Source organism: Oncorhynchus keta, chromosome 31, assembly GCF_023373465.1.
Source record: "Oncorhynchus keta strain PuntledgeMale-10-30-2019 chromosome 31, Oket_V2, whole genome shotgun sequence".
Taxonomy (NCBI): Eukaryota; Metazoa; Chordata; class Actinopteri; order Salmoniformes; family Salmonidae; genus Oncorhynchus; species Oncorhynchus keta.
In genome coordinates, this window is record NC_068451.1 from 23168454 (window position 1) to 23238060 (window position 69607).

Genomic DNA, 69607 nt, shown 5'->3' on the forward strand with positions numbered 1-69607 from the left:
AAACTTTTGAACGGTAGTGTATATATGAGTGGGGATGTGTTGACTCTGAGTCAAAGTCAAAGTTCATTCCTCCGTTCAGGTGTTGATGAAGAGCGCGAGAGAGAGTGGGTCAAAATGGACATGCTATCCCCACATCATTCCGTTAATCAATGAGATTACAACCTATTTTCACCGACTAAAAAGACAGCCAAAAGTTTGCTGAATTCCCAATGTGTATGTGTATGATATCAACAATCTAAAAGCACAACCAAATTCTAACGGAAAATCAATGTGAGATTTTTGGTTTCGTTGTCACCTAAATGTGTTATCACTGTGCATTCAACCATTTAAAAGCACAACAAAGTTCACATTTGAATACAATGTCAGATATTTTATACAGCAACTTAAAGGTGATACACGTAGGATTTTCTATTTAATATTTGCATTGTAATTTCCGAAAATGTTCATAATATATCTAATAGTGGAATGATAATAGTGGAATGATAATGTTTCAAAGGGAGATTTGCTTTGAATGCAGCTTAGTGCTAGATGAATTGCAACAGCACTAGGCTACATTCAAAACCAATCCCCCTTCATCCCATGGCGGAGACCTGCGCTTGAGCCTTTTACTTTCAGTTTTGGTCCACCAGCTTCAAACAGCTGTAAAAAAATATTTTTTTGTTATTGAAAATATATTTCACAGTGTCTGTTACTTGAACTCTATGAAGCATTTATTTGGGCTGCAATTTCTGAGGCTGATAACTCTAATGAAAGTATCCTCTGAAGCAGAGGTAACTCTGGGTCTTCCTTTCCTGTGACGGTCCTCATGAGAGCCAGTTTCATCATAGTGCTTGATGGTTTTTGCGACTGAACTTGAGGAAACTTTCAAAATTCTTGTCTTAAAAAGTAATGATGGACTGTAATTTCTTTTTCCTTATTTCTTTTTTTCTAGCCCTAATATGGACTTTAAAAAATAGGGGTATCTTCTGTATACCACCCCTACCTTATTTATTTTACCTTTATTTAACTAGGCAAATCAGTTAAGAACAAATTCTTATTTTCAATGACGGCCTAGGAACAGTGGGTTAATTAGGGCTCATGCGAATTTTCGCAGCTTTTTGTTAAAAATCGCGCAACATTTCAGTGCCCTGCTACTCATGCCAGGAATATAGTATATGTAACGGCGTTCTTCGTTTGTAGAAAGAGAGTCGGGCCGAAATGCAGCATGACTTTAATGGAAAAAGTGACACATGAAATAACTATACAAAATACAAAACAACAAACGGAACATGAAACCTAATGCAGCCTATCTGGTGAAACTACACAGACACAGGAACAATCACCCACGAAATACACAGTGAAACCCAGGCTACCTAAATACGGTTCCCCATCAGAGACAACAAGAATCACCTGACTCTGATTGAGAACCGCCTCAGGCAGCCAAGCCTATACTAGACACACCCCTAATCAACCACAATCCCAATGCCTACAAAAACCCCAATAAGACAATACAATAACCCCATGTCACACACTGGCCTGAACAAATAATGAAAGAAAACACAAAATACTAAGACCAAGGCATGACAGTATATGCATATGATTAGTATGTGTGGATAGAAAACACTCAGACGTTTATAAAACTGGTTAAATCACGGCTGTGACTATAACAGAACGTGCGTTTCATCGAAAAGTGCAGGAAAATCTGATCACTGAAAAAGGGAAAATATATTAATGCGCCACTTCAACCAATTGTTAAACGTGAACCACATTAATAATTTTGATAGATTATTAACGTTTACTAATACCTAAAGTTGCATTATAAAAGTATTTTGAAGTGTTTTGTGAAAGTTTATCGTCAAATTTTTTAATTTTAAAAAATGACGTTGCGTTATCAAACTCAGTTTTTTCCTTGATTACACAGTCTTCATAGATCGATATCTAGGCTATATATGGACCGATTTAATCGAAAAAAAATACCCAATAGTGATGTTTATGGGACATCTAGGAGTGCCAAGAAAGAAGCTTGTGAAAGGTAATGAATGTTTTATATTTTATTTCTGCGTTTTGGGTAGCGCCGGCTACCGCAAAATCTGTCGTGTTAGGTGACGTTGCAGTATTTTGGGGGTACATGCTATCAGATAATAGCTTCTCATGCTTTCGCCGAAAAGCATTTTACAAATCTGACTTGGTGGATAGATTCACAACGAGTGTAGCTTTAATTCACTACCTTGAATGTGTATTTTAATGAAAGTTTAATGAAAGTTTGAGTTTTATCAAAAACTATAGGTGGCGCTCTGAAATTCCACTGAGTGATGTTCCTTCATGGGAACTGTATTCTGCGTCATCCTTAAGAAATTACTCCACTTCCGGCGCCGACAGAGATGGCCGCCTCGCTTCGTGTTCCTAGGAAACTTTTTAAAGTTTTTTTACGTGTTATTTCTTACATTAGTACCCCAGGTCATCTTAGGTTTCATTACATATAGTCGAGAAGAACTACTGAATATAAGATCAGTGTCAACTCACCATCAGTACGACCAAGAATATGTTTTTCGCGACGTGGATCCTGTGTTCTGCCTTACAAACAGGACAACGGAATGGATCGCATGCAGCGACCCAAAAAAACGACTTCGAAAAAGAGGGAAACGAGGCGGTCTTCTAGTCAGGCTCCGGAGACAGGCACACCGTGCACCACTCCCTAGCATTCTTCTTGCCAATGTCCAGTCTCTAGACAACAAGGTTGATGAAATACGAGCAAGGGTAGCATTCCAGAGGGACATCAGAGACTGTAACGTTCTGTGCTTCACGGAAACATGGCTCACTGGAGAGACGCTATCCGAAGCGGGGCAGCCAACGGGTTTCTCCACGCATCGCGCCGACAGAAACAAACACCTTTCTGGTAAGAAGAGGGGCGGGGGCGTATGCCTTATGGCTAACGAGACATGGTGTGATGAAAGAAACATACAGGAACTCAAATCCTTCTGTTCACCTGATTTAGAATTCCTCACAATCAAATGTAGACCGCATTATCTACCAAGAGAATTCTCTTCGATTATAATCACAGCCGTATATATATCCCCCCCCAAGCAGACACATCGATGGCTCTGAACAAACTTTATTTAACTCTTTGCAAACTGGAAACCATTTATCCGGAGGCTGCATTCATTGTAGCTGGGGATTTTAACAAGGCTAATCTGAAAACAAGACTCCCTAAATTTTATCAGCATATCGATTGCGCAACCAGGGGTGGAAAAACCTTGGATCATTGTTACTCTAACTTCCGCGACGCATATAAGGCCCTGCCCCGCCCCCCTTTCGGAAAAGCTGACCACGACTCCATTTTGCTGATCCCTGCCTACAGACAGAAACTAAAACTAGAGGCTCCCACGCTGAGGTCTGTCCAACGCTGGTCCGACCAAGCTGACTCCACACTCCAAGACTGCTTCCATCACGTGGACTGGGATATGTTTCGTATTGCATCAGATAACAACATTGACGAATACGCTGATTCGGTGTGCGAGTTCATAAGAACGTGCGTTGAAGAGGTCGTTCCCATAGCAATGATTAAAACATTCCCTAACCAGAAACCGTGGATTGATGGCAGCATTCGCGTGAAACTGAAAGCGCGAACCACTGCTTTTAGGGCAAGGTGTCTGGTAACATGACCGAATACAAACAGTGCAGCTATTCCCTCCGCAACGCTATCAAACAAGCTAAGCGTCAGTACAGAGACAAAGTAGAATCTCAATTCAACGGCTCAGACACAAGAGGCATGTGGCAGGGTCTACAGTCAATCATGGACTACAAGAAGAAATCCAGCCCAGTCACGGACCAGGATGTCTTGCTCCCAGGCAGACTAAATAACTTTTTTGCCCGCTTTGAGGACAATACAGTGCCACTGACACAGTCTGCAACAAAAACATGCGGTCTCTCCTTCACTGCAGCCGAGGTGAGTAAGACATTTAAACGTGTTAACCCTCGCAAGGCTGCAGGCCCAGACGGCATCCCCAGCCGCGCCCTCAGAGCATGCGCAGACCAGCTGGCCGGTGTGTTTACGGACATATTCAATCAATCCCTATACCAGTCTGCTGTTCCCACATGCTTCAAGAGGGCCACCATTGTTCCTGTTCCCAAGAAAGCTAAGGTAACTGAGCTAAACGACTACCGCCCCATAGCACTCACTTCCGTCATCATGAAGTGTTTTGAGAGACTAGTCAAGGACCATATCACCTCCACCCTACCTGACACCCTAGACCCACTCCAATTTGCTTACTGCCCAAATAGGTCCACAGACGATGCAATCTCAACCACACTGCACACTGCCCTAACCCATCTGGACAAGAGGAATACCTATGTGAGAATGCTGTTCATCGGCATTCAACACCATAGTACCCTCCAAGCTCGTCATCAAGCTCGAGACCCTGGGTCTCGACCCCGCCCTGTGCAACTGGGTACTGGACTTCCTGACGGGCCGCCCCCAGGTGGTGAGGGTAGGTAACAACATCTCCTCCCCTCTGATCCTCAACACTGGGGCCCCACAAGGGTGCGTTCTGAGCCCTCTCCTGTACTCCCTGTTCACCCACGACTGGGCGGCCACGCACGCCTCCAACTCAATCATCAAGTTTGCGGACGACAAAACAGTGGTAGGCTTGATTACCAACACCAACGAGACGGCCTACAGGGAGGAGGTGAGGGCCCTCGGAGTGTGGTGTCAGGAAAATAACCTCACACTCAACGTCAACAAAACTAAGGAGATGATTGTGGACATCAGGAAACAGCAGAGGGAACACCCCCCTATCCACATCACATTCCTCGGCATACACATCACAGACAAACTGAATTGGTCCACTCACACAGACAGCATCGTGAAGAAGGCGCAGCAGCGCCTCTTCAACCTCAGGAGGCTGAAGAAATTCGGCTTGTCACCAAAAGCACTCACAAACTTCTACAGATGCACAATCGAGAGCATCCTGGCGGGCTGGTACGGCAACTGCTCCGCCCTCAACCGTAAGGCTCTCCAGAGGGTAGTGAGGTCTGCACAACGCATCACCGGGGACAAACTACCTGCCCTCCAGGACACCTACACCACCCGATGTTACAGGAAGGCCATAAAAATCATCAAGGACATCAACCACCCGAGCCACTGCCTGTTCACCCCGCTATCATCCAGAAGGCGAGGTCAGTACAGGTGCATCAAAGCTGGGACCGAGACTGAAAAACAGCTTCTATCTCAAGGCCATCAGACTGTTAAACAGCCACCACTAACATTGAGTGGCCGCTGCCAACACACTGACACTGACTCAACTCCAGCCACTTTAATAATGGGAATTGATGGGAATGATGTAAATATATCACTAGTCACTTTAAACAATGCTACCTTATATAATGTTACTTACCCTACATTATTCATCTCATATGCATACGTATATACTGTACTCTATATCATCGACTGCATCCTTATGTAATACATGTATCACTAGCCACTTTAACTATGCCACTTTGTTTACATACTCATCTTATATGTATATACTGTACTCGATACCATCTACTGTATCTTGCCTATGCTGCTCTGTACCATGACTCATTCATATATTCTTATGTACATATTCTTTATCCCCTTACACTGTGTATAAGACAGTAGTTTAGGAATTGTTAGTTAGATTACTTGTTGGTTATTACTGCATTGTCGGAACTAGAAGCACAAGCATTTCGCTACACTCGCATTAACATCTGCTAACCATGTGTATGTGACAAATAAAAGTTGATTTGATTTGATTTGATTTGTTCAGGGGCAGAACGACAGATTTTTACCTCTCCTTCAAGTAGGATGGGTTACACTGGTGTAGAGCAATCTTTAAGTCATACCACAGATTCTGAATTGGGTTGAGGTCTGGCCTTTGACTAGGCCATTACAAGACATTTAAATGTTTCCCCTTAAACCACTCAAGTGTTGCTTTAGCAGTATGCTTAGGGTCATTGTCCTGCTGGAAGGTGAACCTCCGTCCCTGTCTCAAATCTCTGGAGACTGAAACAGGTTTCCCTCAAGAATTTCACTGTATTTAGCACCATCCATCATTCCTTCAATTCTGACCAGTTTCCCAGTCCCTGACAATGAAAAATATCCCCACACCATTATGCTGCCCACACCAGGCTCCACCACCATGCTTTGACTGTTTGGCAGTTCTTCGGTTTCAGGCCGAATTATTAAGGTGAGCCAGCAGACCTGAGCGGTCACTTGCAGAATACGCAAAAAGATAATCAGGGCCAAGTATGGACAAACCTCTGTCAACATTTACAAGTCCATCATCTTGCTGAGTTTGCTGTTCTGGGTGAACATAATGGTGTTAAACCTAATTCCACTTTTGACATTATGGGGTATTGTGTGTATCTACATTGGTCTCTTGCATTATGTTAATAGTCCAACTATCGCATATGTATTGAAATGTATTTTGCTATGGCAAATAGGGAATGGGCCATTTGGCATGACACCCTGCTGTGTGCTCACTCCACTGCTCTGTTGTCAGCTGCCGGACTCTGGAGGTGCAGTCAAATTTACATATGCTAATCGTTTGTGACATTACAATGTCGTCACCATCAATGGTTGTCAAATATCGTTGATAGAAGATGCAATCTTAAAATCACCCAACCCTACTGTCAGTCACACAAGTCTCTGGTAAGCATGGTAGTGGTGGTAAACTGAGGGAACATTTGTAAATCACTTTGACAAAAAAAATGTTTTTACAAAAGTCTCAAAGTATATAGTATACAGTATGTTAGTATGGGTATTCTCATCTGTCCTGTTCTCCTCTATCCTGTCATGTTCTGTCCTGTTCACATCTGTCCTGTTCTCCTCTGTTCTGTCATGTTCTGTCCTGTTCACATCTGTCCTGTTCACATCTGTCCTGTTCTCCTCTGTTCTGTCATGTTCTGTCCTGTTCTGTCCTGTTCACATCTGTCCTGTTCTCCTCTGTTCTGTCATGTTCTGTCATGTTCTGTCCTGTTCACATCTGTCCTGTTCTCCTCTGTTCTGTCATGTTCTGTCCTGTTCACATCTGTCCTGTTCACATCTGTCCTGTTCTCCTCTGTCCTGTCATGTTCTGTCCTGTTCACATCTGTCCTGTTCTCATCTGTTCTGTCATGTTCTGTCCTGTTCTCATCTGTCCTGTTCACATCTGTCCTGTTTACATCTGTCCTGTTTACATCTGTCCTGTTCTCCTCTGTTCTGTCCTGTTCTGTCCTGTTCACATCTGTCCTGTTCACATCTGTCCTGTTCTCCTCTGTTCTGCCATGTTCTGTCCTGTTCTCATCTGTCCTGTTCACATCTGTCCTGTTTACATCTGTCCTGTTTACATCTGTCCTGTTCTCCTCTGTTCTGTCCTGTTCTGTCCTGTTCACATCTGTCCTGTTCACATCTGTCCTGTTCTCCTCTGTTCTGTCATGTTCTGTCCTGTTCTCATCTGTCCTGTTCACATCTGTCCTGTTCTCCTCTGTTCTGTCATGTTCTGTCCTGTTCACATCTGTCCTGTTCACATCTGTCCTGTTCTCCTCTGTTCTGTCATGTTCTGTCCTGTTCACATCTGTCCTGTTCACATCTGTCCTGTTTACATCTGTCCTGTTCTCCTCTGTTCTGTCATGTTCTGTCCTGTTCTCATCTGTCCTGTTCACATCTGTCCTGTTCTCCTCTGTTCTGTCATGTTCTGTCCTGTTCACATCTGTCCTGTTCTCCTCTGTTCTGTCATGTTCTGTCCTGTTCTCCTCTGTCCTGTTCACATCTGTCCTGTTCTCCTCTGTTCTGTCATGTTCTGTCCTGTTCACATCTGTCCTGTTCACATCTGTCCTGTTCTCCTCTGTTCTGTCATGTTCTGTCCTGTTCACATCTGTCCTGTTCTCCTCTGTTCTGTCCTGTTCTGTTCTGTTCTCCTCTGTCCTGTTCACATCTGTCCTGTTCTCCTCTGTTCTCCCCTGTTCTGTCCTGTTCATATCTGTCCTGTTCTGTCCTGTTCACATCTGTCCTGTTCTCCTCTGTTCTGTTCTCCTCTGTTCTGTCATGTTCTGTCCTGTTCTCATCTGTCCTGTTCACATCTGTCCTGTTCTCCTCTGTTCTGTCATGTTCTGTCCTGTTCACATCTGTCCTGTTCTCCTCTGTTCTGTCCTGTTCTGTCCTGTTCTCCTCTGTCCTGTTCACATCTGTCCTGTTCTCCTCTGTTCTGTCATGTTCTGTCCTGTACTCATCTGTCCTGTTCACATCTGTCCTGTTCTCCTCTGTTCTGTCATGTTCTGTCCTGTTCCATCTGTCCTGTTCTCCTCTGTTCTCTGTTCTGTCATGTTCTGTCCTGTCCTGTTTTCATCTGTCCTGTTCACATCTGTTCTGTCCTGTTCTCATCTGTCCTGTTCACATCTGTTCTGTCCTGTTCTCATCTGTCCTGTTCTCATCTGTTCTGTCCTGTTTCTCATCTGTCCTGTTCTCCTCTGTCCTGTTCACATCTGTCCTGTTCTCCTCTGTTCTGTCATGTTCTGTCCTGTACTCATCTGTCCTGTTCACATCTGTCCTGTTCTCCTCTGTTCTGTCATGTTCTGTCCTGTTCACATCTGTCCTGTTCTCCTCTGTTCTGTCATGTTCTGTCCTGTTCACATCTGTCCTGTCCTGTTTTCATCTGTCCTGTTCACATCTGTTCTGTCCTGTTCTCATCTGTCCTGTTCACATCTGTTCTGTCCTGTTCTCATCTGTCCTGTTCTCATCTGTTCTGTCCTGTTTCTCATCTGTCCTGTTCTCCTCTGTTCTGTCATGTTCTGTCCTGTTCACATCTGTCCTGTCCTGTTTTCATCTGTCCTGTTCACATCTGTTCTGTCCTGTTCTCATCTGTCCTGTTCTCATCTGTTCTGTCCTGTTTCTCATCTGTCCTGTTCTCCTCTGTTCTGTCATGTTCTGTCCTGTTTTCATCTGTAATGTTCTCATCTGTCCTGTTCTCATCTGTTCTGTCATGTTGACATCTGTCCTGTTCTCGTCTGTCCTGTTCTCAACTGTCCTGTTCTCATCTGTCCTGTTCTCCTCTGTTCTGTCATGTTCTGTCCTGTTCTCATCTGTCCTGTCATGTTCTGTCCTGTTCTCATCTGTCCTGTCATGTTCTGTCCTGTTCTCATATGTCCTGTTCTCCTCTGTTCTGTCATGTTCTGTCCTGTTCTCATCTGTCCTGTCATGTTCTGTCCTGTTCTCATATGTCCTGTTCTCCTCTGTTCTGTCATGTTCTGTCCTGTTCTCTTCTGTCCTGTCATGTTCTGTCCTGTTCTCTTCTGTCCTGTCATGTTCTGTCCTGTTCTCATCTGTCCTGTTCTCCTCTATTCTGTCATGTTCTGTCCTGTTCACATCTGTCCTGTTCTCCTCTGTCCTGTCATGTTCTGTCCTGTTCTCATATGTCCTGTTCTCCTCTGTTCTGTCATGTTCTGTCCTGTTCTCTTCTGTCCTGTCATGTTCTGTCCTGTTCTCTTCTGTCCTGTCATGTTCTGTCCTGTTCTCATCTGTCCTGTTCTCCTCTATTCTGTCATGTTCTGTCCTGTTCACATCTGTCCTGTCATGTTCTGTCCTGTTCTCATATGTCCTGTTCTCCTCTATTCTGTCATGTTCTGTCCTGTTCACATCTGTCCTGTCATGTTCTGTCCTGTTCTCATATGTCCTGTTCTCATCTGTCATGTTCTGTCCTGTCATGTTCTATCCTGTTCTGATATATCCTGTTCTCCTCTGTTCTGTCATGTTCTGTCCTGGTCACATCTGTCCTTTTCTCATCTGTCCTGTTCTCCTCTGTTCTGTCATGTTCTGTCCTGTTCTCCTCTGTTCTGTCATGTTCTGTCCTTTTCTCATCTGTCCTGTTCTCATCTGTTCTGTCATGTTCTGTCATGTTCTGTCCTATTCTCATCTGTTCTGGCCTGTACTGTTCTGTTCTGCTCACCTCTGTTCTGTCCTGTTCTCATCTGTTCTGTCATGTTCTGTCCTATTCTCATCTGTTCTGGCCTGTACTGTTCTGTTCTGCTCACCTCTGTTCTGTCCTGTTCTCATCTGTTCTGTCATGTTCTGTCCTATTCTCATCTGTTCTGGCCTGTACTGTTCTGTTCTGCTCACCTCTGTTCTGTCCTGTTCTCATCTGTTCTGTCATGTTCTGTCCTATTCTCATCTGTTCTGGCCTGTACTGTTCTGTTCTGCTCTCCTCTGTTCTGTCCTGTTCTCATCTGTTCTGTCATGTTCTGTCCTATTCTCATCTGTTCTGGCCTGTACTGTTCTGTTCTGCTCTCCTCTGTTCTGTCCTGTTCTCATCTGTTCTGTCATGTTCTGTCCTATTCTCATCTGTTCTGGCCTGTACTGTTCTGTTCTGCTCTCCTCTGTTCTGTCCTGTTCTCATCTGTTCTGTCATGTTCTGTCCTATTCTCATCTGTTCTGGCCTGTACTGTTCTGTTCTGCTCACCTCTGTTCTGTCCTGTTCTCATCTGTTCTGTCATGTTCTGTCCTATTCTCATCTGTTCTGGCCTGTACTGTTCTGTTCTGCTCTCCTCTGTTCTGTCCTGTTCTCATCTGTTCTGTCATGTTCTGTCCTATTCTCATCTGTTCTGGCCTGTACTGTTCTGTTCTGCTCTCCTCTGTTCTGTCCTCATCTGTTCTGTCATGTTCAGTCCTATTCTCATCTGTTCTGGCCTGTACTGTTCTGTTCTGCTCTCCTCTGTTCTGTCCTGTTCTCATCTGTTCTGTCATGTTCTGTCCTATTCTCATCTGTTCTGGCCTGTACTGTTCTGTTCTGCTCTCCTCTGTTCTGTCCTGTTCTCATCTGTTCTGTCATGTTCTGTCCTGTTCTCATCTGTTCTGGCCTGTACTGTTCTGTTCTGCTCTCCTCTGTTCTGTCCTGTTCTCATCTGTTCTGTCATGTTCTGTCCTATTCTCATCTGTTCTGGCCTGTACTGTTCTGTTCTGCTCACCTCTGTTCTGTCCTGTTCTCTTCTCAATAAAAACAAATGACGGGCTTCAGTTTTGTTGTGTGTTTTTAAAATCTCAAAATGCAGCTTTAACCACTTGGTACCAAATGGTGCTTGTTTTAATTAATTCCAAAGAAACATGTTTTTATAGGTTGTTATTCTGTATTTACCATGTTACCATGTAAATAATGAATAATAATAATAAGTACATAATTTCTTTAACCTAAAATAAAGTGCCATCCATAACTTCTTAATAATTAAACAATTAAGCAGTTTGATCAACATTTCTCACTTGTGGTATTTAAAGAAAAATCTGGTTCATGATATTATTATTCATATGGATGAGTAAAAATGTTTCTGCACCATTATCCCTAATTTAACATGATGCACAAGTATCAGTCGAGTTTCAAATTTCAGATCTTTATTGAACACAAACACAAACACACACACACACACTCCTGTTAGAGTATCAAACACGTAGTTATATACATGCACAATGTTGAATGAATGTTAAAGCTCTTGCGAGATGTCAATCTTCCTATCTAGCATGCTTTGACCTTTGTTTCCCTTTGAACAGTCATGTCTAGGAAAGTGTTGACATAGAAACCGGGAGGGGATGCGTTTTGCATTGTGCATTTCTCTTCTCAATCACCTTCAGGTATTTCCCCCCTCTAGCATTTAATACATGTATCAGGAGCACAGCTAAAGCAGAGCCAGGCCCTGTGTGGAAAGGTACAAGCGTGTGGGGCGGTCCGATGCGACGGAAGCTATCTAGGGCTCATTCCTCAGCGGGTAGGACTTTGTCGAGGTAAACCTTGATGGAGTTGATGGCCTCGTCCAGGTAGGTGCCGACATGGGGGCGCACATAGTGTCCGTACAGACCCAGGCCGGCCATACGGGCCTTGTCCACCAAGGGTGCTGCTTCCTGGGCCAGACCACTGGACAACACACACACAGAGACAGGAGGAGATGTCAGTGTGTCATAGGTTAACAGCCATCCTATGTGTCCCAGACTTGGGTTCAAATACATGTGTATTTTAGCATTTGTATTTTTATATCTGTGTATTTGAGTATTCTGAAATACACAGCCCAAAACAAGTACTTTTATTTGAGTATTTGAATGTTTATTTGAGAACTAAAACAAATAGTCTTCAAATACCTGTATTTCAAATACCTGGGTTAAATGCATCGGAGTGTATCTGAGCCAGTGTATATCAGTAACTTGAAATACTTTCCAAGTGTATTTCCAACTACTTGTTTTTAAAAATAAAGATGATCTGAATACTTGTTTTGAAATGTAGTGAAATCTAATTGAAATACCTTAAATTGTATTTTAAGTTCTGATGTGTCCCGTGGGTAACGTCTAATAAAGAATGGTCAAATATCTAGGTAACATGTTGATAGGCATGAAGGGCCAGCATCTAAGATCCTATAATCATTTGAAATCCTATTTCAAAGTTATGGACGGATAGACAGAAGAACCGACAGTAAATCAGACAGACGGATAGACACACAAACAAGCAGGACAACAGAAGGACATCGACAGACTGACTGGATCGACGCGACAAGTTAACTTGGTTGTGTCGCGGTGGGGCACTCACGATCCAATCTTGACACCGCTCAGGAATTTGGGGTTGCCCTGCAGCTCCTCGATGTAGTCTTTGACAGCCTGGCCCTGGCCCTGGCCCAGGTTCTCAGTCATAGGCCCCACAGCAGCCTGCACCTTGCCGTAGGCGTTCATCAGCCTCTTGTAGAACACAGACTTCATGGCCTCATACTTCTCCACCAGCTCCTTGTCTGGCTCTGGTACTTGACACAGGCACACAGAGACTGGAGGGGAGACAGGGAAGAGATAGTATTTATTAATTAATTGCACTTGCTTGACTTGATTGACTGCTGTTATACAGTATCTAAAACCACTGGACGAACTATAGCCACAAAATAACCCTAATATAGTAAAATGCTTCGCATAAACAGGCAGTGTGTGTGAGTAAAGTTGATTTAGTGTCTGTGTAATGGAGATAGTTTGGTCACTTGGTTTGATCCCTCTCATGATGAGTAAACTCGGCTGAAATAATCAAAGGCCATTTCAACCGGACATATGAGGTCTCTCTTATCCCTGCAGATTGTGTAGCAGTGGGGTCTGATGCCCATAGTGTCACTGCTCAACGTGGTCGGTCGATCACCTCCACAAGTCCATCACAGTTCAAAGCCTATCACCTCTCAGATAAACATACAACTAACTGTGCTATGCATTCCTGTTGGCTGACATGTTCTCTCACTGTCACTGACATGTTCACAGCTGGAGGTCAAAGGTAGCTATTACCTTCTGTTGTATAAACGGCTGGAATGAACACTATATATCCATTTTCATAAATGTTGGTAAATTTGCCTTTATTGTTTAAAGACATTATGGAAGAGATCGTTTTTGTCTAATCATGGCATGGGGTTGTTCAATGACAGCCATGTCTTTGTTTCAAATATCACGAGGATTTCATTTCAGAGACAATTAATCACGGTTTTTAACTAAATGTTATATCATCTCTCCCACAGAAAGAAGTTGTATTACAGCCAGGTTTTACACAGTCAAATGTGACAAATAGATACATTTTTTATAAAGAGCTGTACAAATTATACATTTGTGACATCAATATATGGTAATTATTTTTTACAAAAAAAATTCAACACAGTAATATGAGATCTGTATGTAAAATGTTTATATTTGACATTTTTGGCATTTAACAGATGCTCTAATCCATTTTAAGCTAACTAGTTGAGACAGCCACATATCCCAGTCAAGTATACAGGATACGAACCTTCCATTCCAGCTAAACAATGGATAAACAGTGTTTTTGCCAAAAAACTAAAATTTTAATACACATCTAAAATCTATGAGTTAATCATCTGAGAACATTAAACACTATTTTACACGCACATGAAGCTACCTATAGGCATTCATTTCTGATGAAAAAACACTAATCTGGTTTGAGTTCTGCAGGGTGTGTGTTGCAGGTTCTCGGTCTTACCTTGGAGTGCAAGCACTAAGGCTAATGCCAACTTTCCGTTCATTTCTGAAAGAAAAAAACAAACACAATAGGAATTTATATGCATTATTTAGATGAAGTTAAATGCAATGCCTGTCTATTTATTAGACTACAAATCACACCTTTCTGATTAGGCATCAATGAAACTGTTGAGCTGTTTATAACTGATAGGAAAGGACAATGCATCTTAAAATGCATGAGAATATAAATAAATTATACATGAATACATGTATATTTTTAGATTACTAGAGCATTGAAATAACATATGTATAAAAGTTGAGAAGAGAGAGAGAAAAAGATGACCTCCTGTTGTAGTGGGTGTACAGATCCCAGTGAATTAAATGACAGTCTCCTTTGGTGGCTGAGTTGTCTGTAAAGCAATCTGAAAGTAGACACCATGATATAGTGAGGAGAGTAAACAAACGTCATCTAATGAGTATGCACACAGGTACGCACACACACAAACACCTACACGAACACACGCACGCACGCACGCACGCACGCACACACACCCACGCACCAGACACACCAGAACCCACTGTACCTATAGGACAAACATCCACACACTCGTTCGCCTACACAAAGTCCATTGCACTTGAGACAGGTGATGCAATGCATCCAGATTATCACTTGGATTGGTTTCTGAAATCTATTTATGCTGCAATGCCCTATTCTGCATACGAAGGAAAGCCTCAATTCTCCTCAAAAACGTTTGCATATCAGTGCATGAAGTAGATCTTTTTTGAATGAAGGATCTTGTTAAGCATTATAACTGTGTCTGAAAGTTTTCCATAATTGATTTGTCAACATTTGTGTGGAACATAAACCAGTATGTTTGACTGCCTCTATGTAACTAATTGAAAATCTGTATTCTTGCACACATTCAGAATTCACGAACTCAACAACAAAACACTCTTCCCAATGTCTAACAAAAATCATCTCAATGGCTTATTCAGGCTGTCTATTCTCGGTCCATTCTCACTGTCTATATGAATGTGTTTCATGTATCCCAGTTAGCCAGATTATGGTTTTGATTGAATGAAACAGAGCCCTGAGTGTGTTGACTGTGTTCCTGGATCGATGTCTGCAGTCCACACAGAGAGAGCTGAGAGAAACGTCCTGCAGGTCACACACATCTCCCCTCCAGCCAGACACCCCTGCTGAACCTTGTATCTCAACTGTCAACTCTCACCGAGATAACACTCTGATTTCAGCACAGTCTGTAGCTATCACTCCCATCACTGATGTCTCTGTCTGTCTGTCTGTCTGTCTGTCTGTCTGTCTGTCTGTCTGTCTGTCTGTCTGTCTGTCTGTCTGTCTGTCTGTCTGTCTGTCTGTCTGTCTGTCTGTCTGTCTGTCTGTCTGTCTGTCTGTCTGTCTGTCTGTCTGTCTGTCTGTCTGTCTGTCTGTCTGTCTGCAGTCCACACAGAGAGAGCTGAGAGAAACGTCCTGCAGGTCACATACATCTCCCCTCCACTCAGACACCCCTGCTGAACCTTGTATCTCAACTGTCAACTCTCACCGAGATAACACTCCGATTTCAGCACAGTCTGTAGATGTCCCTCCCATCACTGATGTCTCTGTCTGTCTGTCCATCTGTCTCTTTCTTTCTGTCTCATTCTTTCTCTCCCTCTTTGTCATTCCCTGTTGCTTTCTCTCTGCCTTTCTAAAATGTATTCTCAGTCTCTCTCAGCGTTCTACTTCATTCAGTTCAGAGATTGATGAATGTGAGGAGTGTAGACCGTGTCAAGGGAAATGTAATGAAAAGGCACAACACTATAATGGTACAATTAAATGTTTTTTTAAATTTTTTAATTTAGTTTGAATTCATTTTGGTGGTTCACAATAGTTAATTGACTTACTCAGATGCAATATGTGAGCCAAAACGGTATGATTACTAATACACTCTATGGCAGGTTTAATACTATCACAACCCTTGTGCTGAGGTTAGTGAAACACCAGTAAATGGGTGTCCTCATTCACCGGTCAAATCATACAGCATTGTTCACACGCTCTTCTAGTTGTAATCCCTAGTGCATATGAACATAGAATCAGCTCTAGAATCACCTTGCATGAATACATGTGCTGGCAGTGAGCTGGGTGGGTGTTTGTCTGCCTTAGATTCAGGTGCCATTAGATGGGTCTGTACTGGTCGATCTTCTCCTTGACTCTGTCCCAGAAGGAACTGGTGGAGGCTGAGGCCCAGTCCATGTAGGGATCAGCCACTGGTTTGATGTGGTCCTCGTAGTACGCACCAGCAAAGGCCTGCACCGCCTCTCTTATTCTCTGGGCTTTAACTTTGGCTGCCCTGTAAGACACACACACAAGAATAAATCAGTTGGAAGCAGCATCCACTGAGCGCACGCCTTTTACCCTTATCCTTAAAACGGCATGGTCGGCCATGGTGACTGTGTGTCTGTTTGTACCTGTATGTCTCTGTTGCCCTCTGCAGAACCCCCTCAGATTCAGAGTCCCCTGGGGCTGGCATCTGGGCCACTATGGACACACATGCTATGGAGGAGAGAGGTTACAGTAGGTTACAGTAGGCAACAGACTACCAGTCCATGTCAACAGTTCAATGGAGGATAGACTAGATAGAGAGTAAAAATAAAAGAAATGCACAGCCACACCTTGAATGAGCAAGACGAGAGCAACTAGCTTCAGTTTCCCTGGCATCTGTCATAGAAACAGAATGAGACGGAAGACTGAAATACACATCTCACTTATAAAATTGATATTACATATAATTAAATTATTCAATAAACAGTACATTACATTTTTCATCACCCCAAACAAAACTAATAATAGATTCAAATGATATATCACTGATATGTATATATATTTCTGTATATATATATATATTTTCGGTATCACTCATAACAGCTGGCCTCCAGTATAAAAACAGGTGGTCAATACACAATTCAAAGTAAGTGAAAGAGCATTTTAGGGAGCGTTTTACCTTAGTGTTTGTTCTCAGTATTGTCAATCTGTTTGGTGGAATCAAGTCACTTTATTTGAATTAGAGGACTTCTCACAGCGCTTTTTCTTGGTTGCATGTGTACTTTGTTCTTGTTTTGGTGACCACTGACCGATGGTCTGTTTTTGGGTGGGAAGTGGTGGACTGATTGGATTGGCTTAGATGATCAGTTAGTCAGTCGTAAGTCGTCCAGTGGTTCGATACTCTTTATTTATTTAACTTCTGCGAAAAGTTTTTTCAGGGTATACTGCAAAAACCGAAACGTGATAATTCCCTTTAGATTATATATATATTTTTTTACCTAGCTAAATTATTTTACGTCATTGGCAAATAATTTATTTTAACCTAAAAAAAAATGGTTAACACAAAATATCTTGAAAAATATTGTGAAATAAGATACATGACTTGTGTCCGCTGCTGCAGTATCAACTTTTGCCTAAAAGAAACACTAACTCTTAGCAACACATTTAAAAAAGCCTCTCATGTTAAACCTTCATCCTTGCATTTGCCAAAAGGTTACATTAATCTCTCATAATCTTTTCAATTTCAAGATTGTCTGGATAGCTGCCCAAAGTTCCTTTAATAAAGACGAGTGGACATGTTGGCTTGTAAGTATTCAGACCAGGTCTTTATATCTCTGTGCTCCATTAAGAAGACAGCAGGTCAATGAAATAGAGTACTGTTGAACTAGACCCAATGTCTCAGTCATCAGAACTCAAGAGAGGAGTCCACTTTAAAATCTCTCTCTCTCTCTCTCTCTCTCTCTCTCTCTCTCTCTCTCTCTCTCTCTCCTTCTCTCTCTCTTCTCTCTCTGCATCACATCAGTTTCAAGCATAATGCTGAATGTCACACTGATACATGACCAACTGTGGATGTCATTTTCATATCTTGTTTTCCTGCTATTGCTTTTCCATTGATTCCCTTTGTCCATTCGCCTCTTCACCTCTGGTCCTGTCGACAGACACAGCACAATAGTTGGTTGTTATGAGAAGAGGGTACAGAGAGCAGATTAAAGCTGCCCACTATCATGACACTCCACCAGAAAATAGGGTGAAAATATGAGTATTCCCTGGTGGGGTGCACAACCATCTTGCCCCCTGGACCCCCTCTAACCCCCCTACGTCTGACCCTTGACCTCTGGTCAAACACAGGAGCAGATTCCAGTAAACAGGGACAGCATAGTAATCATTAACTCAGAATAAACAGTGCCTTTAGCCCGGCCTTGTGAAATGGAGGACCAGCAGCAAGTGTCGTGCTCCCAATTGCCCTTTGGTGTCTGCTATTGACATAGATGGATAGACCACTATCTCTCATAGAACACTATCTCTCATAGACCACCATCTCTCATAGACCACTCTCTCTCATAGAACACTCTCTCTGCTATTCATTCATTCTGCAGAATTATTTGACCTGGTTAGTGTCTCTTAGTAAAGCTATTGACGTGTGGATATCCAGAGTGATACAAGATATCCAGAGCATCAAAGTGTGTCTGTTGTATTGCATTACAGAGTGTTCATTGATAAGGAGAACTCAATAACAGCATCAATCCAGAGTCCATTTGTGATTGTGACACAAGTTTGTATCTTTTTTAAGGGGAAACATATATTAGCACAGGAACATGAGGTTTCAAGAGATTGAACATTGTTCATGGAGATACTTTTCAAGGCTGCACACAACCAACATGTTGAATGGAAGAAAGGGTCTATTGACAGACACTTGTCTTACTGCTGAATCTCAGAGTGTCTGGGCAAAATGTGAAATTACATGTGTTGCAGATTACTTTTAAGTATAGTATCTTTCAGTCAGAATGCACTGATTCTTTCTCTGGCCACCATGATGTTTTTAACCAATGTGACATACTGGTCAGCTGACCATTCATGTTGACCACATTAACATCCCATACATATCCCACAATGCATCAGAAACAGTGACGAAATGAATGTTTGGTCTTTGTGCAGTTTTTTTATAAATGTTATGCATACTGTCTGTATTATGTGTACAGGTCTTCATGTCTTTCATATCCTTATAAAACGGTGCTTCTACATCTGCGTTGCTTGCTGTTTGGAGTTTTAGGCTGGGTGTCTGTTAAGCACTTTGTGACATCGGCTGATGTAAAAAGGGCTTTATAAATACATTTGATTGATTGATGTGCCCCCCATTTATTAGTTGAAGAGACACTTGTTAAATAAAAATCATTGCCAATCAAACTCATTGTCCAGAATAACTTCTAACTTGTCATTGCATGGATTTATTGGCCTCTTTAAAAATGAGCAGGTTGACTTCTTACTGTAGCAAATCAAATGCATAATATAACAACCCACAAATATAGTTTTATCACAAATGTATCTTTATTTTTCAGGTTATTAAAGCAAGCCATGTTTATTAAAGCAAGCCATAACAATTACACAGAGATTACATCAGTCTCTTCAGAGAGGTGAAATATAACCTTTGTGTCTGTCGGCACAACGCACGTGTCAGTGTCACAGCAACCGCGTCACCAGGCAAGACAGAGCAAGAAGAATGATGGGGGGCGTGGGGGGTCTTAGACAGGCAGGGTCAGAAGTGTACAGGCTTACTACTGCTTGGGGAAGGTCTCGTCAACCTTGGCCTTCATCTTGTCAAACTGCTCAGTGAACCAGTTCCTGGAGACGGGGAGACAGACACAGTGAGTCTTTGCAGTCTTTAATTATTTCAGAGTACTAATGTAGATCTCCAATTCATTTAATGTTAGGTTATGTTTTGGGGTGTGTGTGTGCGCGTGTACTTGGTCTTGGTGGCGAACTCGCTGTCCCCAATCTTTTCAAAAATGTCCTTGGTCTTGACGGTCAGGTCATCAGTTAGTTCCTTCATCTGATTGCCGAAGGTGGTGAAACGCTCCTCAATTGTCTTCTCAGCCTCCTGAGCCTCTGTAGAGAGAGAGAAAGGAGGCAGGGTTAGAACTATGAACAGAAGGGGAGAGTGTAGAACTATGAACAGAAGGGGAGAGTGTAGAACTATGAACAGAAGGGGAGAGTGTCAGAACTGTGAACAGAAGGGGAGAGTGTAGAACTATGAACAGAAGGACAGTGTTAGAGCTATGAACAGAAGGGGGGAGTTTTAGAACTATGAACAGAAGGGGAGAGTGTAGAACTATGAACATAAGGGGAAAGTGTTAGAACTATGAACAGAAGGGGAGAGTGTTAGAACTATGAACAAAAGGGGAGAGTGTTAGAACTATGAACAGAAGCTGAAAGTGTAGAACTATGAACAGAAGGACAGAGTGTTAGAACTATGAACAGAAGGGGGGAGTGTAGAACTATGAACAGAAGGGGAGAGTGTAGAACTATGAACAGAAGGGGAGAGTGTAGAACTATGAACAGAAGGGGAGAGTGTAGAACTATGAACAGAAGGACAGTGTTAGAACTATGAACAGAAGGACAGACTGTTAGAACTATCAACAGAAGAACAGAGTGTTAGAACTATGAACAGAAGGACAGAGTGTTAGAACTATGAACAGAAGGACAGTGTTAGAACTATGAACAGAAGGACAGACTGTTAGAACTATCAACAGAAGGACAGAGTGTTAGAACTATGAACAGAAGGACAGAGTGTTAGAACTATGAACAGAAGGACAGTGTTAGAACTATGAACAGAAGGACAGAGTGTTAGAACTATGAACAGAAGGACAGAGTGTTAGAACTATGAACATAAGGGGAAAGTGTTAGAACTATGAACAGAAGGGGAGAGTGTTATAACTATGAACAGAAGGACAGAGTATTAGAACTATGAACAGAAGGACAGAGTATTGGAACTATGAACAGAAGGGGAGAGTGTAGAACTATGAACAGAAGGACAGAGTGTTAGAACTATGAACAGAAGGTGAGAGTGTAGAACTATGAACAGAAGGTAAGAGTGTAGAACTATGAACAGAAGGGGAGAGTGTAGAACTATGAACAGAAGGACAGAGTGTAGAACTATGAACAGAAGGTGAGAGTGTAGAACTATGAACAGAAGGACAGAGTGTAGAACTATGAACAGAAGGTGAGAGTGTAGAACTATGAACAGAAGGGGAGAGTGTAGAACTATGAACAGAAGGGGAGAGTGTAGAACTATGAACAGAAGGACAGACTGTTAGAACTATCAACAGAAGGACAGAGTGTTAGAACTATGAACAGAAGGACAGAGTGTTAGAACTATGAACAGAAGGACAGTGTTAGAACTATGAACAGAAGGACAGAGTGTAGAACTATGAACAGAAGGTGAGAGTGTAGAACTATGAACAGAAGGACAGAGTGTTAGAACTATGAACAGAAGGACAGAGTGTAGAACTATGAACAGAAGGACAGAGTGTAGAACTATGAACAGAAGGACAGAGTGTTAGAACTATGAACAGAAGGACAGTGTTAGAACTATGAACAGAAGGACAGAGTGTTAGAACTATGAACAGAAGGACAGTGTTAGAACTATGAACAGAAGGACAGAGTGTAGAACTATGAACAGAAGGGGAGAGTGTAGAACTATGAACAGAAGGACAGACTGTTAGAACTATCAACAGAAGGACAGAGTGTTAGAACTATGAACAGAAGGACAGAGTGTTAGAACTATGAACAGAAGGACAGAGTGTAGAACTATGAACAGAAGGACAGAGTGTTAGAACTATGAACAGAAGGACAGTGTTAGAACTATGAACAGAAGGACAGAGTGTTAGAACTATGAACAGAAGGACAGAGTGTAGAACTATGAACAGAAGGACAGAGTGTTAGAACTATGAACAGAAGGACAGTGTTAGAACTATGAACAGAAGGACAGAGTGTTAGAACTATGAACAGAAGGACAGTGTTAGAACTATGAACAGAAGGACAGAGTGTAGAACTATGAACAGAAGGTGAGAGTGTAGAACTATGAACAGAAGGGGAGAGTGTAGAACTATGAACAGAAGGGGAGAGTGTAGAACTATGAACAGAAGGACAGACTGTTAGAACTATCAACAGAAGGACAGTGTTAGAACTATGAACAGAAGGACAGTGTTAGAACTATGAACAGAAGGACAGAGTGTTAGAACTATGAACAGAAGGACAGTGTTAGAACTATGAACAGAAGGACAGAGTGTTAGAACTATGAACAGAAGGGGAGAGTGTAGAACTATGAACAGAAGGACAGAGTATTGGAACTATGAACATAAGGGGAAAGTGTTAGAACTATGAACAGAAGGGGAGAGTGTTATAACTATGAACAGAAGGACAGAGTATTGGAACTATGAACAGAAGGACAGAGTGTAGAACTATGAACAGAAGGACAGAGTATTGGAACTATGAACATAAGGGGAAAGTGTTAGAACTATGAACAGAAGGTGAGAGTGTAGAACTATGAACAGAAGGGGAGAGTGTAGAACTATGAACAGAAGGGGAGAGTGTAGAACTATGAACAGAAGGGGAGAGTGTAGAACTATGAACAGAAGGGGAGAGTGTAGAACTATGAACAGAAGGGGAGAGTGTAGAACTATGAACAGAAGGGGAGAGTGTAGAACTATGAACAGAAGGGGAGAGTGTAGAACTATGAACAGAAGGGGAGAGTGTAGAACTATGAACAGAAGGGGAGAGTAGAACTATGAACAGAAGGGGAGAGTGTTAGAACTATGAACAGAAGGGGAGAGTGTTAGAACTATGAACAGAAGGGGAGAGTGTTAGAACTATGAACAGAAGGACAGAGTGTTAGAATTATGAACAGAGAAGGGAAAATAGTCAGGAAAATAAATAGACTGAGGGTTTCATCATGCAGAGAGAGAGAGGTAGAGAGAGAGAGAGAGAGGAGAGAGAGAGAGAGAGAGAGAGAGAGAGAGAGAGAGAGAGAGAGAGAGAGAGAGAGATAGATAGATAGATAGATAGATAGATAGATAGATAGATAGATAGATAGATAGTACATGTGTGTTCATAATAATACATTTGTAATTTATCTGTATTTGAGGCCAGACTTATGTATTCAGTAGTAATGGATTTGTATAGACTAGTATAAAGTGTATTTGTGTGTGTGTGTGTGTGTGTGAGGCTGTATGTTTGTGTACATGCATGTACATGTGAATGTGTGTATGCATGCGTTTGTGTATTTGTGTGAGAGAGAAACATCACACACGTGTCACCAGTGAAAATGCGTTAGTATTGACGGCAGTATTGAGGGAGGGGAATGAGCAACAAAATGATTAGATAGAGTGAAAGTGTAATGGATGCCTAATAGGGTAGGGCTTCATACCTGTGTGTGCAGCGAACACAAGCATCAACACGGCAATGGCAATGGACAGTTTCATCTTGACTGTTGGCTGCAAGGGAAGGACATTTAGCAACAAAACACCCTGCCTTTAATATCCTCCATCATAAAAAGGTTTGCATGATGAGTTAGTTATGAGTTCAAACAAAATCATAGCATTATGCAGTTAGGGTTTCATCAGGAGCTGTGCTAAACAAGTGAAATGTAAGCCATCCTAAACTATTATTATTGTTGTAATAAATGATCAACAGCTGTTTTGTTAGTGAACAGTGGACAGCTCCCTCTGCGTTCTCTAGCCTTCACACAACTTCAATTAGTGACTTTACATCAGCAAGAAAAAAAGACTGATAGCCTTACATTTTAGATGAAACTCGACCTGCATTTGATTAAATTAGTAAACTAACATAACAATTGTTTCTATTCATCTGTCCTGAGCATTGGATGGGGTTCAGAAACAGAAGGTAGGCTGGATGTCTTTCCCACTGTATAACTACACCTAGATGTCTTTCCCACTGTATAACTACACCTAGATGTCTTTCCCACTGTATAACTACACCTAGATGTCTTTCCCACTGTATAACTACACCTAGATGTCTTTCCCACTGTATAACTACACCTAGATGTCTTTCCCACTGTATAACTACACCTAGATGTCTTTCCCACTGTATAACTACACCTAGATGTCTTTCCCACTGTATAACTACACCTAGATGTCTTTCCCACTGTATAACTACACCTAGATGTCTTTCCCACTGTATAACTACACCTAGATGTCTTTCCCACTGTATAACTACACCTAGATGTCTTTCCCACTGTATAAACTACACCTAGATGTCGCCACAATACCACAAACAGATTTTGAGAGACTGGTATGGATTTATGGAAAGGTTGGGGTATAAAATAAACAACTACATTGGCGGCATTCGCGTACATTTGTTTGGAGTAAATAAACTGATGAACAAAAGTCGCAGATATACCGGCCTATGTGTTTGCTCAGATAAGAACAAAAACATACAAAGATAGACATTTGAAGTAAAAACAATGAAAGGAAGTCTCTAGAAATGCCAGTGAAAAGTAGGTTATTCTTACCTGTTTTCCGTCTCAGAGAGAAAATAACCCGAGTTTGTCTGACAGACTGACTGGAGTCCCTCTATATATCCCAGAACGCTGACATCATCAGTAGTCACCACTTCTGACCTATGGTGACCCCGCATCGCACAATGAAGCAAGCACCAAGAGTGGCCTACTCCCACCTTCTCCTCCAGATTAACCAACCCTCCCCCATCTCCCTTTTTCGGAGAGCCCAGCTGAGGTATGGTCCATGTCCTGTCTTGTTTCAAACCACACATGATCACGTATTTAATCTGATTTTGTGGGAATGTATTTATTTGACTAGATCTGTAATTCACAGTCTGATCTGGGGGGGTTTTCAACCTGCCTTAGGTTTTATAATGTGATATTCATTCGTCATAAAATATCCATTGTAAATCATCAGACTGTGAGTGCACAGAGATACAGACCTAAAGTGGACTATGGCCATTAAACTAGGTCACAAGATACTACTGAGCTAAGATATTTATACAGTTCTGCAGTGGCATCACTAAACAGCACTGCATTGACAGTGCAGATCTGTCTCCGAGTCCACCAGACCAGTCTGTTTAGGGCTCTATTCAATCCATAGCACTGAAGATCTGGGACCGATAATTAAAGGCAGTGTTCCCACCGTTGCATTGACTGCATTCAATGACCTTTGCATTTTAAAGCAGATCTTCTGCGATACGGATTGAATCCAGCCCTTAGTCTTTTTGGCAAACAAGTGTTTGGGCCCCATTCCATCCTCCCCTCCTCCCTTCCTTGAAGTCATCCCTGTTCTGACTTCTCTGAATAGATGAAAGCTGTGTGATGAAATCCTTGTTGACACCTTTCAATTTCAAAATATAAAATATAACATGTGCGCTTCTTCCCCTCTGATCTACTTTCAGTGCCATTACCTTTCACTGACCTCACACACAGATCTGTGTTATCAGTGTTATCATGTGATACAGAATGTACAGCATCATATTTGTCCACTGTTATGTAAATCTGATAGAAGTCCATTATATTAGTGCTCCTCCGTGCTGTCTCCAAGAGAGAGAAGCTGGGGTCAACAAGCCTCTACTGTACTGGAATAGCCAGTACGTAATTCCAAGTCCAAGAACTACAATGTCTGGCAAAGTCTTATGGCTTTATTTGCACTATTCTTAAAATAGTAAGTCTAGATGGTCATTCTCTGTGTTGGGGCATACCGGAGTAGTGGACTACAGTTTGTTGAACTATAGTAACCTCTCATTAGTGCTGGAGGGGTATGTATGTTTTGCACATTGCAGCACTTCCCTCTTTACACCCAGCCCCTTGCTGCCCACGGCAGGGAGCCCATTTGGTGCTGATGGGGTATGTATGTTTTCCTCATTGCAGCACTTCCCCCTTTACACCCAGCCCCTTGCTGCCCACGGCAGGGTGCCCATTTGGTGCTGATGGCTTTAGCCATATGAAAGCCAATGCACAGATGACCATTGTCTTGCACCTCTTAATCACACAGTACCCATTCCTCACCTGTGGTAGAGTGTCTTTGTGTGATGCAGGAGGCGTGAACGTGCATGTCTCACTCGCTCATGAATTGCAATAACAAGCCGCCTGATAAAAGACTGTTTTCTCCCCCCTTCTTTTGCCAAAGGGCTCCTGTGGTTAAGGTTTGTGTTCCAGCACCAAGATGGGGGAAGAGGGGGGAGGAAGGGTAGTAAAGAGGTAAAATCTCTGTGGGGGAGTTGTCGGGGGTTACTGTAGGTTTTGCTCTGCCAACACCTGCTAGCTGGAGCCCTTTGTTGCTTCAGCCAGAGCCAGAGACACCCAGGAGATGCAGTATAGTACGTGAGAAGAAATGCTGACTGGCAGAATGCTTGTGGTGTTCCTGTTTTCTCCTTGGTCAGACCGTTACAAATACATACAGGGTTTACTATAGTGTAGGACACTTCACCCAAACACGACCTTCCAGTAGAGGAGGAACAGAAACTAATTGTGACTCAATAACAGTGACTTCAACACAGAGGTTGTTATTAGGAGTGTGACCTGATTTAGGGGAGAGGTCATTGTAGTCATTGTTGCTCTTCTTGACTTCTCATTGAAAACAAGGTCACATACTTGAAACGGTATGCTACTTTTTAAGGTTGGGGTTGAGTAGAGGTGGTTTACTAGACACAGTTATTGCTTTGCATGGATCATTTTTTGGACCGTTTCTTTCCTGCTTAAAAGGGATGTGTGAGCACATTTTAATGTAGATCATCAAGAAGCTTGTGTTCATATTTATAGACTTAATCACTTCAACTTCAAAAATAAAAATGCCCATAGTGCTATTGTATACAGTGAAAATGAACTTGGTTTAGTTTATTAAAACTACCATGAACAACAACACTAAAGTACTGTAGGTGTACAGTTGACTGTCGGAAGTTTAAATACACTTAGGTTGGAGTCCTTAAAACTCATTTTTCAACCACTCCACAAATTTCTTGTTAATTAACAAACTATAGTTTTTGCAAGTCACGTTGGGACATCTACTTTGTGCATGACACAAGTAATTTTCCAACAATTCTTTACAGACAGATTATTTCACTTATAATTCACTATATCACAATTCCAGTGGGTCAGAAGTTTACATACACTAAGTTGACTATGCCTTTAAACAACTTGGAAAATTCCAGAAAGTTATGTCATGGCTTTAGAAGCTTCTAATTGATGTCATTTGAGTCAATTGGAGGTGTACCTGTGGATGTATTTCAAGGCCTACCTTCAAACTCAGTGCATCTTTGCTTGACATCATGGGAAAATCAAAAGAAGAGCAATTTCCAAACTCCTGAAGGAACCACGTTCACCTGTACAAACAATAGTACGCAAGTATAAACACCATGGGACCACATAGCCGTCATACAGCTCAGAAAGATAGAGATTAACGTACTTTGGTTTGAAAAGTGCAAATCAATCCCAGAACAACAGCAAAGGACCATGTGAAGATGCTGAAGAAAACAGGTACAAAAGTATCTATATCCACAGTAAAACGAGTCCAACATCGACATAACCTGAAAGGCTGCTCAGCAAGGAAGATGCCACTGCTCCAAAACCGCCATAAAAAAGCCAGACAACGGTTTGCAACTGCACATGGGGACAAAGATCGTACTTTTTGGAGAAATGTCCTCTGGTCGGATGAAACACAAATAGAACTGTTTGGCCATAATGACCATTGTTATGTTTGGAGGAAAAAGGGGGAGGCTTGCAAGCCGAAGAACACCATCCCAACTGTGAAGCACTGGGGTGGCAACATCATGTTGTGGGGGTGCTTTGCTGCAGGAGGGACTGGTGGACTTCACAAAATAGATGGCATCATGTGGATTGAAAATTATGTGGATATATTGAAGCAACATCTCAAGACATCAGTCAGGAAGTTAAAACTTGGTCGCAAATGGATCTTCCAAATGGACAATGACCTCAAGCATACTTCCAAAGTTGTGGCGAAATGGCTTAAGGACAACAAAGTCAAGATATTTGAGTGGCCATCACAACACCCTGACCTCCATCCCATAGAAAATATGTGGTCAGAACTGAAAAAGCCTGTGCGAGCAAGGAGGCCTACAAACCGGACTCAGTTACACCAGCTCTGTCAGGAGGAATGGGCCAAAACTCACCCAACTTACTGTGGGAAGCTTGTGGAAGGCTAACCAAAACATTTGACCCAAGTTAAACAATTTAAAGGCAATGTTACCAAATACTAATTGAGTATATGTAAACTTCTGACCCACTGGGACTGTGATACAATAAATTAAAGCTGAGATAAATCATTCTCTTTACTATTATTCTGACATTTCACATTCTTAAAATAAAATGGTGATCCTAACTGACCTAAGACATGGAATCTGTATTGGGATTAAATATCAGGAATTGTGAAAAACTGAGTTGAAATGTATTTGGATAAGGTGTATGTAAACTTCCGACTTCGACTGTAAGTGCTTTTTTCAGTAGGGGATTGGTGGAGCAGAGAAGAGGGATAAGTGGTGGCCTCCACTGCCTGGCTTCCAGCCTAAATGTTTACTTGCTGGCCACTATCCTACGCTTCAGAGGCAAACTTTGTGACTCACACTTTCTGTTAACTACACAGAAAAAACTCCATGTTTTGTTTGGTCTGCCAGAATGCCTTACTATTACTGTGTGTTTCTGGTGTTTACATGCTCTTTTAAACCTGATTTATCAAGGTTAAACCTAAAATCTCTTGGTTAAAATCTATTTTGCAACACAGACTGGGTCCAAGATAGCAGCAGGGTCAGCGATATTACATGTCAAATGGCAAAAATGAAAAACTAACTGTAGATCCATCAAAACCAATTATCATAGGACTTGTGTATCTATGTGTGTGTGTGTGTGTGTGTGTGTGTGTGTGTACCTTCGTGCAGATCTGTGTATCTTAGACAGGACAGGAGGGTGGAATAACTATTAACATAGTAGATGAAAACACAAACATGGTTCCTGAAACCTGCTGGGATAACGAGAAAGGAATGTGAGAGCAGATCCCGACAAGCCAGGACCGGGGAAGCAGGGAGAGAGGGAGGGAGGTACGGAAGGAGGGAGGAAAGGGGACAAAAGAGAAAGAAAGGCCTGCAGGGCAGGAGGGGGTGGAAAGGCCCTTTAGTGTTTGGTCAATCAAGCACCATCTGTACAGATTAGGAGAGGAATTGACAGTGTGTGTTGAGAGGGGTGTATGGGTGGTGGGGGAGGGTCCTAAAAGAAAAGGTGAAAGGGGGATGTGGGTTGGGGAGAAGGATAGGTACCCTGAAAAAGGCCTTACTGAAAATCATCAGACATATCCCTTGTGTTGTCCCTATAAACGTACGTAACAACAGCCTGAAGAAAGTGTATTATAAGGAACGTGTGTGTTTATGAGTGTACAGGTAGTAGAGAACTGTCTACAGGGGGTTTAGGGTTGGTGTTTCGGGGTTAAAGACATGGGATCTGGGGATGGGAAAAGAAGATAGAGCATGACATGACGAGGACATTCTGTCCAACCTATTTCTGGATCCTCCAGATGTGATGTTACGTGACATTATAACCTAACGTAGATCTCAATTCAACTTACGTTGTTTGTGGTTTATAAAGACTAACACTGAATTACTGTATGTCAGGGGTCAGAAAAAGAAACAACCCTGTTCCCGGAGAGCTACCCTCCTCTATGTTTTCTCTCCAACCCTGTTCCCGGAGAGCTACCCTCCTCTATGTTTTCTCTCCAACCCTGTTCCCGGAGAGCTACCCTCCTCTATGTTTTCTCTCCAACCCTGTTCCCGGAGAGCTACCCTCCTCTATGTTTTCTCTCCAACCCTGTTCCCGGAGAGCTACCTTCCTCTATGCTGTCTCTCCAACCCTGTTCCCGGAGAGCTACCCTCCTCTATGTTTTCTCTCCAACCCTGTTCCCGGAGAGCTACCCTCCTCTATGTTTTCTCTCCAACCCTGTTCCCGGAGAGCTACCTTCTTCTATGTTGTCTCTCCAACCCTGTTCCCGGAGAGCTACCCTCCTCTATGTTTTCTCTCCAACCCTGTTCCCGGAGAGCTACCCTCCTCTATGTTTTCTCTCCAACCCTGTTCCCGGAGAGCTACCCTCCTCTATGTTTTCTCTCCAACCCTGTTCCCGGAGTGCTACCCTCCTCTATGTTTTCTATCCAACCCTGTTCCCGGAGAGCTACCTTCCTCTGTTTTCTATCCAACCCTGTTCCCGGAGAGCTACCCTCCTCTATGTTTTCTCTCCAACCCTGTTCCCGGAGAGCTACCCTCCTCTGTTTTCTATCCAACCCTGTTCCCGGAGAGCTACCCTCCTCTATGTTTTCTCTCCAACCCTGTTCCCGGAGTGCTACCCTCCTCTGTTTTCTATCCAACCCTGTTCCCGGAGAGCTACCCTCCTCTATGTTTTCTCTCCAACCCTGTTCCCGGAGTGCTACCCTCCTCTGTTTTCTATCCAACCCTGTTCCCGGAGAGCTACCTTCCTCTGTTTTCTATCCAACCCTGTTCCCGGAGAGCTACCCTCCTCTATGTTTTCTCACCAACCCCAGCTGTAACTGACCTGGTCCAGCTTATCATTGTTATCAGAACATGATGCATGATAGAGGGAATTTATAAGCATAAGAATGTCTTGATTTTGTGTGTTCATCAACCATAGATTGTAAGATGAAGATCCATCTATATTACTGTAACTACCACAGTTGTCATTGTAACTAACAATAAAGAAATGTCAAAGTTGAAAAAAGTTGATAAAGGTTTGACAAGAAAAGAACACACTAACAATTGAGCAACTCTTTCCATATTTTATTTCCGTAGCGCTGGGTAGCACATTGCAGCCCGACAGCCAGACGAACAGTGTGCTATGGTGAGCAGCAGGACGTGTTACATTGTGAAGTGGCAGAGACACTCTGGCCAAACTGAATTAATACAGACAGGTAGTATATGGACCATGTGAAGTATACCTTTTAGTTTCATTGTCATATTCACGTCATATCACAGTCATAGTAAATACACTCCTATATGACTCACAACAAATACAGAGCCTACAAAGCAGGTGTAGATACAGAATCACAGACAAGCAAGGAATGGAGTGGTTCTGCTCCTTTGGTTCTGGACAGACTGATGCTAGTGCTGGAGAAAAGCCCAGTCTTAATTCAGTGCAGTTATTGAAATGAAGGACAGCGCTGGAATGGGCCGGAGACAATTTGGCTCACGATTGTTAGATACTGTTTCAACCCCACTTGTATCCCATACAGCAGCCTTAGAAACCTGATGCAAATTAGTAGAACAATTTGGAGGAGACATCTAGAGGACGTATAATGAGGAAGACAAGCAAAGCAGGTTAAAAACAATGGCCTCTTGTGTGTTTAAGAAAGGCAGTATTGAGTGTGGCTCTTGTGTTCTGAGATGAGGAGATAATACAGTGAGAGAGTGATTGAAGTGATTTAAACAGTAAATGCCTCTCTGAGGCCTGAACAGACATAAAGGACTGTGTTTGTCTGCTCAAGATCCCTTCAAAGCTCTGCCATCCTCACCCCTCTCTATCTATCAACCCCCCTCAACCAAAACACAGTGCCAACACAGTGAAAACAGCATCAGTATCACTTAACTCCCTCCTCCTCTCTGTGGTAGCTAGGTGAATGGTGGCACAGTGCTTCCAAACCCCTCCCTCCCCTGAGTCCATTTAGACAGCGGTCTCCTTGACCTTGTCTATGGCGGTCTGGAGCTGCTCACGGATCTTGGCGGCGTAGGGGGCGATCAGGCTGCTGAGCTCATCGATCTTGCCCTCCAGGGTGGTGCGCAGGTCCTCGGCGGTGGCCTCCAGCTGCTCGCGCATGTCTTCAGCCTGGGTGGAGACCTGCTGGCTCAGGTCCTGGGCCTGGTTCTTCAGAAGGTCAGTGAAGCTGCTCAGCCTCTGGCCGGCGGTGTCGTGGGCCTGACTCACGAAGGGCTCCACACGCTCCTTCACGAGATCCATGTTCTGGGAAGTACGGGACTGGATCTCACCTAGGTAGGTGGCCACGGTCCTGGGGGAGGGAGAGGCAGAGGGGGTTTGCATCACTTGGAAGACATATTGAAAACTGAATTTTGAAATTCTATGTTGGAAAGCAAGCTGTTACAGTACATTGGCTGTGGCCATCTATACTCACTTGCGGATCTCCTCTGTGTCCTTGTTAAGGCGTTTCTTCAGTTTGCGGGTGTAGGTGTTGGCGCGGTTGTGGACATCATCAGCATTCTGCTCCATCATAGTCTTGAGCTCTCCCAGGTACTGTGTGCTGCGCTCCTTGGCATCAACCATGTCGGTCTGGAGCTTGGTGGTCAGAAGCTGCAGGTCCTGGCCCAGCAGGGCGGCTGTGTCCTGGGAGTAGGGTCCCAACTTGGTCTGGATGTCCTCCCTGTACACGGTCAGCTCAGCCACGGTGTCAGTGATCAGGGTGCTGCGGAGAGGGAGGCATGGTTAGAGATGGTCACAAAGTGGGTAGAGGGAGACATTGCCAGTGACGTAAGGGGACACAGGGGTACAGGGGGGAGGATGGGGGAGAGAGGGGAGACATCGTCTGGGAAATCAGGAGACACAGGGGAGAGGATGAGGGAGAGAGGAGAAAGAGGGGAGGCATGGTCAGGGACATGGGGGGACGCAGGGTACAGAGGGGAGGCATGGTCAGGGACACAGGGGGGAGGATGGGGGAGAGAGGGGAAAGCAGGGAGGCATGGTCAGGGACACAGGGGGGAGGATGGGGAGAGAGGGGAAAGCAGGGAGGCATGGTGAGGGACAGTCACACAGCACAAGGCTAGAATGGAGAGCGATGAAGTAAAGCATATGAGCCTATATCACTTCAGAATGAAATTGTGTTACAATGTGCCACTCACTCAAGTTCTCTGCTGAGCTGGGAGGCCTTGAGGTTTTCCACCAATCCGTCGGCTCTGCTGTTAATCTCAGACACATAGGTCCAGAAGCGCTCAACGTTCTCCTCCCAGAGGTTCGGGAGGGCCTCTGCCTGGCGCACGGCGCGGGCATGGCAGCCTGCAGGGGGAGACAGAGAGCTCTGAGGTGAGGTGTCCATAATATACACCATCAGGGGGGTTAAATCCAGTCTGGTAATGAGAGTGTGGAGCCTTGGTACAGTATGAAGCCTAATTATACAAGTGTTACAGTATTGTAAGAGTTGATCTTAAAGACTGATTTCAGCAAGGAGTCAGTAAATGCATTCATGTACATACAGTTGACTAATACTAAATATATATACTGCATATACAGTTGACTAATACTAAATATATATACAGTTGACTAATACTAAATATATATACTGCATATACAGTTGACTAATAGTAAATATACATACTGCATATACAGTTGACTAATACTAAATATATATACTGTATATACAGTTGACTAATACTAAATATATATATACAGTTGACTAATACTAAATATACATACTGCATATACAGTTGACTAATACTAAATATACATACTGCATATACAGTTGACTAATACTAAATATATATACTGTATATACAGTTGACTAATACTAAATATATATACTGCATATACAGTTGACTAATACAGTTGAAATAAATATATACTGCATATACAGTTGACTAATACTATAATACTGCATATACAGTTGACTAATACTAAATATATATACTGCATATACAGTTGACTAATACTAAATATATATACTGTATATACAGTTGACTAATACTAAATATATACTGTATATACAGTTGACTAATACTAAATATATATATACTGCATATACAGTTGACTAGTACTAAATATATATACTGCATATACAGTTGACTAATACTAAATATATATACTGTATATACAGTTGACTAATATTAAATATATATACTGTATATACAGTTGACTAATACTAAATATATATACTGCATATACAGTTGACTAATAATAAATATATATACTGTATATACAGTTGACTAATACTAAATATATACTGTATATACAGTTGACTAATACTAAATATATATATACTGTATATCCAGTGCCTTGCACTGGATTTCTTCACATTTTAATGTGTTACAACGTGGGATTAAAATGTATTTAATTTTCATTTTTTTTGTCAACAATCTACTCAAAATACTCTGTAATGTCAAAGTGGAAGAAAAATTCTAACATTTTATAAAAGATTAATAAAACATTTATAACTAAAATATATTCGTTAATTGTAATGAATTACAATTATGTCCATTTAAATCCCACTTTCTAACACAGTAAAATGTGAAGAAATTCAAGGGGTATGAATACTTTTGCAAGGCACTGTATATATTGATAACAGTGTCAAAAGGGAACAGTGTAAACCCAGGTTTACCAGAGATGACTGCCAGAGCAAGGATTATTGCCACAGCCTTCATGATTGATTGACAAACAGATACACCTATGAAAACAGACATAGACGAAGTCAGACAGTGGTTGTCTATCAAAGCTATAGAAAACAAATACAACAATATACAAAGATACAATGATAAATCATTGGGATATTGGCTGAATATTTTTTTATTTATAAAGTAGAACACTACTGTGAGCCAATAAAATAAATAGGAAAAATAAAATTTCATAGACGCTAAATGTCCATAACTGTACTCACTGAGCTCTTTTAGAATAGAAACTAAACTAGTTCATTACAATTAAACGTTTTAGATTCAACTTTAAATGCAGTCATTGTGCTATAAACTAATACAGTATTGTAGTTTCCACTACAATGCATCTCTTCTTAACAGTTTTACCATACATTTGGTCTGGTTAATTTGCACACTACAGTAAAAAGATGAATGACTTGCTTTTCATTGTCTAATGTGTCGGCTACAGTAGCCTAACCTAATGCAATAATTTATAGGTAGTCTCTACCTCGGTATCAAATATAGTCTACTTTAACATTATGCTTTATATTTCTACTAAAAATAACATATTTCACTCATGACTTAAACGCGTTTGTAGTCTATATGGTGCCAATTAGTTGTCCCCATTCCTCACTCACCTGAGAAATCCAGTTCTTTCCGTGCTCTAGGGACAGTTCGCGTGGCTTTTTATACTGTCCTGGTGGCCGCGCGCCTGTTGCTGGGAGAGCGCGCGCATGTGAGGATGTGTGGCTCAGCTCATGGTTCGTTCCACACGATGTGCCACTCTGCGTTCGAAGTTCTCATCTCTTTGCGTTGTTGTTGGCTATATGGTGATTGTGCAATATATAGTTTATGATGTACGTCAAGGAAAATAGTTTGTGCTTCTATTAAAAAAACTGTAGGCTATTTGAAACAAGGAAACCAGTTTAAAGAACTCTTAGATGTGATTGTGGCTCATTCAGTTTCTTTATACATTTCCTTCTTGGTCTTTGACTTTTCCAGGTGTGTTTTATGTAATTCGTTTTGGAAATACAATTAAATGTTAAATGTCTCAGAGAACAATTCTTTGGCCAACTATAATCTACTGCTGGCGCCAAGAATCTGTAAATATGCTATCCTTGTCAGGCAGCTCCATTGATTTTCAATGTATTTGAATCAGTTTATTTTTAATCATGGAATTAGAGTATCAACTGACTACCCCTTGCCACTGTATGGAACCTCTCCACACACCATCAGTCTTCATTCATTTACACTGGGCTATTTAAATGCATGATGGTCACCAATGAAATGCATTTGAAAGGCACTGTCTCCAAGTCATCTACATGAATGATGTTGAACCCATGGCCCATGGAACATCAGAATCACATGAATAATACTGTTCACTATTCACAATCCAGCTAGGATCAGTCATTTACAGCACCTTCACACTTCACTTCACACTTCACTTTACACATTTTGTTGTGTTACAGCCTGAATATAAAATTGATTACATTTAGATTTTTGGCATACACGCAATACCCCATAATGTAAAAGTTGAATAATGATTTTCAAAATGTGTACAAATTCATTAACAATTAAAAACGGAAATATCTTGAGTCAGTAAGTATTCAACCCCTTTTTTATACCAAGCCTAAATAGGTTCAGGAGTAAAAAGGTGCTTAACAAGTCACATAATAAGTAGCATGGACTCACTCAGCGTGCAATAATAGTGTTTAACGTGACTTTTAAATGACGTTAAACACATCTATGTTCCCCACACTTAAAATGATCTGTAAAGTACCTCAGTCGATGTGGAACAAATCAAGGGGTATGAATACTTTCTGAAGGCACTGTAACTGGTAACATCTGTTATTTCCTCAAAACAAGAACTCCCCAGGGTAAGAGGGATCAGTGCAAAACAAGACAGGAGATACTGCTGTTCCCAGGGACATGTCAGGGCTTGGGGATAGAGCTGGGGTGCAGTAGGAAGGATTATGAGTGGGCGGTAGAGAGAGTGGCGTGAGGGGCAACAAAGACAGTTCATACATCACATAAATAGATACTGTAGAAAATGTAACCTCAATATAACTCTCAAAATAAGGATTTAGAGAGAGCTAGCTTTATTGTTCATAGCCTGTAAGGAACTGAGACGATGACAAACAAAAAAAAGAGAAAGTGCTGACTCCAACTGAGCCATATGAGTTAAACTCACACACCCAAATGTAGCTCTAATTCTCCTTTTTGTTAGGTCTAGTCACAGCTAATGTATTGTTGGACATCAAGGTTAGAGCTTTGGGCAGTAACCGAAAAGTTGCTCGTTCGAATACCAGAACCAACAAGGTGACACATCTTGCTGTGCCCTTGAGCAAGGCACTTAACCCTAATTGCTTCAGAGGCGCTGTAAAATGGAGTGCAGGGAGTGTGGCCATGACCAGTACTTTAAAGTACTAGTACTTTAAAGTATTTTTTACTTAAGTACTTTACACAACTGATGAATACAATTGAAGTACATCAAGGTCACATCCTGATCAACAACAATGTCCTTATGGTGTTGCTTGTTTATCACATCAGATTTGTTCTGAATATGTTCTGCCTAGGAATTTGGTCAGGCATAGTAAGATCTAAACATAGTTAAGGCTTGGTTAAAGATGGTGTTGTATGGTGAGAGTTAACATCTTGGGTCTTGTAATGGGTTCTGGAAAGCCTCAGTGATAAAACAACAGAGCTTTCATAATGATGAATCTTCTGTTGAGTCATTGTTATACTCAGGTAATGAAAGTCTATATATGTGCAATGCTGGCCATATATAGGCCTTGTTATCAGCGCCACTACTGATTCCAGCAGTACCGATGACCTTTACCGAGAATGGTCCAGCAGGTACGCTACCTCTGCTGCCCATACTAGACATTCCTCTCTGTGTGGTAATCAGAAGAAGCCTTCTCCCAAGAAACAAACTGGAATTGATTGGTGTGTTCAGAGCCTGATAGTATGAGATAAACTCCAGGAGTCAACTTCTATCTCTTCACTGATTGGTCAGAATGGATATGTACACTACTGTTCAAAAGTTTGGGGTCACTTAGAAATGTCCCTGTTTTTGAAAGAAAAGCAATTTCCCATTAAAATAACATCAAATTGATCTGAAATACAGTGTAGACATTGTTAATGTTCTAAATGACTATTGTAGCTGAAAACGGCATTTTTTAAATGGAATATATACATAGGCGTACAGAGGCCCATTAACAGCAACCATCACTCCTGTGTTCCAATGGCACAGTGAGTTAGCTAATCCTAGTTTATCATTTTAAAAGGCTAATTGATCATTATAAAACCCTTTTGCAATTATGTTAGCACTTCTGAAAACTGTTGTTCTGATTAAAGAAGCGATACAACTAGCCTTCTTTAGACTATTTGAGTGTCTGCAGCATCAGCATTTGTGGGTGCTTCGAGACAAACAACGCTGAACCATGCATGAGAGCACCACCTGTTCCGGACGACTGTGTGATCTCGCTCTCGTAGGAAAAGTGAGTAAGATCTTTTAACCTCTCTAGGGTATGTGGGACACTAGTGTCCCATCTGGCCAACATCCAGTGAGGTTGCAGAGCGCCAAATTCAATTACAGAAATGCTCATTATAAAAATTCAGAAAACAAAACATATTTTAGATAGGTTTAAAGATTAACTTCTTGTTAAACCAACCACAGTGTCATATTTAGAAACATGTCAGACGATGTTTATATTCAATCCTCAGGTTGTTTTTTAGCCTAAATTATCTATAATATTTCAACCAGACAATAACGTCGTCAATATAAAAGGTAAACAAGAAATGCACATGCGCCTGAAAAAACTTGGCGTCACGTTAGGGTCCACTCATTCAGACGGGGCTTATTCCGTAAATTATAAGAATACAAGCCTGAAACGGTTTCTAATGACTGTTGACATCTAGTGGAAGGCATAGGAACTGCAAATGGAGTCCTAAGTCAATGGATACTGTAATGAATAGAAAACTACAAAACCAGCAAAAAAAACTACTTCCTGAATAGATTTTTCTCAGGTTTTTGCCTGCTAAATCAGTTCTGTTATACTCACAGACACTATTTTAACAGTTTTGGAAACTTTAGAGTGTTTTCTATCCAAATCTAGGCCGTTTAATTTGGGCATGCTTTTCATCCAAAATTCCGAGTGCCCCTACCCTAGAGAGGTTACAGTTTTTCTCAGTCGCTTTGGTGCATTTTTCACATCATCCCTAACATGTGCAAAATAATAAGTGCATTTCTCAGAACAATTTGTACAAACTGCAATATACAATAGATATGTTTCTGAAGCTAGTCAGTCACAAAAAATCCTTAGTAAATATTCATGCCAATGATCATGTCAGTGTCATCAGAATGATAAGTCATTGAGTCATTGTTCACGAACAAGGTCGTCAAAATGTTTAGGCATGTTGTCAATGTAACTTGGTACTTTGACAGTATTACCTGATCTAAACTTAGGCTACAGTTTGGATGACAGTTACCTTATTGAAAATGCACAAGACTGCACTTCTATGGCATATATCAATTTCAACAGTACTATTTACATATTACTGTATGTGGGTTATTGATTGAAAGAGACTCGACAACCCAAGGGGTACAAAGGAAAAAAAACAAAATTAGAAAGAAACACAGGAAACCACCCCTAAGGCACAACTTTGACCGCAGCACTGTTGTGCTGTCTCTACACATCCAGACGTTCCTGTCTGTCGGCCCACATATTCTCATCCACATCACACCGGATATTTTCCCTTCCCATGCAACGTGGAAAGAATCTTTTGGAATGCCTTATCCATCCTCTGTAGGTGTCTACTGTGATGTCCTCACATGCTGCATCCATTGCAGCCAGCAGGGTCATCTGTGTGTGTGGCTGACGATCGTACACCTTCCACCTCCATGCTAAAAATCAAATCAAATGTATGTATATAGCCCTTCGTACATCAGCTGATATCTCAAAGTGCTGTACAGAAACCCAGCCTAAAACCCCAAACAGCAAGCAATGCAGGTGTAGAAGCACGGTGGCTAGCAAAAACTCCATAGAAAGGCCAAAACCTAGGAAGAAACCTAGAGAGGAACCAGGCTATGTGGGGTGGCCAGTCCTCTTCTGGCTGTGCCGGGTGGAGATTATAACAGAACATGGCCAAGATGTTCAAATGTTCATAAATGACCAGCATGGTCGTACAATAATAAGGCAGAACAGTTGAAACTGGAGTAGCAGCACGGCCAGGTGGACTGGGGACAGCAAGGAGTCATCATGTCAGGTAGTCCTGGGGCATGGTCCTAGGGCTCAGGTCAGTTGAAACTGGACCAGCAGCACGGCCAGGTGGACTGGGGACAGCAAGGAGTCATCATGTCAGGTAGTCCTGGGGCATGGTCCTAGGGCTCAGGTCAGTTGAAACTGGAGCAGCAGCACGGCCAGGTGGACTGGGGACAGCAAGGAGTCATCATGTCAGGTAATCCTGGGGCATGGTCCTAGGGCTCAGGTCAGTTGAAACTGGAGCAGCAGCACGGCCAGGTGGACTGGGGACAGCAAGGAGTCATCATGTCAGGTAATCCTGGGGCATGGTTCTAGGGCTCAGGTCAGTTGAAACTGGACCAGCAGCACGGCCAGGTGGACTGGGGACAGCAAGGAGTCATCATGTCAGGTAGTCCTGGGGCATGGTTCTAGGGCTCAGGTCAGTTGAAACTGGACCAGCAGCACGGCCAGGTGGACTGGGGACAGCAAGGAGTCATCATGTGAGGTAGTCCTGGGGCATGGTCCTAGGGCTCAGGTCAGTTGAAACTGGACCAGCAGCACGGCCAGGTGGACTGGGGACAGCAAGGAGTCATCATGTCAGGTAGTCCTGGGGCATGGTCCTAGGGCTCAGGTCAGTTGAAACTGGAGTAGCAGCACGGCCAGGTGGACTGGGGACAGCAAGGAGTCATCATGTCAGGTAGTCCTGGGGCATGGTTCTAGGGCTCAGGTCCTCCGAGAGAGAGCAAGAAAGAGAGAAGGAGAGAATTAGAGAACGCACACTTAGATTCACACAGGACACCGAATAGGACAGGAAAAGTACTCCAGATATAACAAACTGACCCTAGCCCCCCGACACATAAACTACTGCAGCATAAATACTGGAGGCTGAGACAGGAGGGGTCAGGAGACACTGTGGCCCCATCCGAGGACACCCCCGGACAGGGCCAAACAGAGAGTTTGTAGAGAGTCTCTAAAAAGTTGAGTAGATGCTAGGTGTTGTATGGCCCTATAAGGGGGATATGGGTTAGGACACCATGCTCTGAAATAGCAACACACATGGTGATATTTCCTCCCCTTTGGCCTGGCAAATCCACAGTAGCTCTGTTACCGATGATATGCCTTCTGCATTTGGTCAGGTTAAAGCCAGCCTCATCCACGTATACAAAGTTGTGAGAAGGTTCACTTGATTCCAACTCCATTATACGCTATATCCCAGAACACACAGTTGAATTTGTTTTGGTAAGGAAGAGTGACATAAAATGTACATATATTGCATGTTCCTTCCACAGCAATGGAAATGTGTGCAGTTTTTGCTTATTGTACTATGTATCACTATAACATGTTGCTGTAAAGTAGTTACATAGATATATGTTTTACCTGTACATACTGGTACCGTAGCTCCTTAACTCTGTCCTCATTCCTTTGGAATGGTACACGGTACAGCTGTTTCATACTCATCTGGTTTCTATGCAGCACCCTGTAGATGGTTGAGATGCTATAACCGTACGGATATTTTCAAAGACATCGTTGTCTTATAATGGTCCTTTGTATTTCCCTGAGTCTCATGGCATTGTTTGCTAGGACCATGGTGCAAATAGCCTCCTCCTGTTGAGGTGTGAAAAGGCGTCCTCTGCCACCGGTTTGAGGTAATCTTGCAGTCCTATGTGGGGAAAAATGCAGTGATGCATTGCACACTTTCACATAGACAAAAACTATGCGAACACACATTTTACTGTAAAACATACAGGTGGGTGCATGTAAGGTGCAGTATGTATCTGTATAGAGTATATTTCTGTATGCTGTGAAATACAAGTGGACTACTGTAATATGAAGCATTGTAGGAAGTATACTGCTTATATACAGTAACAGTGCACTGTACATTGGTGGACATAACTGTTCTCTCTTCGAAACATTTGAACTATTGAGGACACGGTTGATCTCCCAATATTCGGCTGCACCCTTCGATCCGCCTCAGCCATTGTAAGGCCATGATTGACAACATGGTCTACAATAGTGGCCCTTATGTCATCAGATATGCGCCTATGTCCTCTTCTGCCACTTCCTCTGTTTTGCCTTCCACCACGCATCCTTGCTCCTCTTCTTCCTCCTCTTGGCTGTAGATCCTGTTTGTTTCCTGGTCCATCCATTATTGGAAAATTGCAACTCTGTGTTGTGGTCTGTCTATATATGCTTGTCAATTGATTCTTCATGAGATGCACCTTTGAGCAATTTAGACAACTGGTTGATTGTTGGTTGAACTAACACTTTACTACATTCCTTCATGAGTGAGGGTCAATTTCACCTGCACGATTCATCAATTCACGTTTTTGTACAAAAGGTCTAATAGAAATGTGTAAAACTATGCTTGACAGTTTATGACAAATAGTTAAATAATTGTGCATGTAATGGCTTATGCAAGGAACTAATGCCTAGATGTTTTGAGGGGTAAGACTATTCAACAGAGAACCATCTACTATATTTTGATCAACATAACATGAGCAATTGATCATGTGGAAAAAAGCTGACACTTGTACATTATCAATTGCAATTTGTTCAAAGGAATAAGAAATTGCTTTAAAGATGTGCACAAGTGACTAGATGATTTGGAATTTGTACAAGTAGTATCAAGAATTGCACTTTTGATCTAAGAAATGCACCAAAGCGACTGAGAAAAACTGTAAACAGGTTACAAGGCCGCGGGGTCAGACGAATTATCAGGACATGTACTCAGAGTATGCGCTGAACAGCTGGCATCTAATACCTACATGTTTCAAGCAGACCACCATAGTCCCTGTGCCCAAGAATGCCAAGGTAACCTGTCTAACTGTCTATTGCCCAGTAGCACTCACTTCTGTAAGCCATGAAATGCTTTGAAAAGCTGGTCATGGCTCACATCAACACCATCATCCCAGACACCCTGGACCCACTCCAATTTTCATACCGCCCCAACAGATCCACAGATGACACAATCTCTATTGTAACTTGATTTGGATAATGGACTTCCTGACGGGCCGCCCCCAGGTGGTGAGAACATCTGCCATGCTGACCCTCAACACGGGGGTCCCTCAGGGGTGCGGGCTTAGTCCCCTCCTGTTCTCCCTGTTCACCCATGACTACATTGCCATGCACTACTCCAACACCATCATTACGTTTGCTGACGACACAGCAGTGGTTGACCTGATCACCCACGACAATAAGACAGCCTGTAGGGAGGAGGTCAGTGACCTGGCAGTGTGGTGCCAGGACAACAACCTCTTCCACAATGCCAGAAAGACAAAGTAGCTGAGCGTGGACTACAGGAAATGGAGGGCCGAGCAAGCCCCCATCCACATCGACGGAGCCGTAGTGGAGCGGGTTGAGAGCTTCTAGTTCCTCGGTGTCCACATCACTAAGGAATTATCATTACCACACACACCAAGACAGTTGTAAAGAAAGCCTTTCCCCCTTCACAAGGCTGAAAAGATTTGGCATGGGCCCTCAGATCCTCAAAACGTTCTACAAGCTGCACCATTGAGAGCATCTTGACTGGCTGCATCACCGCTTGATATGGCAACTGCTTGGCATCTGACCCCAAGGAGATACAGAGGGTAGTGCGGATGCCCCAGTATCTCATTGGGGCCGATCTCCCTGCCATCCAGGACCTCTAAACCAGGCGGTGTCAGAGAAAGACCCTAGAAATTGTCAAAGACTCCAGCTACCCAAATCATAGACTGTTCTCTCTGCTAAATAGTTAAATAGTTAACCAAATAGTTACCCAGACTATCTGCATTGAACTCTTTTGACACATCACACACGCTGCTGCTACTGTTTATTATATGTCCTGTTGACTAACTTAATCCCTACCTATATGTACATATCTACCTTAATTACCTGCTACCCTTGCACATCCTTACTCATTCTGTATTTATTCCTTGTGTTATTATTTTATCTATAATGTTTTCAAAAAGAAATTCTCTCTGCATTGTTGGGAAAGGCCCATAAGCATTTCACTGTTAGACAACACCTGTTGTTTATGAAGCATTTCACTGTTAGACAACACCTGTTGTTTATGAAGCATTTCACTGTTAGACAACACCTGCTGTTTATGAAGCATTTCACTGTTAGACAACACCTGTTGTTTATGAAGCATTTCACTGTTAGACAACACCTGTTGTTTATGAAGCATTTCACTGTTAGACAACACCTGTTGTTTATGAAGCATTTCACTGTTAGACAACACCTGTTGTTTATGAAGCATTTCACTGTTAGACAACACCTGTTGTTTATGAAGCATTTCACTGTTAGACAACACCTGTTGTTTATGAAACATTTCACTGTTAGACAACACCTGTTGTTTATGAAGCATTTCACTGTTAGACAACACCGGTTGTTTATGAAGCATTTCACTGTTAGACAACACCTGTTGTTTATGAAGCATTTCACTGTTAGACAACACCTGTTGTTTATGAAGCATTTCACTGTTAGACAACACCTGTTGTTTATGAAGCATTTCACTGTTAGACAACACCTGTTGTTTATGAAGCATTTCACTGTTAGACAACACCTGTTGTTTATCAAGCATTTCACTGTTAGACAACACCTGTTGTTTATGAAGCATTTCACTGTTAGACAACACCTGTTGTTTATGAAGCATTTCACTGTTAGACAACACCTGTTGTTTATGAAGCATTTCACTGTTAGACAACACCTGTTGTTTATGAAGCATTTCACTGTTAGACAACACCTGTTGAATGTGACAAATACAATTTGATTGTGATTTGGTTCACTCTGTATTTAAATGTCTCAGCCTGAGCTGAACTCAATACCCACTGCTGCTCTCCCTGCTGGGACAGACAGACATGTCCTATTAAAACTGGGACCACGAGGGACAGGGATAGCAGCACAGCTGTCATGAAGAGTAGTGCTTTTGTAATGGTTTTCAAGGCATGAACATTGGGGTCATAGAAACAGGGAGAGAGAACGAGAGGGAAGTGAAAGAGAGAATAAGAAGAATGATGATACGGTATAACTAGCTGTAGACAGACAGACCGACAGACTTCCACAGAGTTCTGTAACAGAAGACACTTCCTCTTGTCTTAAAAATATATACTTCTTTGTTCCCTCTCATTGTAAGGATGGGTGATGTGGTAATATGCGTCTACCAGGGCAGTGTGTGAGAGGTTGTCGGTTAGCAGTGAACTCTCATAACCCCAGCCAGCTCATCTTGGAGTCAGGAGTGGTGTGACGGGAGCTGGAGGACTGTGGTCTGTGGTTAGTTGGTCACCTCTGGTCAGAGTGAGACCTCTCACCTCTAACTTCACATGAGTCTGTGATGTCACCACAACTGGCTGTGCCTGGGCAAAAGGGCGCTCAGCTGGGCCCAGTTTGGAAACTAGGTTTGATTCCATTATCTGTGTGTGTGTGGTCAGTCATCTGCTTCTGACTCACTGATTTTGCTTACGTAGCTGACTGGTGGCAACTTGCACCGAACAAGAGGTTGACCTCACCGCCAATGCCCTTTTTACATAGAAATACAGTGTCTGTTCACTAGCAAACACAAGGACCATAAATCAAACACTGTTCTCTATGTAAAAATGCTGTTCCAAGGAACATAAGGAACACTGTAAGGCCCATTTCCGTACTTGTCTCTTGTCTCTTGTTCTTATCTATTGACCTTTTGCCAGTTCAATATAGGCTTAGATGTGGGCCATTTATTTAGTCTATCATTACAGAACCCCTGTGGCGTAAGGCAGATCTCAGAGATTTGTTTTACAGTCTTACTACCAGGCAAAGATCTAAATCATCATCCACTTTTGGTTTATGTTGAGTTGTCATGTTCCCTGTTCTCACAGAGTTGTTTTATGGACATACGTTCTGCTACCCAATGCAGGTAACAGTAAACAAATAATATGCTTGTCTAACAGTTTTTGGAGGGTTAACAGTTTGGCCAGTAGAAAGCGTTTTACTGGTAATTTATATTAGGTTGATAATGTAATGATGTTGAACAAAGGAAGTTCATGGCTAACCCAGCAAGGTTAACGGTTACTGGTGCCAGTGGCAGTTTGGGGCAGAGCCAAGGAATTTTGTTTACCTCTGGGTGAGGCAGCATGGGAAAGCCCTGGCAGAGCCAGAGGGTGAGTCCACCTGGGGAGGATGGGTGATACAGGTACATCACCAGACATGCAGAGACAGCTCTGAACATGCTCCATACCCACCTCTGGACCTGCATTGGGTTTGGGATTGTGGGGTGTGATAGGATTTCAGATAGTGTTACAGGACTGTGTTGTTTTTACAGGTGATTCAGAGAGACAGAGGGAGACTGTGTTGGGGGGAGACAGAGGGAGAGGGGGGTAGAGAGCTGTACATGACTGTTTGTCAGGTCATTGTATATATGGTTATTTTCTGATTTCTGTGAAGAGGTCAGTGAATCACCATCATTGCACAGGGCTTTATAATTCCCTGAATTGACAATGAACTGCCACTAGATGGCATTCATTCTAAAACTATGTTGAAGGAAAAAGCAAGCTATTGCCAGTGGTGTTTATTCATGGATGCCAAGGGAAGCCAGGCTTCTCCCCAAAATGTACCAATAAAACATATACAATCATTTATATATTTTGAGCTAAACTGAGTGAACTCAACTGTGGAGAGCAGCAGTGGGTATTGAGTTCAGCTCAGGCTGAGACATTTAAATACAAAGAGTGAACCAAATCACAATCAAATTGTATTTGTCACATTCAACCGGTGTTGTCTAACAGTGAAATGCTTCATAAACAACCGGTGTTGTCTAACAGTGAAATGCTTCATAAACAACAGGTGTTGTCTAACAGTGAAATGCTTCATAAACAACAAAAACAGGTCCTGGTGCACCAAAAAAAGGGTGTTTATTGAAGCCAGTTTGGATTTGGATTCACACCAACCACATCACATCAAAATAAACAAAACACTTGAATTGTTGCATCTCATTGTGTTGTTGTCCTCCGTTGGCCTTATCCAAAATTAGCCATGGATGGAGAAAGGGATTTGGATCCAAATGTTAATTTATACATTGTGCCCCTGGCCTCAGAGGGGGGAAGTTCAATATGTTCAAGATGTTTTAATTCAATTTTTTTTTAACCTTAATTTAGCTAGTCAAGTCAGTTGAGAACAAATTCTTATTTACAATGACGGTTTACCCCAGCCAAATCTGGATGACACTGGGCCAATTGTGCACCGCCCTATTGGACTCCCAGTCACAGCCGGATGTGATACAGCCTGGAATCGAACCAGGGACTGTCGTGACATCTCACATTGAGATGCAGTGCCTTAGACCACTGCGCCACTCAAGAGATGACAGCTGCACCACTCAAGAGATGTAGTAGGCTAATGTTAACTAACTGGCTAATCGTTGCCCATGAAAGGAAGCTAGGCTAGCGAGCAAGCATTTTAGCCCAGTAGCCTAGGACAACAACAACTAATAGTGTGTAGACCGTTTCATCAACATGAAAGAGAGGAGGATGACATTGACGTCTCTCTTCATATAGGGTGTCAACATGTTTTTTCTACTATTTCCACACCTTCCACACACACACACACACACACACACACACACACACACACACACACACACACACACACTAAATTGTTCCGAGAATCTTTTAGTTTTAACTATATTAGATGAAGCATAGGTAATTTGATGATGTTGAAGTTGAAATGGTGCTGGAATAGTGGAGGCTCCTGTTTTCTTTGGGACCTGCAGTAACTCTCCGGGTGTTCTAAATCAATAGTTGTTCAGTAGTTTGAAAATGTCAGAAATATTAACTTCATTGCTGTAGGTCATGCAACTGTTTGTTTAAGGTAATATGCTTTGTGGACTACACCGGACATATGTTGCTCCAAAGGTGTGTTTGAATTTATTCTGCCATTGTGTCTTCTTATTGTCTCGGCCTTGGGCCTATATTGTATATCACAGTGTCAAAGCACACGAACTAACGGGTTATAGAGCAAACAACACAATTATCACAACACAGAGATTGTAATTATGGCTCCCACTTTGAAGACAAACACTGCAGGCTATAATCCTAATAGCTTTTACTCTCCCTTTGAGTAAGATATTTAGCTACTTTAATGAGAAGAAATGTACTTACTATGACAGAGATATGTGGTTGTCCCACCTAGCTATCTTAAGATGAATGCACTGATTGTAAATCGCTCTGGATAAGAGCGTCTGCTAAATGACTAAAAGGTAAATGTAATCTTTAAACATCTTCAAGATTTGTTTATGCTGTGATACACAGCTATACTTGTACCTCTTTTTAACTAGCAGGGGCATATGCATATTTTAAGGAGAGATGACTGGATCAGTGACATACAGTAGTCCTACATGCAACCAGTCTTATTGGACAATGTGTACTAGTTGTATGTCCCAATATGACTTTCCACCTCATACACTTGTCACCACATTATAATTTGGGGAAGCAGCTTAAATGATTTCAATTAGCATCATAGACACGATACATCAGACACAATACATTTAAGTTATGTTTAGTTTCGCTTTTTATTTCTATAAATTAAGAATACAACACCAATATGGCACAGTCACTGACCTTCAGATAACAAACAAACTAAATACAAAGATGTCATTGACTCATCAGAGCCAATTCAGTTCATACAAAATATAGAATGGACCTGTTCTGCATTACCAAGTTCATCTTTGTAAACTCTCCCTCATTCTATTGACAACGGTGGCATGTCCTAAGACTTTGAAGGGAGAATACAGTCTTAAAAAGGGCAAGAGTAGTCAGTTGGGGGAAAGTGTTTGTGATTTAGTTGGTGTTGGTGAAGGCCTGGTAGAGGGCTGTAAGCTGGGCCTTCAGGTCCTGGGCGTAGGGGTCCAGCTTGTCCTTCAGGTCCTCAGCATAGGGGGCTAGGCTCTGCTGCACCATCTGAGCTCTGGTGCTCAGCTGGCTCTGGAGGTTCTCGGCCAGGGGGGCCACACTCTTCTGGAAGTCCTGCAGGCGCAGGTCCACTTTCTGCTTCAGCTCATCTGTGTAGGGACCCAGCTGGGACTGCATCTCCTTCACACTCTGCTCCAGACTCCCCTTCAGCTCCTCACTCTTCTGAAGCAGGGTGGCCCTCAGGGCCTCAGAGTCCAGGGACTCTGCATAGGGGGCCAGATCCTGTTTCAGCTGCTCCACTCTCTGCTGGACTTGTGTCTTGATCTCCTCTGCGTAGGGCTCCAGTTTCCCCTTGACACTGCCCAAGTCCTGCTCCAGACGCTCTCTCAGCACCTCAGCCTCCTGGGTAATCTTGGTCATCAGGTCCTTGGCTGCAGGAGGAAGCTGCTCCTGCAGGGAGATGGCGTATTGGCTGGCCACATCAGCACTCTCTGTGATGCGGTCACTGCAGGAGATGAGAGGAGAGGGGGTCAGTTCAGGTCCCCATTCTAGTAATCTGAGCGATTCGACTATAGACATTCCACACATTATAACAACTAGATCACAGGTCACATAACTTACTTGACATCCTGTCCCAGCTGAGACTTCCTGATCATCTGGACGGTGTCATCTGCCGTTTGCGTTGCCTTGGCAACGTAGTCCCAGAAGGCATCTGTCAGCTGCTCCAGCTGTGGCTTGGGCTCATCGGCGTAGAACAGGTTAGCGTGGCAGCCTGTTGGGGCGTAGCAGAAGAGTTAGTTGTTGTGAAACAACTGGTTAGGCATGGCAGCCTGTTGGGGGCATTAAGGTAACTTGAAAATTATACTCCCTCTGCTATGGTTGTTATTATTGACTATTGACTCAAAATTAATTTGATAGATTGATGGAATGTATTATGTTGCTATACTTCAGCTCTATAAATTTCACTTATAATCTGAAATATTCTTGTATCCCACTCACCAGTGAATACAGCCAGAGCGAGCACCACAAGGACCTTCATGACTCTCAATCAGATTCTGTGAAATAAAGCAACAATCACTTAAAACATTGTAATCCACCAGAAAAAAGAACAATGGAATGCTATCAAATAATACCATGGATTTGTAGAATCCAGCTTACCGTCTTTGTGTATGAGTGTGTTGGTGTATCTCTGAGTCCAGTCTGCAGTGACTAGTTTCAGCCATGTCCTGGCCTGTATATATAGTGAGCAGGGCAGTAAGGAACACAAAGTCCAGGAGCCTGTGCCTCGCTGTCAGCAGTGCTCCAAATCATAAACCCTCAGACCGCAGTGCACCACTCAGCACCTGTCTACCTGACCCAGCCCAGTTCTGTCCTGACAACTCACCCTGGACCTGTCCCAATGAACCCCTGGACCCAGAATGCACAGGAGAGCACTGCGTTATCATCACCTCTGGGTAAAGTGTCACAAACAGAGTTTGGGACATAAAATAGTGGTCAGAGATACTCAGTGAAGACCAATCTCCTGGGACTGCATGCTGATAAACACATCTCCATTCAATCCCCTTGTCAATAGTTTTTCAATGATATGCAGTCGTGATACATGTGCAGCAGGACACTTGTTGCCTTGCAGCTATACAGGTCTGTTACTGTTAGTATCATCTGAGGGTAGATGTATTGTGTTGTATTGAGGCTTATGCACTTTTACATACACTAGCATATTCCTTTCTCTCAACCATAATGTATCTTGGTCATTATATATGATGCTACAACTCTACAATGCTGATAGTGAGTATCTGGTTCACACCAGGTCAGTTTCATGGATTTTTCCTTGATGACACAGAAAGTCTCAGATCAAATCAGCCATTCTCTGAGCCAATCACAGCCATTTCTCAGACATAAATAGCACTTTGTCCAGACAACACCTTCCTTCCAAACTTCATGAGATATCACAGTCTGATCAGATATGGTATTGATTTATAGTCCGTTTAAGTTTGATGTCCAGCCAGCTGGCATTGACTCCCAGAATATATTTTATGATATAGTTTTCAGTTTCACTGTGAGGTCATGTGTTCAAGCACTTCCATGTGTCAGTTGTCTGACCAAAGTTCATTTGACATTGGCCCATACACACTGTGATAGGATCTAATGTTAGGGGCCACATGGGCCCAGTCCATTCATTAGATGTGATTTCACAATAGCTAGTAGATAACGTATGGTGTCTAGGAACTTATTTGGAATCAATTAAATGTTACAGTAGACTTCCATTTTTCAAAGTAAAGCTCCCCCTTTGTCATACTGTAGTTATTTTGTTTAAATGGATAGTGGGTTACTGTGCTATACTGGTAGTGTCACGGCTTTCGCAGCGGGGTACGTGTTCATCTTTATTAGCTTAACTGACTGAACACTGAATACAAAATAACAAAAGAATAGCCGAAACAGTTCTGCAAGGTGCAACCAACACTAAACAGAAAATAACCACCCACAACTAAAAGTGGGAAAACAGGCTACCTAAGTATGGTTCTCAATCAGAGACAACGAAAGACAGCTGTCCCTGATTGAGAACCATACCCGGCCAAAACATAGAAATACACAACCTAGACATACAAACATAGAATGCCCACCCTGACCAAACAAAAAATAGAAACATACAAAGCAATCTACGGTCAGGGCGTGGCAGGTAGTTTACCTTGTCATAACCTCGCCCCCAGGTTATTGCGCAAAGAAATGTCTGGGAACAACATTAACATGTCAAAAAGGTGGATCAGTCTACCCAGAGAATGGCCAGATTGAGAATGTTCCAAGCACTCATTCTACATCACTTGAGTTATTCATGATGTCACATCCTGGTAATCTGGAGCTGTGAAGTCAGGAGTTGAGTTCTAACCCTCATATCTGCCCACTGTGCCTTATTACAAACCATCACAGTGCCACTCTATAGAGAGTAGAATAAGGAGAGGCAGTTGCCTGGAATCTACTATTCCCTATGTAAACGTTCAACACCTCAAATAACCTCTGACCCCGGTGATGACTAAAATGTGTGAAGGTTGACACTGCGCTATAGGTTTGCGTTGGCAGTTGAGGTGACACAACCGTTGGGAAGCTACCGTTGATGGCTGAACAAATGCCAGGATGTCTATAATTCTTTTATTTTATTTTTTAATTTCACCTTTATTTAACCAGGTACGCTAGTTGAGAACAAGTTCTAATTTACAACTGCGACCTGGCCAAGATAAAGCAAAGCAGTGCAACACAAACAACAACACAGAGTTACACGGTTACATGGAATAAATAAGCGTACAGTCAATAACACAATAGAAAAAAATAAAGTTTATATACAGTGTGCAAATGGCGTGAGGAGGTAAGGCAATAAATAGGCCATAGTAGCGAAGTAATTACAATTTAGCAGATTAACACTGGAGTGATAATTGAGCAGATGATTATGATATATACAGAGAAAATAGTCGGCCCGAGAATTGAACCCTGTGATACACCCATAGAATGAAATCATATCCTTGTCGAAAAGCACTAAATTGAAAAGTCAAATGTGCTAACGCCAGCATCCGTAGAATCTAGTTAGTATTATATGTGGTTGTGGTCTCATTGCTTGACCTGATTAGAAAGTGTCTTTGGTGTGGACATGTTTAAGGTTGCCGGCCGTCAGCAGTGAAATACCTTTACCCATTAGTATTACCATAAGCAGGGGCGCATCTTCGGTTTTAGAAGTGTGTGGGGGGGCATATTTTGGAAAATTATTTCTATATTTTTTATCCAGTTGGATAAACACTCCAAACAGACTACCCAACTGCTCGGAGACTGCTCGCATGGTCCTAAAGCACGCAGTTGCCTCGATATGTATCACATTCCAATGATAAAACTGTGGGCGACAAAAATGCAATTTCAGAATGTGGGGGGGATATGTCCCCAGCGAAAGTTGCATCCCTGACTGTAAGTTTTCTCTAGAATGAGGCTTTCAGTAGAAGGGTCAAGGTCCATGCACAGTTGTCTAATTAGAATATAACCAATAAAACGAACCATGGTGGTGGTAGGGGAGATTCCCAAAATAAACATATTGAAGTTCAATCAAAGCCAGGTTAATCAAGTCTGGTCTGTCTATGTTCAGTCTGTCAGGCTCAGAGAATGAAGATGAACATAACAAAATAATGTATTGTCATTGTGATTTGTGTGTGCGTGTGCATGTGTGTGTGTGTATGTGCATGTCGATATAGTAAGCGAACAGTCATGTGATGACAGCCAGCAAGGAGTTGTAGTAGAAGCAGGAAGAGAGGTGACATGGCAGTGACTCCTGGACTTTGGGCTTTCAGCTACAGCTCTGGTTTCGACTATATATACAGCATGTCACTGGCCTGATAGACACACAAACAGACTGAATATACAGAGATACACCAGGAAAAAAACAGGTGAGGCCAATGCTGAGATTCAAAACAAGGTGTTGGGAAAATGTGATTTTAGGGTTCTAAGATTCAAATGTAATTGAAGTGTAATTGATTAATGATATTTCTGTTTCAGTGAGAAACGCAAATATGAAGGTGTCTGTGGTGCTTGCAATTGCTATACTCTCTGGTAAGTAACATCTAATGTTACCACAACCATAACTACTCTGTAAAAAAAAATTGAAACCTTTGAATGCAACAAGATTATTAGAATGATTATTATTTTAAACTTAGTCGAATTCAAGCTCCTTGAACAGTGTAAGGTCATAAAGTAGGTTAGGTTAAACGACCAGTTTCACAGGAACTAACTCTACTTCCACGCTCCAACAGGTTGCCATGCTAACCTGTTCTATGCTGATGAGCCCAAGCCACAGTTGGAGCAGCTGACAGATGCCTTCTGGGACTATGTCGCCAAGGCAACAAAAACTGCCGATGACACCGTCCAGATGATAAGGAAGTCTCAGCTGGGACAGGATGTCAAGTAAGTCATTTGACCTGTGATCTAGTTGTCATAACATGTTTGTAATGTCTGTAGTGGAAGCCCTCTCAGAGTACTAGTCACCTGAGTGGTGCAGCGGTCTAAGGCACTGCATTGCAGAATCCTGACTTGACCAGACCCCTCTCCTCTCCTGCAGTGACCGTATCACAGAGAGCGCTGATGTGGCCAGCCAATACGCAGTCTCCCTGCAGGAGCAGCTTCCTCCTGCAGCCAAGGACCTGATGACCAAGATTACCCAGGAAGCTGAGGTGCTGAGAGAGCGTCTGGAGCAGGACTTGGGCAGTGTCAAGGGGAAACTGGAGCCCTACGCAGAGGAGATCAAGACACAAGTCCAGCAGAGAGTGGAGCAGCTGAAACAGGATTTGGCTCCCTATGCAGAGTCCCTGGACTCTGAGGCCCTGAGGGCCACCCTGCTTCAGAAGAGTGAGGAGCTGAAGGGGAGTCTGGAGCAGAGTGTGAAGGAGATGCAGTCCCAGCTGGGTCCCTACACAGATGAGCTGAAGCAGAAAGTGGACCTGCGCCTGCAGGACTTCCAGAAGAGTGTGGCCCCCCTGGCCGAGAACCTCCAGAGCCAGCTGAGCACCAGAGCTCAGATGGTGCAGCAGAGCCTAGCCCCCTATGCTGAGGACCTGAAGGACAAGCTGGACCCCTACGCCCAGGACCTGAAGGCCCAGCTTACAGCCCTCTACCAGGCCTTCACCAACACCAACTAAATGGCCCAAACCAACACCACTCCTTGATCCTCTGAAACGTTTTGAGTGATTCTGTCATACCCTGAACTGCACTGTAAAACATGGAAATTAAACTGGGCATATGCCCAGAACATCATATTTATTATTATTTAGTGCAGGGTGAGAAATATAAACCAAACATTCACACTCAAATATTTATGTGTTTGTTTTTACCTTGTTAAATGTTGAATAATGTCAACTTTTTATAATTTCATTAATTTTTTAAGAAAAATAAAGCTATTGCAGTTATGAACATAAGCAAGATTGTTCCCTCATTCATTTAAATGCTAATAGTAAATTATATTATATTCCCTTTAAGTTCATTACACTCCAATTACACATGCAATATGTCACTCAAGGACACAGGAAAAGTCACAACTATGTCTGTCCCTGTCTCCTCCCAGTCTAAATCAAATCAAATCAAATCAAATTTTATTTGTCACATACACATGGTTAGCAGATGTTAAATGCGAGTGTAGCGAAATGCTTGTGCTTCTAGTTCCGACAATGCAGTGATAACCAACAAGTAATCTAACTAACAATTCCAAAACTACTGTCTTATACACAGTGTAAGGGGATAAGGAACATGTACATAAGGATATATGAATGAGTGATGGTACAGAGCAGCATACAGTAGATGGTATCGAGTACAGTATATACATATGAGATGAGTGTGTAGACAAAGTAAACAAAGTGGCATAGTTAAAGTGGCTAGTGATACATGTGTTACATAAGGATGCAGTCGATGATGTAGAGTACAGTATATACATATGCATATGAGATGAATAATGTAGGGTAAGTAACATTATATAAGGTAGCATTGTTTAAAGTGGCTAGTGATATATTTACATAATTCCCATCAATTCCCATTATTAAAATGGCTGGAGTTGGGTCAGTGTCAATGACAGTGTGTTGGCAGCAGCCACTCACTGTTAGTGGTGGCTGTTTAACAGTCTGATGGCCTTGAGATAGAAGCTGTTTTTCAGTCTCTCGGTCCCAGCTTTGATGCACCTGTACTGACCTCGCCTTCTGGATGATAGCGGGGTGAACAGGCAGTGGTTCGGGTGGTTGATGTCCTTGATGATCTTTATGGCCTTCCTGTAACAACGGGTGGTGTAGGTGTCCTGGAGGGCAGGTAGTTTGCCCCCGGTGATGCGTTGTGCAGTCCTCACTACCCTCTGGAGAGCCTTACGGTTGAGGGCGGAGCAGTTGCCGTACCAGGCGGTGATACAGCCCGCCAGGATGCTCTCGATTGTGCATCTGTAGAAGTTTGTGAGTGCTTTTGGTGACAAGCCGAATTTCTTCAGCCTCCTGAGGTTGAATAGGCGCTGCTGCGCCTTCTTCACGACGCGTCTCTGAGTGTCTCTCTGTGTCTCTCTCTCTCTCTCTCTCTCTGTGTCTCTGAGTGTCTCTCTCTGTGTGTCTCTCTCTCTCTGTGTGTCTCTCAAATCAAAGTTTATGTGTCACGTGTGCCGAATACAACAGGTGTAGGTAGACCAATGTAGGCAATATGTCACTCAAGGACACAGGAAAAGTCACAACTATGTCTGTCCCTGTCTCCTCCCAGTCTCTGAGTGTCTCTCTGTGTCTCTCTCTCTCTCTCTCTCTCTGTGTCTCTGAGTGTCTCTCTCTGTGTGTCTCTCTCTCTCTGTGTGTCTCTCAAATCAAAGTTTATGTGTCACGTGTGCCGAATACAACAGGTGTAGGTAGACCTTACAGTGAAATGCTTACTTACAGGCTCTAACCAATAGTGCAAAAAAGGTATTAGGTGAACAATAGGTAGGTAAAGAAATAAAACAACAGTAAAAAGACAGGCTATATACAGTAGCGAGGCTATAAAAGTAGCGAGTCCGGGTAGCCATTTGATTACCTGTTCAAGAGTCTTATGGCTTGGGGTTAAAAAGTTTTGAGAAGCCTTTTTGTCCTAGACTTGGCACTCCAGTACCGCTTGCCATGTGGTAGTAGAGAGAACAGTCTATGACTGGGGTGGCTGGGGTCTTTGACAATTTTTAGGGCCTTCCTCTGACATCGCCTGGTGTAGAGGACCTGGATGGCGTGGATGAACAGGGAGTACAGGAGGGGACTGAGCACGCACCCCTGGGGAGCTCCAGTGTTGAGGATCAGCGTGGCAGATGTATTGCTACCTACCCTCACCACCTGGGGGTGGCCCGTCAGGAAGTCCAGGATCCAGCAGCAGAGGGAGGTGTTTAGTCCCAGGATCCTTAGCTTAGTGATGAGCTTTGAGGGTACTATGGTGTTGAATGCTGAGCTGTAGTCAATGAATAGCATTCTCAAATAAGTGTTCCTTTTGTCCATGTGGGAAAGGGCAGTGTGGAGTGCAATAGAGATGACATAATCTGTGGATCTGTTTGGGCGGTATGCAAATTGGAGTGGGTCTAGGGTTTGTGAGCCATTATCAACCTTTCAAAGCACTTAATGGCAACGGACGTGAGTGGCTGCGGGTGGGCAGTCATTTAGGCAGGTTGCCTTTGTGTTCTTGGGCACAGGGACTATGGTGGTCTGCTTGAAACATGTTGGTATTACAGACTCAATCAGGGACATGTTGAAAAAGACACCTGCCAGTTGGTCAGCACATGCCTGCAGCACACGTCCTGGTAATCTATCTGGCCCTGCAGCCTTGTGTATGTTGACCTGTTTAAAGGTCTTGCTCACGTCGGCTACGGAGAGCATGATCACATAGTCGTCCGTAACAGCTGATGCTCTCATGCATGCCTCAGTGTTGATTGCCTTGAAGTGAGCATATAAGTGTCTGTGAGGCTCGTGTCACTGGACAGCTCGCGGCTGTGCTTCCCTTTGTTGTCTGTAATAGTTTTTAAGCCCTGCCACATAAAACAAGTGTCGGAGCCGGTGTAGTATGATTCAATCTTAGCCCTGTATTGACGCTTTGGCTGTTTGATGGTTTGTCGTAGGGCATAGCAGGATTTCTTGTAAGCTTCCGGGTTAAGAGTCCCGCACCTTGAAAGCGACAGCTCTACCCTTTAGCTCAGTGTGAATGTTGCCTGTAATCCATGGCTTCTAGTTGGGGTATGTACGTACAGTCACTGTGGGCACGACATCCTCGATGCACTTATTGATAAAGCCAGTGACTGATGTGGTGTACTCCTCAATGCCATCGGAAAAAACAGTCCTGTAGTTCAGCATCTGCTTCATCTGACCACTTTTTTTATAGACCGAGTCACTGGTGCTTCCTGCTTTAATTTTAGCTTGTAAGCAGGAATCAGGAGGATATAGTTGTGGTCGGATTTACCAAATGGAGGGCGAGGGAGAGCTTTGTACGTGTCTCCGTGTGTGGAGTACAGGTGGTCTATATATTTTTTTCTCTCTGGTTGCACATTTAACATGTTGATAGAAATTTGGTAGAACTAATTTAAGTTCCCTGCATTAAAGTCTCTGGCCACTAGGAGCTCCGCCTCTGGGTGAGTGGTTTCCTGTTTTCTTATTTCCTTATACAGCTGACTGAGTGCGGTCTTAGTGCCAGCATCTGTCTGTGGTGGTAAATAAACAGCCATGAAAAGTATAGCTGAAAACTCTTTAGGCAAGTAGTGAGGCCTGCAATTTAACACAATATAGAGACCTCCTTATATTTCATGAACCAGCTGTTGTTTACAATATGCACAGACCCCCCGGATCCACGTCTTCATTCAGCCACAATTCCGTGAAACATTGGATAATACAGTTTTTGATGTCCCGTTGGTAGGATATTCGTGATCGTACCTCGTCTAGTTTATTGTCCAATGATTGCACGTTGGCGAGTAGTATTGATGGCAACGGCAGCTTTCCCACTCGCCTTTTCCGGGTCCTGACCAGGCATCCGGCTCTTTGTCCTCTGTATCTGCATCACTTCCTCTAACGGGAATGTTGGCCCTATCGGGTGTTTGGAGAATGTCCTGTGCGTCTTGCTTATCCGAGGTGAGGGATCGCTGTCCTGATATCCAGAAGCTATTTTTTGCCATAATATATGGTTGCAGAAACATTATGTACAAAATAAGTTACAAATAACGTGAAAAAAACACATAATAGCACAATTAGCGCCCGTAAAACTGCTGCCATTTCTTCCGGCGCAATTTTTGCATTGCTTAAATAGAGACTGTTATTTCCTGGGCATCCAGGAAAGTTCAGACATTTGTATCTCACTTGTATCTCTAGCTCATGTGTCAGCAACAGGTTTATCCAGTGATAAGTCTCTGTCCTTTTACATGTCAATAGTTGTAATGGCATGTGACATTCATACCCAGAAAACATGACTCCCATGTGGGTATATGGTGGGCAAATTGGGCATGGGCCATCCCGCACCAGCCCAACAGGGGCCATCCCACACCAGCCCAGCAAGGGCTAGCCCTCACCAAGCCCAGCACAGGCTAGCCCTCACCAAGCCCAGCACCAGCTAGCTCACAGCAAGCCCAGCACAGGCTAGCCCTCACCAAGCCCAGCACAGGCTAGCCCTCACCAAGCCCAGCACAGGCTAGCCCTCACCAAGCCCAGCACAGGCTAGCTCAGAGCAAGCCCAGCAATGGCTAGCCCTCACCAAGCCCAGCACAGGCTAGCCATCACCAAGCCCAGTATAGGCTAGCCCTCACCAAGCCCAGCACAGGCTAGCTCACAGCAAGCCCAGCACAGGCTAGCCCTCACCAAGTCCAGCACAGGCTAGCCCTCACCAAGCCCAGCACAGGCTAGCTCACAGCAAGCCCAGCACATGCTAGCCCTCACCAAGCCCAGCACAGACTAGCTCAAAGCAAGCCCAGCAACAGGCTAGCTCACCAAGCCCAGCACAGGCTAGCCATCACCAAGCAAAGAACAGGCTAGCCCTCACCAAGCCCAGCACAGGCTAGCCCTCACCAAGTCCAGCACAGGCTGGCTCACAGCAAGCCCAGCAATGGCTGGCCCTCACCAAGCCCAGCACAGGCTAGCCATCACCAAGCCCAGCACAGGCTAGCCCTCACCAAGCCAAGCACAGGCTAGCCCTCACCAAGCCCAGCACAGGCTAGCCCTCACCAAGTCCAGCACAGGCTGGCTCACAGCAAGCCCAGCAATGGCTGGCCCTCACCAAGCCCAGCACAGGCTAGCCATCACCAAGCCCAGCACAGGCTAGCCCTCACCAAGCCCAGCACAGGCTCGCCCTCACCAAGCCCAGCACAGGCTAGCTCACAGCAAGCCCAGCACAGGCTAGCTCACAGCAAGCCCAGCACAGGCTAGCCCTCACCAAGCCCAGCACGGGCTAGCCCTCACCAAGCCCAGCACAGGCTAGCCCTCACCAAGCCCAGCACAGGCTAGCTTACAGCAAGCCCAGCACGGGCTAGCTCACAGCAAACCCAGCACAGGCAAGCCCTCACCAAGCCCAGCACAGGCTAGCTCACAGCAAGCCCAGCACAGGCTTGCTCACAGCAAGCCCAGCACAGGCTAGCTCACAGCAAGCCCAGCACAGGCTAGCCCTCACCAAGCCCAGCACAGGCTAGCCCTCACCAAGCCCAGCACAGGCTAGCCCTCACCAAGCCCAGCACAGGCTAGCTCACAGCAAGCCCAGCACAGGCTAGCTCACAGCAAGCCCAGCACAGGCTAGCCCTCACCAAGACCAGCACAGGCTCGCCCTCACCAAGCCCAGCACTGGAAGAACAGCATCTAGTAAAGATGAGGTCGAGCGTATTGCCTGCCATGTGAGTAGGGGGGGAAGGTGAGAGGGTGAGGTCAAAAGAGGAGAGGAGTGGAAAGAAGGAGGCAGAGAGGAATGAGTCAAAGGTAGACGTGGGGAGGTTAAAGTCGCCCAGAACTGTGAGAGATGAGCCGTCCTCAGGAAAGGAGCTTATCAAGGCATCAAGCTCATTGATGAACTCTCCGAGGGAACCTGGAGGGCGATAAATGATAAGGATGTTAAGCTTGAAAGGGCTGGTAACTGTGACAGCATGGAATTCAAAGGAGGCGATAGACAGATGGGTAAGGGGAGAAAAGAGAATGACCACTTGGGAGAGATGAGGATCCCGGTGCCACCACCCCGCTGACCAGAAGCTCTCGGGGTGTGCGAGAACACGTGGGCGGACGAGGAGAGAGCAGTAGGAGTAGCAGTGTTATCTGTGGTGATCCATGTTTCCGTCAGTGCCAAGAAGTCGAGGGACTGGAGGGAGGCATAGGCTGAGATGAACTCTGCCTTGTTGGCCGCAGATCGGCAGTTCCAGAGGCTACCGGAGACCTGGAACTCCACGTGGGTCGTGCGCGCTGGGACCACCAGATTAGGGTGGCCGCGGCCACGCGGTGTGGAGCGTTTGTATGGTCTGTGCAGAGAGGAGAGAACAGGGATAGACAGACACATGGTTGACAGGCTACAGAAGAGGCTACGCTAATGCAAGGAGATTGGAATGACAAGTGGACTACACATCTCGAATGTTCAGAAAGTTAAGCTTACGTAGCAAGAATCTTATTGACTAAAATGATTAAAATGATACAGTACTGCTGAAGTAGGCTAGCTGGCAGTGGCTGCGTTGTTGACACTACACTAATCAAGTCGTTCCGTTGAGTGTAATAGTTTCTACAGTGCAGCTATTCGGAGGCTAGCTGGCAGCTAGCAGTGTTGATTACGTTACGTTGCGTTAAAAGAACGACAATAGCTGGCTAGCTAACCTAGAAAATCGCTCTAGACTACACAATTATCTTTGATACAAAGACGGCTATGTAGCTAGCTATGTAGCTAGCTACGATCAACAAATCAAACCGTTGTGCTGTAATGAAATTAAATGAAAATGTGATACTACCTGTGGAGCGAAGCGGAATGCGACCGGGTTGTTGAGTGGGAAGTTATATTCGGTAGACGTTGGCTAGCTGTTAGCTGTTAGCTGTTAGCTAGCTAGCAGTGTCTCCTACGTTAAGGACGACAAATAGCTGGCTCGCTAACCTCGGTAAATTAAGATAATCACTCTAAGACTACACACTCTAAACTACACAATTATCTTGGATACGAAGACAGCAAAGACAACTATGTAGCTAGCTAACACTACACTACGTTAGCTATGTGGCTAGCTGCTGGGCAGTAGACTACGTTAGGACGACGAAATATGATAATTATGCAATTATCTTTGATACAAAGACGGCTATGTAGCTAGCTAAGAAGAAATTGCTAAGATTAGACAAATCAAACCGTTGTACTATAATGAAATGTAATGAAAAGTAATGAAAAGTAATACTACCTGCGGACCAAAGTGCGAATGCGACCGCTCGCTCCAACCCGGAAGTCCAGACAAAGCCCAGCACAGGCTAGCTCACAGCAAGCCCAGTACAGGCTTGCTCACAGCAAGCCCAGCACAGGCTAGCCCTCACCAAGCCCAGCACAGGCTAGCCCTCACCAAGCCCAGCACAGGCTAGCCCTCACCAAGCCCAGCACAGGCTCGCCCTCACCAAGCCCAGCACAGGCTAGCCCTCACCAAGCCCAGCACAGGCTAGCTCACAGAAAGCCCAGCGCAGGCTAGCTCAAAGCAAGCCCAGCACAGGCTAGCCCTCACCAAGCCCAGCACAGGCTAGCTCACAGAAAGCCCAGCGCAGGCTAGCTCACAGCAAGCCCAGCACAGGCTAGCTCACAGAAAGCCCAGCACAGGCTAGCCCTCACCAAGCCCACCACAGGCTAGCCCTCACCAAGCCCAGCACAGGCTCGCCCTCACCAAGCACAGCACAGGCTCGCCCTCACCAAGCCCAGCACAGGCTCGCCCTCACCAAGCCCAGCACAGGCTAGCCCTCACCAAGCCCAGCACAGGCTAGCTCACAGCAAGCCCAGCACAGGCTAGCTCACAGCAAGCCATGCACAGGCTAGCCCTCACCAAGACCAGCACAGGCTAGCCCTCACCAAGCCCAGCACAAGCTAGCCCTCACCAAGCCCAGCACAGGCTAGCCCTCACCAAGCCCAGCACAGGCTAGCCCTCACCAAGCCCAGCACAGGCTCAAGCCCTCACCAAGCCCAGCACAGGCTAGCCCTCACCAATCCCAGCACAGGCTAGCCCTCACCAAGCCCAGCACAGCTAGCTCACAGCAAGCCCAGCTAGCTCACAGCAAGCCCAGCAAGCCCAGCACAGGCTAGCCCCTCACAGCAAGCCCAGCACAGGCTAGCCCTCACCAAGCCCAGCACAGGCTAGCTCACAGCAAGCCCAGCACAGGCTAGCCCTCACCAAGCCCAGCACAGGCTAGCCCTCACCAAGCCCAGCACAGGCTAGCCCTCACCAAGCCCAGCACAGGCTAGCCCTCACCAAGCCCAGCACAGGCTAGCCCTCACCAAGCCCAGCACAGGCTAGCCCTCACCAAGCCCAGCACAGGCTCGCCCTCACCAAGCCCAGCACAGGCTAGCCCTCACCAAGCCCAGCACAGGCTAGCCCTCACCAAGCCCAGCACAGGCTAGCTCACAGCAAGCCCAGCACAGGCTAGCTCACAGCAAGCCCAGCACAGGCTAGCCCTCACCAAGCCCAGCACAGGCTAGCTCACAGCAAGCCCAGCACAGGTTAGCTCACAGCAAGCCCAGCACAGGCTAGCTCACAGCAAGCCCTGCACAGGCTAGCCGTCACCAAGCCCACCACAGGCTAGCCCTCACCAAGCCCAGCACAGGCTCGCCCTCACCAAGCACAGCACAGGCTCGCCCTCACCAAGCCCAGCACAGGCTCGCCCTCACCAAGCCCAGCACAGGCTAGCCCTCACCAAGCCCAGCACAGGCTAGCTCACAGCAAGCCCAGTACAGGCTAGCTCACAGCAAGCCCAGCACAGGCTAGCCCTCACCAAGACCAGCACAGGCTCGCCCTCACCAAGCCCAGCACATGCTAGCCCTCACCAAGCCCAGCACAGGCTAGCCCTCACCAAGCCCAGCACAGGCTAGCCCTCACCAAACCGAGCACAGGCTAGCTCACAGCAAGCCCAGCACAGTCTAGCTCACAGCAAGCCCAGCACAGGCTAGCCCTCACCAAGCCCAGCACAGGCTAGCTCACAGCAAGCCCAGCACAGGCTAGCTCACAGCAAGCCCAGCACAAGCTAGTCCTCACCAAGCCCAGCACAGGCTAGCTCACAGCAAGCCCAGCACAGGCTAGCTCACAGCATGCCCAGCACAGGCTAGCTCACAGAAAGCCCAGCACAGGCTAGCCGTCACCAAGCCCAGCACAGGCTCGCCCTCACCAAGCACAGCACAGGCTAGCCCTCACCAAGCACAGCACAGGCTAGCCCTCACCAAGCCCAGCACAGGCTAGCTCACAGCAAGCCCAGCACAGGCTAGCCCTCACCAAGCCCAGCACAGGCTAGCCGTCACCAAGCCCAACACAGGCTAGCCCTCACCAAGCCCAGCACAGGCTAGCTCACAGCAAGCCCAGCACAGGCTAGCTCACAGCAAGCCCAGCACAGGCTAGCTCATAGCAAGCCCAGCACAGGCTAGCCCTCACCAAGCCCAGCACAGGCTAGCCCTCACCAAGCCCAGAACAGGCTAGCCCTCACCAAGCCCAACACAGGCTAGCCCTCACCAAGCCCAGCACAGGCTAGCTCACAGCAAGCCCAGCACAGGCTAGCCCCCACTAAGCCCAGCACAGGCTAGCCCTCACCAAGCCCAGCACAGGCTAGCTCACAGCAAGCCCAGTACAGGCTAGCTCACAGCAAGCCCAGCACAGGCTAGCCCTCACCAAGACCAGCACAGGCTCGCCCTCACCAAGCCCAGCACAGGCTAGCCCTCACCAAGCCCAGCACAGGCTAGCTCACAGCAAGCCCAGTACAGGCTAGCTCACAGCAAGCCCAGCACAGGCTAGCCCTCACCAAGACCAGTACAGGCTCGCCCTCACCAAGCCCAGCACATGCTAGCCCTCACCTTGCCCAGCACAGGCTAGCCCTCACCAAGCCCAGCACAGGCTAGCCCTCACCAAGCCCAGCACAGGCTAGCTCACAGCAAGCCCAGCACAGTCTAGCTCACAGCAAGCCCAGCACAGGCTAGCCCTCACCAAGCCCAGCACAGGCTAGCTCACAGCAAGCCTAGCACAGGCTAGCTCACAGCAAGCCCAGCACAAGCTAGCCCTCACCAAGCCCAGCACAGGCTAGCCCTCACCAAGCCCAGCACAGGCTAGCTCACAGAAAGCCCAGCACAGGCTAGTCGTCACCAAGCCCAGCACAGGCTAGCTCACAGCAAGCCCAGCACAGGCTAGCTCACAGCAAGCCCAGCACAGGCTAGCCCTCACCAAGCCCAGCACAGGCTAGCTCACAGCAAGCCCAGCACAGGCTTGCTCACAGCAAGGCCAGCACAGGCTAGCTCACAGCAAGCCCAGCACAGGCTAGCCCTCACCAAGCCCAGCACAGGCTAGCCCTCACCAAGCCCAGCACAGGCAAGCTCACAGCAAGCCCAGCACAGGCTAGCTCACAGCAAGCCCAGCACAGGCTAGCCCTCACCAAGCCCAGCACAGGCTAGCCCTCACCAACGCCAGCACAGGCTAGCCCTCACCAGGCCGAGCACAGGCTAGCCCTCACCAGGCCCAGCACAAGGCTAGCTCACAGCAAGCCCAGCACAGGCTAGCCCTCACCAAGCCCAGCACAGGCTAGCTCACAGCAAGCTCAACACAGGCTAGCTCACAGCAAGCCCAGCACAGACTAGCCCTCACCAAGCCCAGCACAGGCTAGCCCTCACCAAGCCCAGCACAGGCTAGCCCTCACCAAGACCAGCACAGGCTAGCTCACTGCAACCCAGCACAGGCTAGCTCACAGAAAGCCCAGCACAGGCTAGCCGTCACCAAGCCCACCACAGGCTAGCCCTCACCAAGCCCAGCACAGGCTCGCCCTCACCAAGCACAGCACAGGCTAACCCTCACCAAGCCCAGCACAGGCTAGCCCTCACCAAGCCCAGCACAGGCTAGCCCTCACCAATTCCAGCACAGGCTAGCCCTCACCAAGCCCAGCATAGGCTAGCCCTCACCAAGCCCAGCACAGGCTTGCCCTCACCAAGCCCAGCACAGGCTAGCTCACACCAAGCGCAGCACAGGCTAGCCCACACCAAGCCCAGCACAGGCTAGCCCTCACCCAGCCCAGCACAGGCTAGCCCTCACCAAGCCCAACACAGGCTAGCCCTCACCAAGCCCAGCACAGGCTAGCCCTCACCAAGCTCAGCACAGGCTAGCTCACAGCAAGCCCATCTCAGGCTAGCCCTCACCAAGCCCAGCACAGGCTAGCCCTCACCAAGCCCAGCACAGGCTAGCCCTCACCAAGCCCAGCACAGGCTAGCCCTCACCAGGCCCAGCACAGGCTAGCTCACAGCAAGCCCAGCACAGGTTAGCTCACAGCAAGCCCAGCACAGGCTAGCTCACAGCAAGCCCAGCACAGGCTAGCTCACAGCAAGCCCAGCACAGGCTAGCCCTCACCAAGCCCAGCACAGGCTAGCCCTCACCAAGCCCAGCACAGGCTAGCCCTCACCAAGACCAGCACAGGCTAGCTCACAGCAAGCCCAGCACAGGCTAGCTCACAGCAAGCCCAGCACAGGCTAGCTCACAGCAAGCCCAGCACAGGCTAGCCCTCACCAAGCCCAGCACAGGCTAGCCCTCACCAAGCCCAGCACAGGCTAGCCCTCACCAAGCCCAACACAGGCTAGCCCTCACCAAGCCCAGCACAGGCTAGCTCACAGCAAGCCCAGCACAGGCTAGCCCCCACTAAGCCCAGCACAGGCTAGCCCTCACCAAGCCCAGCACAGGCTAGCTCACAGCAAGCCCAGTACAGGCTAGCTCACAGCAAGCCCAGCACAGGCTAGCCCTCACCAAGACCAGCACAGGCTAGCCCTCACCAAGCCCAGCACAGGCTAGGCCTCACCAAGCCCAGCACAGGCTAGCTCACAGCAAGCCCAGTACAGGCTAGCTCACAGCAAGCCCAGCACAGGCTAGCCCTCACCAAGACCAGTACAGGCTCGCCCTCACCAAGCCCAGCACATGCTAGCCCTCACCTTGCCCAGCACAGGCTAGCCCTCACCAAGCCCAGCACAGGCTAGCCCTCACCAAGACGAGCACAGGCTAGCTCACAGCAAGCCCAGCACAGTCTAGCTCACAGCAAGCCCAGCACAGGCTAGCCCTCACCAAGCCCAGCACAGGCTAGCTCACAGCAAGCCCAACACAGGCTAGCTCACAGCAAGCCCAGCACAAGCTAGCCCTCACCAAGCCCAGCACAGGCTAGCCCTCACCAAGCCCAGCACAGGCTAGCTCACAGAAAGCCCAGCACAGGCTAGTCGTCACCAAGCCCAGCACAGGCTAGCTCACAGCAAGCCCAGCACAGGCTAGCTCACAGCAAGCCCAGCACAGGCTAGCCCTCACCAAGCCCAGCACAGGCTAGCCCTCACCAAGACCAGCACAGGCTAGCTCACAGCAAGCCCAGCACAGTCTAGCTCACAGCAAGCCCAGCACAGGCTAGCCCTCACCAAGCCCAGCACAGGCTAGCTCACAGCAAGCCCAACACAGGCTAGCTCACAGCAAGCCCAGCACAAGCTAGCCCTCACCAAGCCCAGCACAGGCTAGCCCTCACCAAGCCCAGCACAGGCTAGCTCACAGAAAGCCCAGCACAGGCTAGTCGTCACCAAGCCCAGCACAGGCTAGCTCACAGCAAGCCCAGCACAGGCTAGCCCTCACCAAGCCCAGCACAGGCTAGCTCACAGCAAGCCCAGCACAGGCTTGCTCACAGCAAGGCCAGCACAGGCTAGCTCACAGCAAGCCCAGCACAGGCTAGCCCTCACCAAGCCCAGCACAGGCTAGCCCTCACCAAGCCCAGCACAGGCTAGCCCTCACCAAGCCCAGCACAGGCAAGCTCACAGCAAGCCCAGCACAGGCTAGCTCACAGCAAGCCCAGCACAGGCTAGCCCTCGCCAAGCCCAGCACAGGCTAGCCCTCACCAACCCCAGCACAGGCTAGCCCTCACCAGGCCGAGCACAGGCTAGCCCTCACCAGGCCCAGCACAAGGCTAGCTCACAGCAAGCCCAGCACAGGCTAGCCCTCACCAAGCCCAGCACAGGCTAGCTCACAGCAAGCTCAACACAGGCTAGCTCACAGCAAGCCCAGCACAGGCTAGCCCTCACCAAGCCCAGCACAGGCTAGCCCTCACCAAGCCCAGCACAGGCTAGCCCTCACCAAGACCAGCACAGGCTAGCTCACTGCAAGCCCAGCACAGGCTAGCTTACAGCAAGCCCAGCACAGGCTAGCTCACAGAAAGCCCAGCACAGGCTAGCCGTCACCAAGCCCACCACAGGCTAGCCCTCACCAAGCCCAGCACAGGCTCGCCCTCACCAAGCACAGCACAGGCTAACCCTCACCAAGCCCAGCACAGTCTAGCCCTCACCAAGCCCAGCACAGGCTAGCCCTCACCAATTCCAGCACAGGCTAGCCCTCACCAAGCCCAGCACAGGCTAGCCCTCACCAAGCCCAGCACAGGCTTGCCCTCACCAAGCCCAGCACAGGCTAGCTCACACCAAGCGCAGCACAGGCTAGCCCTCACCAAGCCCAGCACAGGCTAGCCCTCACCAAGCCCAGCACAGGCTAGCCCTCACCAAGCCCAACACAGGCTAGCCCTCACCAAGCCCAGCACAGGCTAGCCCTCACCAAGGTCAGCACAGGCTAGCTCACAGCAAGCCCATCTCAGGCTAGCCCTCACCAAGCCCAGCACAGGCTAGCCCTCACCAAGCCCAGCACAGGCTAGCCCTCACCAAGCCCAGCACAGGCTAGCCCTCACCAAGCCCAGCACAGGCTAGCCCTCACCAGGCCCAGCACAGGCTAGCCCTCACCAGGCCCTGCACAGGCTAGCTCACAGCAAGCCCAGCACAGGCTAGCTCACAGCAAGCCCAGCACAGGCTAGCTCACAGCAAGCCCAGCACAGGCTAGCCCTCACCAAGCCCAGCACAGGCTAGCCCTCACCAAGCCCAGCACAGGCTAGCCCTCACCAAGACCAGCACAGGCTAGCTCACAGCAAGCCCAGCACAGGCTAGCTCACAGCAAGCCCAGCACAGGCTAGCCCTCACCAAGCCCAGCACAGGCTAGCTCACTGCAAGCCCAGCACAGGCTAGCTTACTGCAAGCCCAGCACAGGCTAGCTCACAGAAAGCCCAGCACAGGCTAGCCGTCACCAAGCCCACCACAGGCTGGCCCTCACCAAGCCCAGCACAGGCTCGCCCTCACCAAGCACAGCACAGGCTAGCCCTCACCAAGCCCAGCACAGGCTAGCTCACAGCAAGCCCAGCACAGGCTAGCCCTCACCAAGCCCAGCACAGGCTAGCCGTCACCAAGCCCAGCACAGGCTAGCCCTCACCAAGCCCAGCACAGGCTAGCTCACAGCAAGCCCAGCACAGGCTAGCTCACAGCAAGCCCAGCACAGGCTAGCTCACAGCAAGCCCAGCACAGGCTAGCCCTCACCAAGCCCAGCACAGGCTAGCCCTCACCAAGCCCAGCACAGGCTAGCCCTCACCAAGCCCAACACAGGCTAGTACTCACCAAGCCCAGCACAGGCTAGCCCTCACCAAGCCCAGCACAGGCTAGCTCACAGCAAGCCCATCTCAGGCTAGCCCTCACCAAGCCCAGCACAGGCTAGCCCTCACCAAGCCCAGCACAGGCTAGCCCTCACCAAGCCCAGCACAGGCTAACCCTCACCAAGCCCAGCACAGGCTTGCCCTCACCAAGCCCAGCACAGGCTAGCCCTCACCAATTCCAGCACAGGCTAGCCCTCACCAAGCCCAGCACAGGCTAGCCCTCACCAAGCCCAGCACAGGCTTGCCCTCTCCAAGCCCAGAACAGGCTAGCCCTCACCAAGCCCAGCACAGGCTAGCTCACACCAAGCCCAGCACAGGCTAGCCCTCACCAATTCCAGCACAGGCTAGCCCTCACCAATTCCAGCACAGGCTAGCCCTCACCAAGCCCAGCACAGGCTAGCCCTCACCAAGCCCAGCACAGGCTTGCCCTCACCAAGCCCAGAACTGGCTAGCCCTCACCAAGCCCAGCACAGGCTCAGCACCAAGCCCAGATAAAGGAGGGGGCTCATTCACATGTTTTTTTGTGCAACCGTTACTGCACATGTAGTTCCAGTTTAAGTGTTCTGTTGTGTGATGCCGATTTATTTTAGATCTTGTATTTGAAGTATTTTTTAAAAACACTTAAATATGTGCATGTGACATGAGAAATGTAACAGTTTCTCTTGTAGAACATGATGTATGATAGTAACAGCAATGTATCATGTTTCCTAAATAGGCTTATAAAATATGCAATTCATACAATGAATTAAATTATAATTAAATAAGTAAATAGATTCCTATTAAATGCTAAAGGCACTTCATGCCATGTGGGCATGTTTGCTGGGAGAATATGATTTACTTCAGACCAAGTGAGGGCTGCCCGCATCAGAATGATGACGAATGCCTTGGGCGCCAACGTGGAGACGATGAGCGAAGGCACTTCAGCCAATGTTTGTAGACTACTTGGGGCCAATATCTTAGCCAATGTGAGCAGCCTACATGGGGACAATATTTTAGCCAGTGTGGGCAGCCTACACAGGGCCAATATTTTAGCCAATGTGGGCATGTTTGGGGCGACAGGTAGCCTAGTGGTTAGAGTGTTGGACTAGTAACTGAAAGGTTGCAAGATCAAATCCCTGAGCTGACAAGGTAAAAATCTGTCATTCAGCCCCTGAACAAGTCAGTTAACCCACTGTTCCTAGGCTGTCATTGAAAATAAGAATTTGTTCTT

General features: G+C 45.4%; 7 protein-coding genes and 1 long non-coding RNA gene across 8 annotated transcripts in view; 2 read left to right on the forward strand and 6 right to left on the reverse strand.

Annotated features, from left to right (window-relative positions):
• Window positions 1-11336: 11336 nt before the first annotated feature.
• Window positions 11337-14399, reverse strand: LOC118364622 (uncharacterized). The gene is made up of 4 exons (XM_035746322.2): window positions 14280-14399; window positions 13959-14003; window positions 12534-12762; window positions 11337-11870 (listed from the first exon to the last, which is right to left on the reverse strand). The coding sequence occupies exons 2-4, from the start codon at window positions 13999-14001 to the stop codon at window positions 11711-11713; spliced, it is 432 nt and encodes a 143-aa protein (XP_035602215.1). The 5' UTR covers window positions 14002-14003; window positions 14280-14399; the 3' UTR covers window positions 11337-11710.
• A 1362-nt stretch (window positions 14400-15761) lies between these two features.
• Window positions 15762-17086, reverse strand: LOC118364092 (uncharacterized). Its single transcript, XM_035745330.2, has 4 exons — window positions 16936-17086; window positions 16607-16652; window positions 16403-16487; window positions 15762-16284 (listed from the first exon to the last, which is right to left on the reverse strand). Exons 2-4 carry the CDS (start codon window positions 16650-16652, stop codon window positions 16110-16112), a joined length of 306 nt encoding a protein of 101 aa, XP_035601223.2. The 5' UTR covers window positions 16936-17086; the 3' UTR covers window positions 15762-16109.
• A 2193-nt stretch (window positions 17087-19279) lies between these two features.
• LOC118364623 (apolipoprotein C-I) lies at window positions 19280-24438 on the reverse strand. Its single transcript, XM_035746323.2, has 4 exons — window positions 24283-24438; window positions 23179-23245; window positions 19718-19859; window positions 19280-19595 (listed from the first exon to the last, which is right to left on the reverse strand). The coding sequence occupies exons 2-4, from the start codon at window positions 23231-23233 to the stop codon at window positions 19529-19531; spliced, it is 264 nt and encodes an 87-aa protein (XP_035602216.1). The 5' UTR covers window positions 23234-23245; window positions 24283-24438; the 3' UTR covers window positions 19280-19528.
• Window positions 24439-29457: 5019 nt separating this feature from the next.
• LOC127914259 (uncharacterized) lies at window positions 29458-29875 on the reverse strand. The gene is made up of 3 exons (XR_008087844.1): window positions 29777-29875; window positions 29648-29733; window positions 29458-29604 (listed from the first exon to the last, which is right to left on the reverse strand). It is a non-coding gene; the product is annotated as an uncharacterized LOC127914259 (long non-coding RNA).
• A 674-nt stretch (window positions 29876-30549) lies between these two features.
• Window positions 30550-34866, reverse strand: LOC118364624 (apolipoprotein Eb-like). Its single transcript, XM_035746325.2, has 5 exons — window positions 34767-34866; window positions 34101-34166; window positions 32632-32785; window positions 31911-32198; window positions 30550-31787 (listed from the first exon to the last, which is right to left on the reverse strand). The coding sequence occupies exons 2-5, from the start codon at window positions 34141-34143 to the stop codon at window positions 31445-31447; spliced, it is 828 nt and encodes a 275-aa protein (XP_035602218.1). The 5' UTR covers window positions 34144-34166; window positions 34767-34866; the 3' UTR covers window positions 30550-31444.
• A 13001-nt stretch (window positions 34867-47867) lies between these two features.
• On the reverse strand, window positions 47868-49488 carry LOC118364153 (apolipoprotein A-IV). The gene is made up of 4 exons (XM_035745382.2): window positions 49385-49488; window positions 49226-49281; window positions 48848-48998; window positions 47868-48731 (listed from the first exon to the last, which is right to left on the reverse strand). The coding sequence occupies exons 2-4, from the start codon at window positions 49263-49265 to the stop codon at window positions 48155-48157; spliced, it is 768 nt and encodes a 255-aa protein (XP_035601275.1). The 5' UTR covers window positions 49266-49281; window positions 49385-49488; the 3' UTR covers window positions 47868-48154.
• Window positions 49489-52545: 3057 nt separating this feature from the next.
• Window positions 52546-54165, forward strand: LOC118364625 (apolipoprotein A-IV-like). The gene is made up of 4 exons (XM_035746326.2): window positions 52546-52644; window positions 52754-52807; window positions 53008-53158; window positions 53313-54165. The coding sequence occupies exons 2-4, from the start codon at window positions 52768-52770 to the stop codon at window positions 53887-53889; spliced, it is 768 nt and encodes a 255-aa protein (XP_035602219.1). The 5' UTR covers window positions 52546-52644; window positions 52754-52767; the 3' UTR covers window positions 53890-54165.
• A 15104-nt stretch (window positions 54166-69269) lies between these two features.
• Window positions 69270-69607, forward strand: part of LOC118375772 (meprin A subunit beta-like) — a 27632-nt gene continuing 27294 nt past the window's right edge. Inside the window, exon 1 of the mRNA XM_052489097.1 lies at window positions 69270-69456. Coding sequence (XP_052345057.1) covers window positions 69270-69456 — 187 coding nt within the window. The remainder of the gene's footprint in view (window positions 69457-69607) is intronic.

Excerpts from the sequence above, each read along its gene's own strand:
- LOC118364622 (XM_035746322.2), bottom strand. The coding sequence starts at position 14,001 with ATGAACGGAAAGTTGGCATTAGCCTTAGTGCTTGCACTCCAAG. Across the intron at positions 12,763-13,958 it reads CTTAGTGCTTGCACTCCAAG|TCTCTGTGTGCCTGTGTCAA; the intron begins GTAAGACCGAGA and ends TCTCCCCTCCAG. Across the intron at positions 11,871-12,533 it reads AGCGGTGTCAAGATTGGATC|TGGTCTGGCCCAGGAAGCAG; the intron begins GTGAGTGCCCCA and ends TGTGTTGTCCAG.
- LOC118364092 (XM_035745330.2), bottom strand. The coding sequence starts at position 16,652 with ATGCCAGGGAAACTGAAGCTAGTTGCTCTCGTCTTGCTCATTCAAG. Across the intron at positions 16,488-16,606 it reads TCTCGTCTTGCTCATTCAAG|CATGTGTGTCCATAGTGGCC; the intron begins GTGTGGCTGTGC and ends TCTCCTCCATAG. Across the intron at positions 16,285-16,402 it reads AGGGCAACAGAGACATACAG|GGCAGCCAAAGTTAAAGCCC; the intron begins GTACAAACAGAC and ends TGTGTCTTACAG.
- LOC118364623 (XM_035746323.2), bottom strand. The coding sequence starts at position 23,233 with ATGAAACTGTCCATTGCCATTGCCGTGTTGATGCTTGTGTTCGCTGCA. Across the intron at positions 19,860-23,178 it reads TGTGTTCGCTGCACACACAG|AGGCTCAGGAGGCTGAGAAG; the intron begins GTATGAAGCCCT and ends CTCTCTCTACAG. Across the intron at positions 19,596-19,717 it reads GAGTTCGCCACCAAGACCAA|GAACTGGTTCACTGAGCAGT; the intron begins GTACACGCGCAC and ends CCCCGTCTCCAG.
- LOC118364624 (XM_035746325.2), bottom strand. The coding sequence starts at position 34,143 with ATGAAGGCTGTGGCAATAATCCTTGCTCTGGCAGTCATCTCTG. Across the intron at positions 32,786-34,100 it reads TGCTCTGGCAGTCATCTCTG|GCTGCCATGCCCGCGCCGTG; the intron begins GTAAACCTGGGT and ends CTCCCCCTGCAG. Across the intron at positions 31,788-31,910 it reads GACACAGAGGAGATCCGCAA|GACCGTGGCCACCTACCTAG; the intron begins GTGAGTATAGAT and ends TCCCTCCCCCAG.
- LOC118364153 (XM_035745382.2), bottom strand. The coding sequence starts at position 49,265 with ATGAAGGTCCTTGTGGTGCTCGCTCTGGCTGTATTCACTG. Across the intron at positions 48,999-49,225 it reads CGCTCTGGCTGTATTCACTG|GCTGCCACGCTAACCTGTTC; the intron begins GTGAGTGGGATA and ends ACGCCCCAACAG. Across the intron at positions 48,732-48,847 it reads CAGCTGGGACAGGATGTCAA|TGACCGCATCACAGAGAGTG; the intron begins GTAAGTTATGTG and ends CATCTCCTGCAG.
- LOC118364625 (XM_035746326.2), top strand. The coding sequence starts at position 52,768 with ATGAAGGTGTCTGTGGTGCTTGCAATTGCTATACTCTCTG. Across the intron at positions 52,808-53,007 it reads TGCAATTGCTATACTCTCTG|GTTGCCATGCTAACCTGTTC; the intron begins GTAAGTAACATC and ends ACGCTCCAACAG. Across the intron at positions 53,159-53,312 it reads CAGCTGGGACAGGATGTCAA|TGACCGTATCACAGAGAGCG; the intron begins GTAAGTCATTTG and ends CCTCTCCTGCAG.